Source organism: Pseudoliparis swirei, chromosome 11 (genome assembly GCF_029220125.1).
Source record: "Pseudoliparis swirei isolate HS2019 ecotype Mariana Trench chromosome 11, NWPU_hadal_v1, whole genome shotgun sequence".
NCBI classification, from domain to species: Eukaryota; Metazoa; Chordata; class Actinopteri; order Perciformes; family Liparidae; genus Pseudoliparis; species Pseudoliparis swirei.
This window is the reverse complement of record NC_079398.1, coordinates 23,554,503-23,626,591: the sequence shown is the minus strand read 5'-3', so window position 1 is coordinate 23,626,591 and position 72,089 is coordinate 23,554,503. Positions and strand designations below refer to the sequence as shown.

Sequence of the window (72,089 nt, the reverse complement as noted above, 5' to 3'; positions counted from 1 at the left end):
CATTACCATGGCAATCAAACACATTTACTGTCGCAATTAGGACTGTGGCATTCAAACAATTTTACTGTTGTAATTAGGAGATTTTTAAAAGTAAATCGCCTACATTTTTACAAGTAATCATTGGAGAACCACCTGTCTCAACTGTGACAAAGATTTTAACAAAGTTAATGTAATAATGTTTGATCTTTGATAAAGTTATGTGGGTTCAAATAAATATAATTTAATTAAATGGATTTATTTTATAATATTTAAAAGACATTTGCATATATATTTATAGACTTGTATAAGTACACTTAAATCAACAATAAACAAATGCAAAGACAGTTATTTAACAATATATTCTGGAGTAGTTGGAATTATACCGTGTTACAGTTTCAACCGGCCCTTTGAGGGCAGCCATGAGGCTGATGTGGCCCATGGTGAAAATGAGTTTGACACCCCTGCTCTAAACCTTTCTTCAGCATTTGACACATTGAACCACCAGATCCTTATTTCCTCCCTCCATGACCTGGTATTTCAGGCACTGCACTCTCCCTCTTCCCATCCTACCTGAACGACCGCATTTACCGAGTAACTTGGAGAGGATCTGTGTCTAAACCTTGCCCTCTCACTACTGGGGTCCCTCAAGGCTACGTCCTGGGTCCCCTACCCTTCCTCTCACTACTGGGGTCCCTCAAGCAGGGTTTTTCCTGGGTCAAAATGGGTCTTCGGTGCTCCCAAACAATTTTTTTGCGCGCTGCGCGGTCTGTATTGCCGTAATTAGCAGACATCTATGTATTTTTTTCTTCTTTTATTCACATAAATAATGGAGGCAATGCTTGAGGAAATCATTTTGCTTCAACTTTAGATTAAAATAGATAGGCTAATAGATTGACAATTAGAGATGCACCGATCAGGTATTTTGGTGCCGATCACTGAAATCAGTATCTGCCGATCCGATAATACCGATCACGGTGTTGATTGAAGCATTCCATTTGTGTAGCATTATTGCCTAGGACTATGAGGAAATACATATATAATTCATAAATATATTCCTGGAACTCTTGGGGAAATCTATTTACATTAGGGCTGTCAATCGATTAAAAAAAATTAACTAATTAATCGCACATTTTGAAATTGCGATTAATCGCGATTAAAAGTTAAAAGTTCATTCTTTTTAAAGACCAAAGTTCACACAGAGCTGTGTTTTCAAAGAGGCTCCTACCTATAAAGTGCCAGCGAGGTATTTAATATTGTGGATGATAAATTGTTTCTTCAGTGAAACATCAGATTAGTTTAAAAAAAGAAGTATTTTGAGACCCCATTGGTCCTGTCATCTTTAACACTGAACAGCAGAACCAGTGGCCTTGGTAACTGACTGACATTCACATATGTCACGTTAACCCTCTGGAGGCTGGGGGCATGTTATACATTTTACAACAACAAAAAAATTCACCTTTTAAAGGCGTTTGCATATGACACATACCCCCGTGTTCTACATCAAACATTCCAGAACAATCTCATCTCTATTCAATGAGGCTCAGTTGTCCTGGTGCCGTGTTCTCTGCTCTCTGACTGACAGGCTGCTATAGAGCCTTACCCGTGAGGTGGGAGGTCCTTTGTGATTTACTGAGTGTTCATTGGTTGTTTTTCCCCCAAAATGTTGACAGACAAACTGATTGACCAATCACGTTGAAGGTTTCGTGTGACGAGTTCTTTCCGCGCCGCGTCACCCGACACGTCGCCCCTTCGTTCCTCTGTGTATCAGAGGGGGAGACGGGAGGAAGGAGGAGCAGGAGGAAACCCGACTGATTCATCCACGAGTTTAAACTGATTTCTGCTTCTTATTTTCGGGGAAAAAATAATTGTTTTAAAAACGGAAACAGTGTTAAACCGTACTGCCGCGGCTTGACACTCGGTTTGAGTGTAAAAACTTCAACGAACACCGAAAGTAAACAAAGTTGCGTTAATTGCGTTAAAATATCTTAGTGCGTTAACGTGGCCAAATTAATCGCATCGATTAACGCGTTAACGCTGACAGCCCTAATTTACATACAAAAGTCTGATTTATTTTTTATAAACTCTGACTTGGTCCAGTTCAAATGTTTTACTGTTAGCATAATTTAAGCTAAATCTCAAACGATCTATAAAGATACAAAATCAGTTCATTGTTGACTTGTATATGTTATTTAGTGTATGATTTGTCAAAATCTTATTTTGAAAAACGGATGTTGTTTCACGTGGTTCTTTCCGCTAACTTTGCAAAATCGGATGTTTTCATGTAAATCCTTCCGCTAACTTTATCAAAACCCTTGCGCGCTCCCGATCGAATGCGCTTACCGTGAACATCAGTCTATAGGGGCACAGACATGTGAGTGTCGACTGAGTTGACCGCAGTGATTCAACTCGGGGGACAGGGACGCCGCTCGGTGCATGAGGATCCCCTCGTGGAACTCTGACCTCTGTCGGCCCTCGCCGGGCGCATTGTCTCCGTTGCGGTTCGCCGCGATTGAAACGTCTCTGATAGTTCTCGCAGATTTTATGTCATCTGATCGGCCAGTTTGATCGGCCGTTTTGAGAACGCCGATCAAAACCGATAATTGCGATATGGATGGGCGCCGATCAGATCAGTGCATCCCTATTGACAATAGTCCAGGTGTATTCGTGCACGTCGGGCTGTTGAGTGAGTGATCAGCAGCTGGCTGCTCTGTCCATTCGCGCACCTCACAGTTGATCAGACAAGAAGACACGCTTATCAACTCGATTACTATTGATCAAAACAGAACGAGGGTTCAGCTGTAGCCTACTTGAAACATACTATTGAGAACATATTCGCTGACATGCACGTGATGAACATTTATTTTTATTTTTTCCATCGCAGACTTTTTTTGCCTTAGGCGCTCGGGATTTGTCATAGGCGTTCGGGAAAACGGCTGAGGCGCGTGCCCAAATTTTCTCTATGCAGGAAAAACCCTGTCAAGGCTACGTCCTGGGTCCCCTCCTCTTCCTCTCACTACTGGGGTCCCTCAAGGCTCCGTCCTGGGTCCCCTCCTCTTCCTCTCACTACTGGGGTCTTTCAAGGCTCTGTCCTGGGTCCCCTCCTCTTCCTCTCACTACTGGCGTCCCTCAAGGCTCTGTCCTGGGTCCCCTCCTCTTCTCTCTGTACACTAATTCTCTCGGCTCTGTCATTTGCTCGCATGACATCAGGACAGCAGAAAGTCTCTACATCTTCCGCCGCAAACTACACACACATCTTTTCTGACTATACCTTGAATAAAAAAAGATTAGCATTTCAGTGGCACTTGAATTGCACTTACTTATTGTATTAATTATGTTATTACTTATGGTATTTTTGTAGTTTGACTTTCTTGAAGAAATGTTACTTTATTGTTGTTCTGAGTTTGTACTCGTGGATGAATTCACTTATTGTAAGTCGATTTGGATAAAAGTGTCTGCTACGTGACATGTAATGTTGTTCTTTTTATTGAGAGGTCATGCTTCTCTCATACACGACTAATTCACAGATTTGTCAGTGATAAACCTCTTGAACAATTAACAGTTTAATGTTTAAGTTTTAAGATGTATAAATGTATGTTACTATTCTCCACAGACGTCCAGCAGCTGTTAGTGGTTAAAGAAGAGGTTCTTTCTGAGCAGCAGGTCTGGATCTCCAGTCTGGACCAGGTGCATCCAGAGTCCCTGCTAGTTAAAGAGGAACAGGAGGACCAGGAGATCCCTGAGCCCCCCCACATTAAAGTGGAACAGGAGGACCAAGAGATCTCGGTCCCCCCCAACATTAAAGAGGAACAGGAGGACCAGGAGAACCCTGAGCACCCCCACATTAAGGAGGAACAGGAGGACCAAGAGAACTCAGTGCCCCCCAACATTAAAGAGGACCAGGAGAACCCTGAGCACCCCCACATTAAAGAGGAACAGGAGGACCAAGATAACTCGGTCCCCCCCAACATTAAAGAGGAACAGGAGGACCAGGAGAACCCTGAGCACCCCCACATTAAAGAGGAACAGGAGGACCAAGAGAACTCAGTGCCCCCCAACATTAAAGAGGACCAGGAGAACCCTGAGCCCCCCCACATTAAGGAGGAACTCTGGACCATTCAGGAGGGAGAGCAGCTTCAAGGGCTGGAGGAGGCTGGTCTCAAGTTCTCACTCACTCCTGTGAAGAGTGAAGCTGAAGAGGAAGGTCAGTCCTCTCAGCTTCATCAAAAACAAACTGAACAGATGGAAATAGAAGCTGATGGAGATGATTGTGGAGGACCAGAACCAGCCAGGAATGCAGATACTGATGAGGAGACTGGAGACTCTTCTGAACCAGATACCGATGACTCTGTTGATTGGAAGAAGACCAGAGAACCTCAATCAGGTTTAAACTCTTTGAATAATGATGAAGTTTCTGTCAGTGATTCAAAATGTAGTTCTAGTGAGAAACCATTAAGCTGCTCTAAATGTGGGAAAAGATTTAATCTTAAAGGAGATTTTAAGAAACACATGTTAACTCACACCGGAGAGAAATCTTTCAGCTGCTCAGTCTGTAAAAAATCTTTTAGACAGAGAGGAACTTTAAAGAGACACATGTTAACTCACACAGGAGAGAAACCTTTCAGCTGCTCAGTCTGTAAAACATGTTTTGCACGGAGCAGTCATTTAAAGATCCACATGTTAACTCACACAGGAGAGAAACCTTTCAGCTGCTCAGTCTGTAAAAGATCTTTTACAGACAGAGGAACTTTGATAAAACACATGTTAACTCACACAGGAGAGAAACCTTTCAGCTGCTCAGTCTGTAAAACACGTTTAGCACACAGTGGAACTTTAAAGTGTCACATGTTAACTCACACAGGAGAGAAACCTTTCAGCTGCTCAGTCTGTAAAAGATCTTTTACAGAGAGAAGAACTTTAAAGAGTCACATGTTAACTCACACAGGAGAGAAACCTTTCAGCTGCTCACTCTGTAAAACATCTTTTGCACGGAGTGGTCATTTAAAGAGTCACATGTTAACTCACACAGGAGAGAAACCTTTCAGCTGCTCAGTCTGTAAAACATCTTTTGCACACAGTGGTACTTTAAAAAGTCACATGTTAATTCACACAGGAGAGAAACCTTTCAGCTGCTCAGTCTGTAAAAGATCTTTTACAGAGAGGGGACATTTAAAGAGACACGTGTTAACTCACGCAGGAGAGAAACCTTTCAGCTGCTCAGTCTGTAAAAGATCTTTTACACTGAGTAGTAATTTACAGAGTCACATGTTAACTCACACCGGAGCGAAACCTTTCAGCTGCTCAGTCTGTAAAAGATCTTTTACACGGAGCAGTCATTTAAAGAGTCACATGTTAACTCACACAGGAGATACATCTTATTGCTGTTCAGTCTGTAAAAGATCTTTTGCACGGAGTGATCATTTAAAGAGACACATGTTAACTCACACAGGAGAGAACTAATTTGAGTTGTTCTGGTTTTGGTAAAGTTGACATTTATTCCACTCCCTCAGTTTTCAACAAGACCTTGAGAAACTGAACCTCCCTCGTTTGGAGCAGTGACTCACTTCCAACTGGGAAGCCATCTCCACTAAGAGAATATTATCTGGGTAGAGAAGTCACCGTGTTTGTTTTGTTTAGCTTTATTTGCTCTGTTATTTGTCATCGGGTGTTTTATGAACCCCTGAGTGTTCCTGTTGTGCTTGTAGCTGCTGTCATAGTTATCCAGACTGCTGAGCTTTGTTGAGTTGAGATCATCCACCAAGAATATGTCAGACTGTATTTCATCAGTTTCTCGGCCCAGTGACTCGGCTTTTGTGTGATACAATTACAGTTACTGTACTTACTGTAGGATCTGCCTTGTTTAGAGTGCTTTCTTCTTATTTTTGTTTCCATCCATCCACTCTCATCCGCATAGTCTGGGCTTGGGTCTTGGGGGCAGCAGACCCAGCAGGCTGACCCAGACTTCCCTCTCACCTGCAACATTTTCCAGCTCTTTCTGGAGGATCCTGAGGCGTTCAGGCGAGCAGCGAGATGTAATCCCTCCAGCGGATCCTGGGTCTTCCCAGTTGGACGTACTTCGTAAACCTCTAAAGAGAGACGTCCAGGAGGCGTCCGAATCAGATGCCCGAACCACCACAGCTGACTCTTTTCGATGCGAAGGAGTAGCGGCTCAACGCCAAGCTCCCTCCTGATGTCCAAGCTCGGTACCCTATCTCGAAGGCTTAGTCCTACAGAAGAAACTCATCCCCGTACTCTCTCTCTAAGGCTGAGCCTGGCCACCCTACGGAGGAAACTCATTTTGGCAGCTTGTATTGGCGACCTTGTTCTTTTGGTCACAGCCCAAAGTTCGTGACCATAGTTGAGGGTTGAAACGTAGACCAATCACTAAATTGAGAGCTTTGCCTTTTGGCTCAGCTCCTCTTCACCAAGACGGACCGGTGCAGCGCCTGTTTTACTGCTGCAGCCGCACCGATCCGCCTGTCGATCTCTCGCCATCTTACCCTCACTCGTGAACAAGACCCCGAGATACTTGAACTCCTTAGCTTGGGGCACTCTGTCCCACCTGGAGGGAGCAATCCACCGGTTTCCAGCAGAGCACCATGGCCTCAGATGTGGAGGTGCTGACTCTCATCCCCGCCGCTTCAAACTCGACTGCAAAACGTCCCAGTGAACGCCGGAGGCCACGGCCCGAGGACGCCAACAGGACCATATCGTCTGCAAACAGCTGAGAGCCGATCCCCAAACCTGACCTGCTCCACCCCCAGGCTGCGCCTAGATATCCTGTCCATGAAAATCACAAAGAGGAGCGGTGATGAAGGGCAGCCCTGGCTGAGACCAACACCCACCGGGAACATGTCTGAATTAATGCTGAGAATGCAAACACAGCTCTTACTGCAGGATACAGAGACCGGATAGCCCTTTGCCACGAGTCCGGAACCCCACACTCCTGCAGTATTCTGTTTTTTCTTTTCTAACTAACTCACACACACCGTTATTGCTTGTTATTGATATGTTATTGATTGAGTATGCCATATAATTCATGGTGTGTTGATATACAATATTATGGATTTTGATGATTTTTGTAAAGGTAAATAAACTGTTATAGTTTTAAAGAGCAGTCTCTTACTATTTTCTGCACATGTGTTGTGATGATAGCTGGTTGTTATCATCAGAGCTCAGATTCAAACCTTCACTGTGAATTTGAAATGTGGAATCAGACTTTGACTATTGTCATTTTTAAGGAACACCAATGTTAAAACTTTATCCAGTTTGCCTAGTTAAATATTTAGTAAGAATTGTTTAAATTTCCAGTGAAACATATAGAGCGTATTCACGTGACGTCAGAATCTCAATCACGCCATCTTGGGGTCCCACTTATTAAATGTCAGAAGAAGTTGACCTGGCTATCGTGTCCGCTGTTTGATTAAGCGAGAGCCCAGCAACCTCATGTCCTTCTGCATTACCAAAGAAAGATTTCAGCGGTTGGAATTGAATATTTGCAACGCTTTTTTACCTGATTTTACTCGCTCAACACCTTGTGGTTAATTCCCTAGTTACCAGCACATAGCCCGGTCACATTCCTGTAAAACAGTTTTCATTTCCGCTATCGACCATGGGACATTAACAACTATTTCTGCGTTATACTTGTTGTGGAAATACCACAAATGTCGGAACATCAAGCGCCCGTGTCTGGGTTCATATATGATCCGTAGTCGCACAGCTCCGCCTCCAGGACGAGTGTCTGGATGAAGCCGCTTCCAGCTCCTTCAGGACCAGCAGTGACTGTTTGGTTGGCCGTGCTGAGTGCTGTTCCCATGGAGCCAGTGTTTTATTTTACCTTGAAATGAATCACAGAGTAAAGGCAGACATCGCCCGACGGAGTTGCCATGTTCATGGCTTCCTCCCAAGTTTCCATCCACAGTTCCTTTTGCGCAAGTGAAAGACATTGATTTTCGCTCGGCGATAAAAGCAAAAAGAGATTATTGACGAGAGTGTGTCAGTGGAAACGTGCCCACAACCCGATGTATCAACAGAAACACATGAGAACAGTCCTAACGCTCATACGCCGAGTGAAGCCGAAGTAGATGCATGACAAGTTGAAGTAATAGCCTGTCTTGTTGAGCTGATGAACCCATATTCTGAATCATTAGTCCCACATCCAACAATGAGGCACAGTACCATAATCACAAGGCACACCGCTTTGAACTGAAATCGTGTTTCCTTCAGCATATAATGGTCATTTCTAAGGGAAGAGCGGCATAAAACAAGCAAAACAATGCCGTGGTGGGACCCCAACATGGCCGCCAGAATTTGTTGTGGTCACGTGAGTGAATACGCTCTCTAGAGTGTATTTGGGTTATCTTTTAGCACCTGCAGTACTGAAGTAGCCCTGGGGGCGGAGCTCTTGAGGAGAGTTAAGCCCCAAGTCTTGGTACCAATCGATTCTATTGACTCTTATATATTCTATTTACTCTTATTGTTGAGCTCTTGTTTTGAAGGGCAACGGTAGAACTCAAGGAGGTAACACCTGGTAAGTCGCCAAGAATCTCGGCAGTTGCGCAATCAGATGTTTTGTTTATGATTTATCTACCAATCAGAGGTCTTCTTCGAGTCTCATATTAATGAGATGCCAAGTCATAATTATGAGATACTATCTATTATGAGATACTATCTATTTTGTTGTTCACACCAAAAGCGTTTTCGGCACTGCGAATTTTGCCTTTTTGCATCTTTGGGTTATATAATTTATCCAATTCATAACCTGCGAGTAACCACATAGATATGCTTAATATTTGTTGATTTCATTTAATTACCATAATCTGGATGTAACAGAGTGGAAATCATACCAGTGAAAAATACATTTCATAAATGAAGAACATTCATTTCACATGCAAATTATGAATGTAACTTATTTAACCCTTGTGTTGCCTTCGGGTCAATTTGACCCGATTCAATGTTTCACCCTCCTGTCGCCTTCGGGTCAATATGACCCGATTCAATGTTTAACCCTCCTGTTACCTTTATATTTACTAACATATTTTACCCTTGAGGTCAATATGACCCCAGCTCTTAAAATCTCCAGAAAATTATTAGAATTAATATTGTTTTCCAAGTTTAAGTGTGAGGTACTTTATGTTTGTTTGTTGACTCCCGAAAGAACAACGACATTAAACATTGAATCGGGTCAAATTGACCCGAAGGCGACAGGAGGGTTAAATATTGAATCGGGTCAAAATGACCCAAAGGCAACACAAGGGTTAAGCAACCATTTAAACATTAATCATGAATAGGGATGCACCGATCTGATCGGCGCCGATCCATATCGGCCGATATTCCCATTATCGGTTTTGATCGGCGTTCTCAAAACGGCCGATCAGATGACGTAACATCTGCGAGAACTATCAGACGTTTCAATCGCGGCGCACCGCAACGGAGACGATGCGCCCGGCGAGGGCCGCAGAGTGAGAGGTCCACGAGGGGATCCTCACCACCGAGCGGCGTCCCTGTCCCCCGAGTTGAATCTCTGGGTCGACTCAGCCGACTCTCACATGTCTGAGCCCCTATAGACTGATGCTCACGGTAAACGCATTCGATCAGGAGCGCGCGAGGGTTTTGATAAAGTTAGCGGAAGGATTTAAGTGACAACATCCTGTTTTGCTAAGTTAGCGGAAAGAACCACGTGAAACATCCGTTTTTCAAAATAAGATGTCGACAAATCATACACGAACATATTAAAGTAAACAATGAACTGATTTTGTATCTTTATAGATCGTTTCTGAGATTTAGCTTAAATTATGCTAACATTAATAACATTTTTACTGTACCAAGAAAGAGTTAAAGGAAATGAATGATGCAGATGTGTTACATACATGTCTGAAATCCCCTACAATAGCAATCAAACAATTGTAATGTGTCAATTAGGACATTTTTCAAAGTAAAAGTCCTAAATGTTAAAAGGAATCGGTAATCTCTTTAATGTTTGAATTGCTTTATATATGTATTTCCTCATAGTCCTAGGCAATAATGCTACACAATAAATATAATGCTTCAATCGACACCGTGATCGGTATTATCAGATCGGCAGATACTGATTTCAGTGATCGGTGATCGGTATTATCGGATAGGCAGATACTGATTTCAGTGATCGGCACCAGAAACCTGATCGGTGCATCTCTAATCATGAACACATATTTAGTTTGAAAAGAAAAAGCAGAAGCTGCAGCTTGGTTACAAACTCTGGGACAAATATGGAAGAACAACATAGAACTGAAGTCATTTTGGTGGAAACATTGGCTGAACTTTCCAAATGTTTGTGAGCCACCAAGAAAACAACAACAGATGACTTGAAAAGCTGTGACAATACTAGTGAATCAAAGGGAGAACGTTCGGTCAGCAAAAGGTCAACTATTCACGTCTTAAAACAAAGGATTCCCTAAATCTCAAAGAGAGGAGATCAGTAGAGGATGATGTTGAAGAAGAAAGGAGGAAGTGTCATGATCTGGAGTTTGTGTCTAGTTTTGTGTCTTGTTTTGAAGTCCTTGTGTCGTCTGTCTCCCTGTGATTGTCTGCCCTGGTCCTGATTGTTTCCTTCTGTGTGATTGCTGGTCCCGCCCTCATTGTGTCCACCTGTGTCTCGTTCCCCGTTGTCCAATCCTCTCACCTTGCCTGTGTATGTAAACCCTGTTCGTCTCATTCCCAGGGTGGCGTCGTACTGTTTGGTCCGCGTTTTTGTCGTTCCTGTCTGGTCTGGTCTGTGATTTTTGTAATTAAATAGTTTGTGCAGTAATGTCGGCGTTTGGGTCCTCTCTCGCTGCGACAACCTGGACTCATCATGACAGAACGAAGCCACCTATAATGGACCCAGCCTTCAGTTTCCGCTGCACGGTTCCTTCCTGGCCAGCTTGCGCTAAGGTTCTTCTCGAGGAGATGTGGGAGTCCCTCCAGGCCCTGGAGTCAATGACGCTGGCTCCAGTCCCCGGTGTTCCGTCACCGGCTCCAGTCCACGATGTTCTGGTTCCAGTCCCCGGTGTTCCGTCACCGGCTCCTGTCCCCGGTGTTCCGCCGCCGCCTCCAGCCCCCGATGTTCCAGTCCCCGGTGTTCCATCACCGGTTCCGTCCCGATGTTCCTGTTCGAGTCCCCGGTGTTCCGGCTCTAGACCCCGAGGTTCCAGTCCCCGGAGTTCCGTCACAGGCTCCAGACCCCGAGGTTCCAGTCCCCGGAGTTCCATCACCGGTTCCAGTCCACGATGTTCCGGTTCCAGTCCCCGGTGTTCCGTCACAGGCTCCAGACCCCGAGGTTCCAGTCCACGATGTTCCGGTTCCAGTCCCCGGTGTTCCGCTGCTGGCTCCAGCCCCCGATGTTCCAGTCCCCGGTATTGCGCCGCCGTTCCGCCCGGCCCCGGTTCTCCCCATCCCGCCTCCGTCCCGGTCAGTCACAGTTCCCCGTGTTCCATCCCGTCCAGCCCCGGTTCCCCGTGAGCCGTGCCGTCCAGCCCCGGTTCCCCATGTCTCGTCGCCTGGTCCTGGTCCCACAGAGCCCCCATCCCCAGACCCCGGTACCCCTGGGACTTCCTCTCCTGAGCCCGGTCCCCTAGCTCCCCGCTCTTGTCCTCCGGCCCGCCCTCCAGAGCGCGCCCCTCGGCCTGGTTATCGTCCTGCGGCCCACCCCCCGGACTGCTTCTGCAGCCTTGGACCCTCCTCCGGCTCCCCTCCACCCACCCTTGTGGAACGCTTGGCCGTCTGGAATTCGTCCCTTGAGGGGGGGGTACTGTCATGATCTGGAGTTTGTGTCTAGTTTTGTGTCGTCTGTCTCCCTGTGATTGTCTGCCCTGGTCCTGATTGTTTCCTTCTGTGTGATTGCTGGTCCCGCCCTCATTGTGTCCACCTGTGTCGTTCCCCGTTGTCCAATCCTCTCACCTTGCCTGTGTATGTAAACCCTGTTCGTCTCATTCCCAGGGTGGCTTCGTACTGTTGGGTCCGCGTTTTTGTCGTTCCTGTCTGGTCTGTGATTTTTGTAATTAAATAGTTTGTGCAGTAATGTCGGCGTTTGGGTCCTCTCTCGCTGCGACAACCTGGACTCATGACAGGAAGGAGACAATTATTTCCTCAATTTAGTCATTCTTTAGTTATGGAACACAATGTCGGTTCCTCTTTAATGTGGGGGGCTCTCGGTCCTCTGGAGAATAATAAAATGCATTAATACGTCTTATGAATGTCTTATAAAACTCTATTCAAGAGGTTTATCAATGAGAAAGCAGTGAATTAGTTGAATGAGAGAAGCATGACCTCTAAATAAAAAGCTGGCGCTGTCATTAATTGTCCTTTTATTCATGAAGAACAATATAATAAAGCCTTGGACTGCAGAAGAGGAACCAGTCCTCCCATCAGGGATGTTCCAGTGAAGCAAACACAGCCTGAAGCTGGAGAGCAGAAGATCTGAGTAAGAAAACTAAATCAATAAGTAAAATGTACCTCTGAGAAGTAGTACAGTAAAAAGTACTATAACTGAGGTGTAGTAGAGTAATATGTCCAATATTTACCTCTAGGGTGGAGTACAGTGAGGTGGAAAATGTATCATTAATCTTTCTTCTAAATGGAACTGTGTTACTGAACTCAGAGCAGAGCTCAGTTCATCTTGCGAGGGACAATAACAGATTTTATTATGGAATGGCAGAGTGCTTTGTTTTTCTCTATCACCTCGTAGGTAGAACACCAACTGGGAAAGCAGACAGAACCTGCTCCCATGGATGCCGTGGGAAGGAGGAAGAAGCAAGAAAGGGAGGGGGGATGGAGGGCATACACTTCATCAATAATTATGACTGCATAAGACTATGTTGGGGCTGCCAGAACATCGGAGTGCTTTCAGGCCTCTGGATGTTTTGACTCCCAGTGTCACCCAGTCCCGTTGTTTGCTCCAGTCTGAGACCACATGTCCCTTTGCAACCCCACCTTTCCTCTCTCTGTATGTTTGCCTTGTGAATTGTAGCTTCAGTGCATCCTTACAGACTCGGAGTGACTCTCACGCTGCTCCTTCTCTGCGCAGAGAACAAAAGAGCCAAAAGAAAAGTTCTGGTATGATGATATTCATTAGTTCAGCTTAAAAGGACATACGAAATTTGACCAGATAAGGATAAATTTGTCGTCACACGTCAGCCTAAAATAGCAACAGCTAGCTAATAGCCACCAGCTTCAATGACACATGACTTCACACTTGATGTTACCACTTCATTTTATATAATGATATGCGGCCTGTATAAGTAGGCATATTAAATTATTTCCTTCTGAAATAGAATATTCCAGAAAGAATGCGAAACAACTTGTGGTTCCTAGATTCTTAAAAAGTAGGATGGGAGCCACAGCCTTCAGTTATCAAGCTCCTCCCCTTTTATGAACCAGCTCCACCTTCAGTCCTGGAGGCAGACAGTCACCTCACGTAGACTGAAGACTTTCCTCTTGTTGGTCTTATAGTTAGACCTGAACCAGGTTCACCTGGTCCAGACCTAGAGATGCTGCTACAGGCTGCTAGGCTGCTGGGGGACGCTTAGGATACACTGAGCACCTCTCTCCTCTCTCCTTATGGACGCTTAGGATACACTGAGCACCTCTCTCCTCTCCTCTCTCCTTATGAATGCATTTTCATCTCTCCATCACACATGATTAACTCTGCTTCCTCCCCGGAGTCTTTGTGACTTCACGTCTCATAGGGTTCATTGGACCTGGCTGGGTCTGATGCCATGGCGCTGTTGAGACTCCGCCCACAAGCAATAACAGTGTGTGGGTGAGTTAGTTAGTTTGAAAAGATGAAACAGAATAAGAAAGCACTCCAAACAAGGCAGATCCTCACCACAGCAGTAAAGTACAGTAACTGTAATTGTATCACACAAAAGCCGCGTCACTGGACCGATAACTGATGAAATACAGTCTGCTGACATATTCTTGGTGGAGGATCTCAACTCAACAAAGCTCAGCAGACTGGATCGCTATGATTATTATAATTAGGGATGGGGTTTGATGGGAAATGTTTGTGGAGAACACATCTTAAACATGTTGAAACTAAATGCAAAAAGGTGATAAACGTTATGAGAGCAGTGGCTGGACATGAGTGGGGTGCGGATAAACAGTCACTTCTGGATATATATAGGGCCATTATTCGATCAAGTATAGACTATTGGTGTATGGTGTATGGAGCAGCTGCTAAGAGCACACTTGAAATATTAGATAGAATTCAGTCCAGAGCGTGAAGACTAAGCACGGGTGCAATTAAGTCGACCCCAAACATCACACTGCTGCTGGAAGCGGACGAACTGCCTCTAAGTTTAAGACGGGCAAAGCTAGCTATGGTATATTGGGTGAAGCTGAAGGGATCGCGAGAGGAACTGCCTGCAACCAAAGTGCTGAATGAATGTTGGGAATACACTCAAAATAAAGGAAAAGGGTTTGGGTGGAGTATCGGTGCAGTAGCCAATGAGTTTGGATTAAATAGGTATGAGTATGGTCCCAATGTGATGTGGGGAAATGTTCCGCCGTGGAGTTTTCCAGCCAACAATGTGGACTTAACACTTGTAGAGTATAAACTTCTCATTGTTTTACATATATATTTATTTTTCTTCTTTCTTCTGAATGTTTTATGTATAGATTTTGTTCTTTTTTTCTTCTCTTTTCAATGTTTTATATATGTTTTATATATTTTTGTATTTGTTTTTCTCAATATTTTATATATATATACAGTATATATATTTATATATATTGTTTTCTTCTTCTTTTTCAATGTTTTATATATTCTCAATGTTTGTTTATGTTTTCTATATTTTTTTCTCCTCAATGTTTTATATATATATATAGATATGTTTCTTCTCAATCTTATATACATATATATACAGGACTGTCTCAGAAAATTAGAATATTGTGATAAAGTTCTTTATTTTCTGTAATGCAATTTAAAAAACAAAAATGTCATGCATTCTGGATGCATTACAAATCAACTGAAATATTGCAAGCCTTTTATTCTTTTAATATTGCTGATTATTTTTTACAGCTTAAGAAAACTCTAAAATCCTATCTCATAACATTTTAATATTTCCTCAGACCAAGTAAAAAAAAAGATTTATAACAGCTGAGTGTTTGTCAAGGCTCAGGAAACCCTTGCAGGTGTTTCGAGTTAATTAGACAATTCAAGTGATTTGTTTAATACCCTACTAGTATACTTTTTCATGATATTCTAATATTTAGAGATAGGATATTTGAGTTTTCTTAAGCTGTAAGCCATAATCAGCAATATTAAAAGAATAAAAGGCTTGCAATATTTCAGTTGATTTGTCATGAATCCAGAATGCATGACATTTTTGTTTTTTGAATTGCATTACAGAAAATAAAGAACTTCATCACAATATTCTAATTTTCTGAGACAGTCCTGTATATATATATGTTTATCTTCTTAATGTGTAATTATTTTTTTTTACAATATTTACAATAATTTAACTTTTATACATGTATATTTTTGTATTCTCTTTTCTCAATGTTTTGTATATTTATTTTTCTAGGTGTCTTCTACATTTTTTATTCTTTTTTCTTCTCTTTATTCAATGATTGATATTTATTTATTTCTTTTTCTTCTTTCCTAAATATTTTGTATTTTTATTTATAATTTTTTTCTCGATGTTTGATTTATACATACTGTATATATTTTTTCTTTTTTCCTTCTCTTTCCTCAATGTTTTATATATATATATATTTATTTTCCTCTGTTTGATATATATATATATTTCTCTTCTCAATTCTTTTTTTCTTCTCTTTCATAAATGTTTTATATATGTGAGAGTGTGTTCACCTGTGTGCGCGGATGTGTCGGCACGCATCACAGCAGAGCGATGCGACCCGAGAAGTGTTAACGGGGGGTGCTTGTAACACCCGGTTCCGTGTCTCCTATGTTCCGTGTCTCCTATGTTCCATGTCTCCTGTGTCTTCTCTCTCTTGTTTAATTCCCTGCACCTGCCCTCAGCCACTCTAGTCTCGTTAGTCTGATGTCGTACACCTGTTTCCCCCCCTATATATTGTGTCAGTCTTTCCCTCGTCTGCTGTCCGATTGTCGTCTCTTGTTCCGTGTCCTTTTCCCGTCGTCCTGTCTGTGTTCCTGATCCTGCCAGCTTCGATCCTGCTTGCCTGCCTGCCCTGACCGATGATCCTCTGCCTGCCCCTTTTGGACCTTGTTTATTTTGCAACTGTTTTGACTCGTTAAAGAGTGCTTTTTGTCATTTATACCCTCCCCCAGCCCATCAGGGCTGGGGGAGGGTGGGCTGATGGTCTGTGGCTTGTTGATGGAGCTGTGGGGGATGGCCTCAGGACTGCTACATTGTCTTTCAAAGCGGCAGTAGAACTCATTGAGGTCGCCTGCCAGAAGCATGTTGTTCATGGAGTGGGGTGAAGGACAGAATACCTGCTCTGTGATCCAGGTACACTCCTAATCTGGAGGATCGAGGACCAGAGACGGAAGTTTGAACTTCGTTGTGAATAAATTTAAAACTGAAAATGTTTATTAATGTATTCCCTCCATCGAAGAGCTTCGTTTATTCTGGTCACGTGACCGATTTTTTTCCTGTTAAAGGATTTTTTCTGTTTGTTTTTTGAGGAGTTTTTCTTGGGAGAGAGCGGCAGGGAGGAAGAAATGTGTTGCATTTAGTACCTTTCTTTGACCAGTAGGTAGAGCCCTCACCTTTCGAATAGGGAAGGGAAAGGAGCGTATCGCTCCACTGAGATCTTTCCTTCACTCTTATTCAATTCACCAGAATTTACTTTCATGTAGATCCTGTACAGTGTGTGGTCATTGAAAATGTGTTCTGATATATGTTCTTCACAGAAAATGAGATACGGCCAATGAGTCAGTGTTGGAGAAAAAAAACCTAGTAATCGTATAATTCTTTTTCTTTTGATAAAAGGGAAAACGGGTCCCACGCATCACCTGAACACCACACACACAACACAATCATGACCCGAGGACAATGGTAGGGGGGTAGATGTTAGCAGATGTGTGGAATGTAAAGCGATCCTGGCTGTATATGTAACGGATGTGGAACGGGCATGGAAGAAGTCGACTCAGATGATGGTTTTTCCAGCACTTATTTATTCCTGCAGAAGACAATAGAACACACACATTGCCTTCTGATCTGTCTCTGCACTTCCCTCAGCAATATAAAATCATTGTGCATGGAAGACAGGACCACATTAAATCTAAATAATAACAATTCTCATCAAAAACCATGACATGTAACATACAAGGGGAAAACAGCGACCCCATATGGACAAAATAAATAACTGCATGAGCTAGAGTAATTGCAGCAGAAACAACGAAAATTCTAATGTTGAACAAAAGGGAAACACATACCTGCAGAAGACAATAGAACACACACATTGCCTTCTGATCCGTCTCTGCACTTCCACTTCCGAAACACGCAAAACAACACAATTTACACAAGGAAAATATACGTCGGGGCGACCGGATGTAGCTAAACAAACGGTGCCAAAGTGGCTCAATGAAACCGCCACCAAACGTATAATTTGACCGTCTAAATGACACAACAGCTGGACAGCGTGATCGTATAGCGACCATTACCGTATGTCGCATAAACAGTTACTTTTTATTAAAGAATATAGCCAAAATAGTGCAACATCATTTTCCACTCAACTCACCCTCAAGCAATATAAAATCATTGTGAGGGAAAGACGGGACTCAGGAGCAGGAAGTGCAACAGAGATGGAAAGCAATTTCCGCAGGAAACAGATTTTTTAAAATAACGCTAAATAAAAATAGCTTATTAAAATAAAATTCACAAACACTCAACAGTATCGTTGAACAACAAACAAAAATACAATACATTGAAAACAAGAAATGACAGGGTCGAGGACAAGGGTAGGTGGGTAGATGTTAGCAGATGTGTGGAATGTAAAGCGATCCTGGCTGTATACCCAGTGTTAACGGGAATCACGGAGGAATAAAAGAACGTGGGGCATCAATTGGTTTCAGTTGAACTCTCGCTGTCCAAAGTGAAACTTTATTTGTCTCTGTGGTATATTGGATCGAGCACTTGGTGCTCGATTGTGTTTGACTGTCACTACTACGGAGTTCTGTGATAGTTTGTTCATACCTGGCAGTTGTGGGATTAGCCCGCCAGTAAAGGATCTAACTTGTGCTGCATCCTCGCTCTGTGCATTTGTATCTAACAGTGATTTAGATAACCCACAAATAGTATATAACTATAACAGTAACTATACATATAGCATAAAGACACAACATGGTGTCAGAAGACGGAGTCACGGAATAATTCGAGGACAGTATTTTAAAAGTTAGCGAAAAAAATCAATTTAAAAATGTGCTAGCACGTGCGAACATGGAGCAGTTCAAGCCGCCACCACCGCTGATACTTACCGGGAATATAGCTGAAAACTGGAGAAGATGGGAACAACGTTTCCAGCTGTATATGATCGCTTCAGGTGCGTTGGATAAGGAAGAGACGGTTAAAATAGCCATTCTGCTCCACACTGTCGGCGAGGAGGCGCTGGAAGTGTATAACACACTCACCATCATCCCAGATGGAGATGAAGGAACAATGGAGGAAGTTCTCCCAGCCTTCACGGACGACTGCAGCCCTCGAAAGAACGTGGTTTTCGAACACAACAAGCAGCTCACTCACTTAAGGTGAAAGTCCATCATCCTCTCTTTGGCAACACACAACTCAATGACGCGGTCGTAGAGTTTGTCGTAGAGCTTTAAGCCCACAAACAGATCCTTCTCGCTGGCCGTGAATGCCAGTGATGAAAGTCGAGCCTCCTTAGTTGCGTTTCTGGAATAAGTCTTCATCCGTTTCAGGGATGAACATTGCTGGCTCAAGCTAGCTAGCTGTGGGGGCGGCCGTAGGTTATAACGTCCTCCTTGAGAAATGCTTTGAGATTAAATCCGACACCAAGTCCGCTTCTCCTGCTTTCGCCATTAAAAGCTAAAAGCAAAAAACGTAAACTGTGGTTACTTTTTGACCCCCGCTAATCTATCTCCTTCTCCTCTCAGTTGAACTGCATGCGGGCCCACAAACCAATCATAGCGCAGGTTAATCTGACGTACTTTCATGGGCTTCCAGAATGCCAAAGACCTCAAAAAATACACCCAGTATGTCAAACTAACGAGATGATTGGTTGAAGATTATGTCAATCACCGATAAGGTCCCCATGTACGAATATATATGTATGTGTGAAGGCCTGAGATGAGCTGCTCTTCTTCCATAGAGACTGCAGGTGAAATCTGATTGGATAAAAGCTCCTGTTAAAATGAATTGGACTGGAAGCAGCGCTGCCGGATTGAAGCAAAGCAACAGAGGAAGACAATAGTGCAATAAGAAAATAAAAATGAACAAAATAAAAGTTTTAAATATTTATTATTATTAAAAAATAGCTATAACTTTGTAAGTTTAGGCCTTCAGAGAAGGCTTAGAAGGCCTGGACGGCCCGCCACTGCCGTCCACAGTATGTGAGGATACGGGGGTGTGAGTCAGACCGGGTCTCCTGCAGCACGGGGGCTCCATAAGGAACCGTTCTGGCTCCGTTCCTCTTCTCGATCTACACCTCGGACTTCCAACACAACTCTGATAACTGCTCCCTGAAAAGGTTCTGCCGACTCTGGAATCGTCGGCCTCATCTCCACCGATGACGAAGGGGGTACAGAGAACTGAACCAGGACTTTTTAAAATGGTGCCAGCGGAACCGCCTCCACATCAACTCCAGTAAGACCAAGTGGTGGTGGACTTCCACCGGGGTAAACGCTCTCCTCCGGTACCAGTGAGCATCCAGGGACTGGACATTGAGATGGTAACATCTTATAAGTACCTGGGTGTTCACCTGAACAACCAGCTGGACTGGGCTGACACGCAAACTTTATAAAACGGGACAGACAGACTCTTTCTGCTGAGGAGACTGAGGTCTTTTGGTCCAGGAGCATCCTGAAGACCTTCTTTGACTCTGTGGTGACATCAGCATCTTTTATCTTGGATGAAGAACCATTCCTCAAATGAACATATGTGTGAGTGAAAATACTCACATTTGTGTTTCCTTTGTCCCACAACACTCCCTTCTCTTCATCTCCCTCCTCCTTCTCTCGCATATCTTCCTCTCCCTCGCCCTTTCCCCTTCATCATGAGGTCTATGAAAGCATCAATCCATTCCCGGCTCTCTGTAGGAGTAGATGATTGGTAGAGGACAGCCCGACACAATGAGAATCCTTTGGTTTCACAACTTGAGTTCATCTTCGTGGAATCACAGGATCTCAAACTTGGTTTTCTTTGAAGATGAAAAACAAAAAGTTTTCTCCACTGGCTACAAAAAAATCCCTTTTAGACTAAACTTAAAACTTACGTGCAATCTTTAAATGTGTATTTGTATATTGTTCGTATCATTATACCACACAATTATTTTCTTCACGATATATTTAAAGTGATTTCTTTTACTTTCTGTCAAGAATTTACGGTTGTTATTTACTTAGAAAGTAGTGCTGAGCGGCGTAGACATAATAAATATCCCAAAACGTAACCAATTATCACTTTATCACAATATCTACAGTAACATTTAAAACACAGTAAAACATTGTTTATTTTTTAGAAGTCGATTAATCTAATGACTATTTCCCATAGTAAATTTAAAATAATGACTCAAAATGTTGGAATTTAAACTTTAAATAAACGTGAATAACCAGATATGAACATCATCATAACAAATACATTAAATAGTAATACGAATATTGTTTAAAAAGGTAAAGGAAAAAGTACAAATAAAGTTTTGAAGTAACTCAAAATAGCAATCAAGGCTCTGAACGTTCAAAATAACCAACGGCACTTGACGCCGCTCGCTGTGTGAGCGCGCTGCCTGTTGAGTGCTTGGTAGCCCCGCTCCCTTGCAGTCAATGCGTGCAGACGCGGAACAGTACGTGCGCTCTGAACGCGCTATTTTAATAAAGTATCGATACTAAAAAGTTATCCGTAGGTTAAAAACGATACGCAGGGTTCTTACACATTTTGACCAATGGATTTCCATGACTTTTCCATGACTTTTTCCATGACTTTAAACCAGGCGCGTCTCTAGGATTTGGATATAAGCCAGTGCGAGCGTTGTCGACGGGGGGGGGGGGGAGGAGGAGGAGGGAGGAGAGTTTCAGATGTATTCTCCTCGTGAAGCTTCTTCTCCATCCAGCTCGCTGCTGCTGGACGGAAGCGCGTGAAGGACACGCGGGAGAACGCGTTGTTTCTACTGGGGGGGGGGGGGGGGTGAGAGTGTGAGTGTGCTCACCTGTGTGCGCGGATGTGTCGGCGCGTATCACGGCAGAGCGATGCGCGTTATGGGAGCGGCGGCGCTGGGCTTAGCCCAGAGGAGTGAAGCAGCGACATTTGTAGACATAGAAACACTCTCAGACAGCAGCTTGCTGTTACGTGCGCCTGCTGCCAGTCTGACTCCGCTGTTTTGGGTGAATGATGTCACGTGCGACCTGGAGGTGTTAACCACTTGTGTACCAAATCTTTTTTTTTTTTTGGGTTGAAAACATTCGGGGCTAATGAAAAAACATTCGGGGCTTTAGCCCCGGGTTTTTTAGCCTAGGGACGCCACTGCTTTAAACCAAATGTCCATGACCAAACTGAAATCTCGGTGTATACATGAAAGTGAGAACATTTAGTATTTAAACAATGAGAATTCCAAAGCATACAGTATACCTTACATGAAACAAATAAATGAGACAATAGTTTGATTTAAAATAAACATTCATATACAAGTTTATTCTTATAAACATTTATATCAATGTTTATTCTTTTAATCAAACGATTGTCCTCTATGTGCAAATACATCTGTTGGACTGTAAATAGTGGTTCAGGCTTTGGTCAGACAGAAAGACATCGGTCCTTCGACATGTTGACCACGTGACTCTTGAAGTGAAGGAGCAACAATGAGCTGATATGAGCGTTTGCTTTCAACACAAGCGTCAAATATCAGGCTGGCATCTTCGGATGATTTAACAGAGCAACGTGAATTGTTAACCTTCAGTGGCCACATTACCTCCACAGTTAAGGCGTCACTTTGTTACAGCATCGGGTATCCGCGCCTGCTTGTTACGGAAAAGAGAGAAGTGCTGCTCGGCGTAGCAGTTGCCCTGGCTGTGGCTCCGCTAGCCGGTGATGGAGGAGCCGTAGCTCCGCTAGCCGTAGCTCCGCTAGCTCAGCGCTGTGACGTCTGCTTCCTTTAGCACGGCTCGTTAATGTCGCCTCTCCCTTGTTTAAATGTCTAATGTGTTGCCACCACACAGAGTAGCCAACATGGATAAATCTACACTTCTCTGGCATAGTAGAATATCCAGACCGCTTCCCGAGCTCTGGCCAGCGAACTTTCTAGTTAAGGTGTGTTCACTTGCAACGAGAAAAGAAAGCGCCACCAGTAAGAGAGCGTATGCCGGCTTATATTTTGAGCGTCTGTCTTTCAAAAACATATTAATTATTTGAAACTCGATGCAAATGAACATGTGAATATAACAAATTTCTATGACTTTTCCAAAACTTTTGTGATTTAAGTTTTTTCCATGACTTTTACAGGTATGGAAATTACCATTTTAAAATTCCATGACTTTTCCAGGTTTTCCATGACCGTACGAACCCTGGATACGGACACACTGTGCAACATTACTGCAGTAGATGTAGCGAGCTGACATTCAAGCTAATCCTAACTCTAAAATATCTGATGACAAATTAACAGGGCAGGTACACCTAAACAAAACAAACACGGTGACTTCTCTGCCCAGATGATAGTCTATCACTGGAAATGGCTTCATAGTCGTCAGTGGATAGAGTCCTACATGTTGGAAGTGAGTCACTGCCCCAAACGAGGGAGGTCCAGTTTCTCAAGATCTTGTTGACAAAAGGAGTGGAATAAATGTCAACGTTACCAAAACCAGAACTAAAATGAGTTCTCTCCTGTGTGAGTTAACATGTGTCTCTTTAAATGACTGCTCCGTGCAAAAGATGTTTTACAGACTGAGCAGCTGAAAGGTTTCTCTCCTGTGTGAGTTAACATGTGTCTCTTTAAAGTCCCCCTCTGTGTAAAAGGTGTTTTACAGACCGAGCAGCTGAACGGTTTCTCTCCTGTGTGAGTGAACATGTGAATCTTCAAAGTTCCCCGATGTGCAAAATATCTTTTACAGACTGAGCAGCTGAAAGGTTTCTCTCCTGTGTGAGTGAACATGCGTTTCTTAAAATCTCTTTTGAGGTGAAATATGTTCCCACATTTAGAGCAGCTTAATGGTTTCTCACATTTAGAGCAAGTTAATAGTTTCGCACTAGAACTAAATTTTGAATCACTGACAGAAACAACATAATTATTCAGAGAGTTTACACCTGATTGAGGTTCTCTGGTCTCCTTCCAAAAAACAGAGTCATCCGTATCTGGTTCTGAAGAGACTCCAGTTTCCTCATCAAGAGCTGGTTCTGAAGAGTCTCCAGTCTTCTTAACAGGATCTGGTTCAGAAGAGTCTCCAGTCTTTTCATCAGGATCTGGAGGTCTATCTGGATCTGGGTTCCTGGCTGGTTCTGGTCCTCTACAATCATCTTCATCAGCTTCTGTTTCCATCTGTTCAGTTTCTCTTTGATGAACCTGAGAGGACTGAGCTTCCGCTTCAGCTTCACTCTTCACAGGAGTGAATGAGAACTTGAAACCAGCCTCCTCCAGCCCTTGAAGCTGCTCTCCCTCCTGAGTGGTCCAGAGTTCCTCATGTTCCTCTTTAATGTGGGGGGGCTCTGGGTTCTCCTGGTCCTCCTGTTCCTCTTTAACGTGAGGGGGGTCTGGATGCACCTGGTCCAGACTGGAGATCCAGACCTGCTGCTCAGAAAGAACCTCTTCTTTAACCACCAATTGCTGCTGCACGTCTGTGGAGAATAGTAGCATACATTCATCCATCTTATGAATCTAGTGTTAAACTGTTCATTATAAAAGAGGTTAATGACTGAAAAATCTGTGAATTAGTTGTGTATGAGAGCAGCATGACCTCTAAATAAAAATAACAACATTACATTTAGCAGACACTTTTATCCAAAGCAACTTACAATAAGTGAATTCAAACTTCAGTACAAACTTAGAACAAGAATAAAGAAAGTAAAATTTCTTCAAGAAAGCCAGACTCCAAAAATACCATAAGTAATATCATGAGTAATTCCATAAGTAATAACAGAAGTAATAACATAAGTAAAAAAATAAGTGCAATTCAAGTGCCACTAAAACGCTCATCTGTTTTTATTAGTGCTGTGAAAAATAACGCGTTAACTCAGTTAATTCAATTACAGGTTTAACTAGTTTTTTTTTTTTTAAACGCATTTAACGCATGCGCAGAATGAGCTTCCAATCCGTCTGTTGTTGGTCGTCGGGACGAAAAAAAAGTCACTTGCAAAATGAGCTTCCAATACACCTCTTCAATCTGAACTCTGTCCGCTCTCATGCAGACGGTCGTGCTGTACATCGGTAATGATCCTTCCGCAGGTTCACCTACGGAAACCTTGTTACGACTTTTACTTCCTGTAGATCAGGGGTCTCAACACGTCGATCGCGACCTGCCAGTCGATCGCGACGTAGTGTTGGTAGATCGCATGACATTAAAAAGATTGGCCCGCCCCCTGACATGTTCTCTAGAGCACGTCTTTGTTCTTTTATTAAACTAAACGTCTGTTGTTGATCGTATCTCCACAGCAGCATGTCATTTCTGTCTCTTCGCGTTGCGTTAACACTTAACGATATCCGTCTCGCGCGCCACAGAGCTCCGTGCGCGCGCATCGGGACCGAGCAAAAAAAAAGTTGATATTTCTTATATGTTTGACACAGTGAAAAACAGCCTGGGGTCAAATTGACCCCAAAGAACACCGACATTAAACATTGAATGGGGTCAAATTGACCCGAAAGGTAACAGGAGGGTTAAACATTCTGTTTAGGATGAAGATGTATTAATGTTCCATATGGAAGAAAACTGCTAAATAACTGCTGAGTTGCAGCACCATTGTATAGAAGAATGTATAAATGTATATATCCGTCTTTTGTCATAAATCTCTATGTTTTCACAAAATATACCGAGAATATCGGTAATATGTGATTAATCCACAAAAACCTGTGATTAACCCGATTAAAATTGTAATCGTTTCACAGCCCTAGTTTTTATTCAAGGAAACGATGCGTTTTTCATTTCCGGCGGAAGATAGAGACTTTCTGCTGTCCTGATGTCATGCGAGCAAATGACAGAGCCGACAGAATTAGTGTACAGAGAGAAGAGGAGAGGATCCAGGATGCAGCCTTGAGGAACGCCAGTAGTGAGAGGGAGAGGAGGCCCAGGACGGAGCCTTGAAAGACCCCAGTCGTGAGAGGAAGAAGAAAGGACCCAGGATGGAGCCTTGAGGGACCACAGTAGTGAGAGAAAGAGAAGGGAACCCAAGACAGAGCCTTGAGGGACCACAGTAGTGAGAGAAAGAGGAGGGAACACAGTAGCGAGAGGGCAAGGTTCAGACACAGAACCATCTTAAAGTTACCCGGTAAGTGCGGTTTTTGAGGTAGGATGGGAAGAGGGATAGTGTAGTGCCTGAAATACCAGGTCATGAAGGGTGGCAATAAGGATCTGGTGGTTGAATGTGTCAGATGCTGAAGAAAGGTCTAGAACAGGGGTCCCCAAACTTTTTCCTAAGAGGGCCACATAACATTTGCCTCGTCTGCTGGGGGGCCAGCCGGGGGGGGGGGGGGGGGGTGCTAGTGAGAATGTGCTCACCTGTGTGCGAGCATCACGGCTGAGCGATGCGCGCGCCACTCGCTGTGAGTGCTGCGCGTGCAGACAGCATTTAACGGAGCGAAGCAGCGCGTGCGCTCTGATCGCTCTTTTAATTAAGTATCGATACTAAAAATATGCTAAATCACATCGTTTTTAACGTACGGGTACTTTGTTAGTATCGCTACACCGTGCAGCGTGACAGCAGCAGATGTAGCGGACTAACATTCAAGCTAACCTAACTTCCCAAACGCTGTGGACATCTGAACGCTGATTGGCCGAGACGCGACACGTCCCGTCAAAGATGTTCTATTGCGAAGAGCACCACTCCACATTTTCTCCACGTCTCACTGCAATCTCAACAGCAGCGGGCCAGGTGAAAAAAATAATAAATCGGAACGCGTCTCTGGTATTGTTCAGGGGGCCGGTCCAAATGGGGAGGTGGGCCGGATCCGGCCCGCGGGCCGTAGTTTGGGGACCACTGGTCTAGAAGGACAGATGAGAGAGAGGCTGCTTTAGCAGTTTGAAGTTGCTCAGAGACAGCAAGGGCAGTCTCTGTTGAGTGGCCGGCCTTGAATACACATTGGTGAGGGTCAAGAAGGTTAAGATGTGGCACAGTAATAATAATAAATAATACTGGATTCCATTTGTAAGGCACTCTTCATCCAAGGACCTCAGAGTGCCCAGAGCCAGTACATAGTTAAAACTATAATTTAAAAAAAGGAATATTTGAAACTAGTCATAAAAGTCAACAAAAAGTGATGAACGCCTTTCTGAATAAAAAGGTTTTTAGGCCAGTCTTAAAGAGTCCAGTGTCTGTGTTGCCCTTAGGATGCCAGGGAGACTGTTCCACAAGCGAGGCGCAGCTGATCAGAAAGCCCGGTCGCCCATGGTGCGGAGCTTGGTGTTGGGGACCCTAAGGAGCGAGCCGTTTGTAGATCTGAGGGTGCGGGTAGATGTTTGGGGAGTAATGACTTTTTGTAGGTAGGGAGGTGCATGTCCATTTGTGCATTTATGGGTGAGTAGTAGGACTTTGTAGTCAATCCGGAATGAGACAGGGAGCCAGTGGAGTGAGTGGAGAACGGGTGTTATATGGTAATATTTCCGGACTTTCATCAGGATCCTGGCAGCGCTGTTTTGGATGTATTGCAGTTTCTGGATGTTCTTGCCAGTGATTCCAGTGAAGAGAGAATTACAATACTCCAGTCTAGAGGAGATAAAAGCATGGACGAGCTGCTCTGCATCTGATGTTGTTAAAGTGGGGCGGAATTTGGAGATGTACAAAGTACAACAAGTACCTGAGATGTGGTACAGTACAAGGTACAACAAGGACCTGAGATGTGTTACAGTACAAAGTACAACAAGTACCTGGGTGTTCACTTGAAGAATAAACTGGATCTCAACAGACCATCTGCTGAGGAGACTGATGTCTGTTTGACCTTCTTTGACTCTGCGGTGGCATCAGCCATCTTTGATGGAGTGGTCTGCTGGAGCAGCAGCATCTCTACAGCTGACAGGAAGAGACTGAACTAACTGGTAAAGAAGGCCAGCGGTGTGCTGGTGTCCATTGGGTACAGTGGATGTCGTGGGAGACATGAGGCTAAGCTCTCATCCCTGATGGACAACACCTCCCACCCCATGCAGGACACTAGCAGCTCTGCACAGCTCCTTCATCCCGCTGTGTGAAGGAGAGGAACCACAAGTCCTTCCTTCTTGCTGCTGTCAGGCTGCACAACCAGCTGACCTCCCAGGAGACAAGACACTTCAACCTGTGCAAAATAGTTATATTTATTCTGTCTGTAAAGATAATATTCAGTTATTGTTGATTATTTATTGTTCAAATTATTATGGTTTATATTACTTGTTTTTTTATTTTCACTATGTTTCTTGTGTTTATTTTACCCGGTTTACTGTTGTAATCTTTTAAATGTCCCCACTGCGGGACTAGTATTGGATATATATCCTGAGAATTAATAGCATAACAAGTACAATATGTATCGCTGAGATGTCGTAGTACAATAAAAGTGCAATATCTACCTGTAAAAAGTAATACAGTAAATATGTACCTCTGAGGTGTGGTACAGTAAAAGTACATTATGTAACCCTGATATGTACTTCAGTAAAACTACAATATGAACCTGTGATAAGTGCTAAATTGAATATGTACCTCTGAGATGTAGTAGTACGGTAAAGGTACAATATATACCTCTTAGATGTAGTAGTATGGTAAAAGTACAATACGTACACCTGATATGTAAGATCTACTGTAAATATGTACCTCTTAACAAGAACAGCCGTCAAAACCATTCAAGTATGGAGCAGGAGACGCTGTTTTCAGGTCTGGTGACATACCGGCAGACAAAAGTGACCTGAAGAACCTGAACAAGGGCATCAGGGAGGCCAAACGCAGATATAATGCATTGAAGTCACTTTGAGAATACTGACCCCCGGAGCATGTGGAGAGGAATAAAAACCTTGACTGATTACAAGAGCAGCACCACACAGGTCAGTCAGGACAATGACCTCCCTGACACACTGAACCGCTTCTTTGCCCGCTTTGATAGACACCACAGTGGAGCAACAGCTGAGAAGACCCCCAGCCCAAGGAGGAGGAGCAGACACTCTTCCTCCAGCACCACCAGGTGAGGTCTGCTCTGGGGAGGATCAACATCAACAAGGCAGCGGGACCAGACAAAGTGTCGGACCGCACACTGAAGACCTGTGCTGAGCAGCTGGCCGGGGTGTTCACGAACATCTTCAACCTCTCCCTGCAACAAGCTGCAGTCCACAGCACCAATGTCCCTGTCCCAAAAAAGACAGCAGTCCCCTGACTCAACGACTACCGCCCAGTCGCCCTGACCCTGTCATCACCAAGTGCTTCGAGAAGATGATACTGTCTCACTGTACCCTGCAAATAGATCAACAGAGGACGCGTTCTCCATCACCCGTCATACAGCCCCGTCTCACCTGGAGCACCCCAACACATACGACAGGATGCTCTTCATTGACTTCAGCTCTGCCTTCAACACCATCATCCCCCATAAACTGGTCCACAAACTCAAAACCCTTGGACTTTCTACATCACTGTTCATGGATTCTTGACTTTCTATCCAACAGACCACAGAAGGTGAGGATAGGAACAGGACATCAACAACCACCATCTTGAACACTGGTGCACCTCAGGGCTGTGTGCTCAGCCCGGCCCTCTTCACCCTCTTCACCCAGAACTGCTCGCCCATCTATTCTTCGAACACAATAGTGAAGTTTGCTGACGACACCACTGTGGTGGGTCTCATCTCCATCAATGATAAGACACACCACAGACAGGAAGTCAAACATCTGACTGAGTGGTGCTCAGACAACAACCTGGTCCTGAACACCAGCAAGAACAAGGAAGTCATACTGGACTTTAGGAGATCCAGGAAAACCACACCCTCTCCACTCGTCATAAGTGGGGAGGAGTTGGAGAGGGTGGACAACATCAAGTTCCTGGGTCTCCATATTACCAAAGATTTCACTTGGTCCCTAAGCACATCACACACCTGGTGAAGGCCCAGCAGAAGTTCTTCTTCCTGAGGAAGCTAAAGCCAGCTGGCCTGCCCCCTGAACTTCTGGGTAACTTCTACAGGAATGTAATAGAAAGCATCATCTGCCAGTGCTTCACTGTGTGGTGGTCCAGCTACAGCAAGTACAATATGTACATGTGAGTTGTAGTACAATAAAAACACAATGTCTACCTGTGAGATTTAGTACATTCAAAGTACAATATGTACCTGTGAGATGTACTACAGTAGACATACAATGTGTATCTCTGTGATGAAGTACAGTAAAAGTACAGTAAAAGTACAGTAAAAGTACAATATGTACCCGTGAGATGTTAGGAGCAACAACATGTTCTGCACATGCATTGGATGTGATGTTATAGACCAGTGGTCGCCAACCCGTCGATCGCGATCGACCGGTCGATCTCGGAGACGTTCCCTGTCGATCTCCAAAATAAAATGAAAATAAAATCAGAAACACATTGTTCCTCGTTCTCGAACATTTTCTGAAGTGTCTTCTGAAACGTTTTCTTCCTGACTGCAACATCGACGTCAGAAAAGATCTCCGCCTGATTTTAATGAACGCCTGAAAACGGGTTCTCTGACAGCGGTGTTCTCAGCTGTGCGCCCCCAAAGAGGGGAGCGTAGGACTACAGGTGAGGCGCAGGGGAAATGCAGAAAGACCTTTATTCATAACTTTACATATTACACAAGTTCAAAGTACAAGGACATATAACTACGTCATCAATAAATAAAAGTTGTAATGCCTGTCCCTTAGTGTAAATGTTTACGTTACGGCATGAACAAATTACGCCTGCGCATGCGCAACTGCCGAGATTCTTGGCGACTTGCCAGGTACTACCTCCGTGAGTTTGGCTTTTCTGCTGTTGTCCTTCAAAACAAAAGCTCAACATTGAGCTTTTTTTCTTGTCTGATGGAGCAATCTGGTTTACTTGAAAGTGATTGCAATTGTATTTATTCTATTATTTGAAAAAGCACAGTTGCACGAGTCACAAATGGGGATCTCATATTTATTATTATTATAATTATTTAAATCTGAGGATGTCTGTAGAGCTGATGTGAACGTATTCACCAACGGGCTGACTTCAGAACCAGTCCCAGATGAGAAAACGTTCATGAATACCAAATTTGCCCCGAAAAACCCATCAGTGAAGTTGAGAAAATCACCAAATCAAAGACCAGGAGCTGGATTACTGACAGACAGCTCACAAACTGCCTCAGACTGTCTGTCTGTGTTTATGAACTAACTACAAGCTCACAGACAGAGTTCAGTCACAGCCATCACACTGACTGGAGTCACATGACTTGATGGCATTATGATGAGAGCTGATCTTACATGAGTTGCACTGACTGATCATGTTGTCATTGTCGTGTTGTAATGTAAATAAATACAACATTTATATTGGTAGTTCATCCAGCTGCTCATTGCAAATGTGTTTTTTCTTGTTCATATTGTGTGCGGTGAACAAATATCTTACTTTTTATATTGCACTTAAATTCTGTGTTCCTGGTCTCATCAACTTGAAAGCTGGACCAAAGTGTTTTGATTTCATTCAATTAGAATTAGGCCAAATAAAAAGCCTCAAGTCATAAGTCTAGTCTGGACAGTCGTTTTCTCTCAATGCCTCAATAGGTAGATCTTGCCGGTCATGAAGGCGGAGGTCAGGGATCTTGGGCTCAAAAAGGTTAGTGACCACTGTTATAGACAATATGTCAATGTGTTTGTCCGGGAGTTGGCAAAGACAGATGTGGAGGGAGGTTGTTGTCTTTAATCCCGGACCCAACTCAGGTTTATTTGTGAAACTGTTGGTTACAATTAAATCTATGTGAATTGAACTCTGATCCAAACTCTCCGTGTCCTGTGGGTGTTTGATTACTGAGGTCCAGTGTGTGAGTATCCTGTGGAGTCAGAATCTATCCAGAAGGAAGACATCCAGCAAAAACAAATTCCATCAGTAATACCATCAGTAATACCATTACTGCTGCTCGTTGCACAAATTAGAAGCAAGAACCATAAACAGTCTTGATTTTGTTGAGTGATTGTACTGTGATATAGTACATTACAAATACAATATGTACCTCTGTGATGTAGTACAGTAAAAGGACAATATGTACCTGTGAGACGTATCGGAGTAAAAAGTATGACCGTGTTTAAATACTGCAGTACAGTACCTGTCACTCTACCTCAGTACATGATGTGAATACTTCGTCCAGAACTGGTTCCATCAGGTTAAAGTGATAAACAAAAAGAAAAGAACCAACCTGCTCGTTGTAACCGGACTTCCGGGTTGAACACAGCCTCTTCTAGTTTAGGGTGTCGCTCGTTCTCCTCTTTTGAACTAGAAAGTTCCTCCTCGTACTCTGCTATCGTTCTTTCAAACAGCCCACATATCTCTTCAGCAGCCGCAGCTAGTCGCTGGTTGACTAAACGTCTTAGCATTTGGACTTTAGACATTTTCACGAGCTCACAGAAACGTTTCCTCCAGACAACTCGCTCGGCTCCGCTCGGGTCCGTGTATCTCCTGCTGGCACGCTGACGTCATGAGCTCCGCAGGACACGAGGAGACAATGCGGACGTTTCCAATGAAGCGGAACAACACAGGGTCACGTGGACATAGTGGGTTATGAAACACACCGTTTAGTCTCCATGAAGAGTAACTGCGACTCGCTCCGTGTGGCAGAGTTCCGTCTCGTATTCTTCCCGTTGCCACGCGACGCTAGCTTCTTGAGTCTGAGGTTACATTTTCTACAAAGTCCACTTCAACAAGTGTGTCCACACATCCGGGCTCTGGTGGGTAGTGATGTGTCCTTTGTCTCGAGGCTTCCAAGCGTGTGTCGAGGCGCCAGGAAGATTTGTTGTGAATCGGGTGTCAAGGCGCCTGTTGATGACGTATGTGATGGCAATACCGCTGTACCATGTGACTAATTCAGAATAAGGTTCGTATTTGGTCCGCGATTAGAATTAAAAGTGTCATTATAGCGCAACGGATTCCCAATCACATTCTGTGGACACTGGACTTTATTGCGCATTTATTTGCAAAGTATTCAAGCTTCTTTTTTTCCGATGGAAGCAGCAAGAAAGACGAGAGTTCCCCTATCTGGAGCATTTTGAGCTGATCTCTCCTTGTAAGTATTACGAGTATGGTGAAGATTCTGTCTACCCAGCTTCATCTGTGCCCTGTGAAAGGGTATTTTATAAGCACTGTGGAAATGTTGATATTTTTTAAATAAAGATGTCTGCAGCTCCTTATAGGAAACATCCTCACTTCTATGGAGGACTGAAAATGACTTAAGTGTAAATAAATAAATGAATGCATTAATAAATACAGGAATAAATAAATAAATGCTTAAATAAATGTATAAATAAATAAATGCTTAAAAAATAATTAAATACAGGAATGAATACATATAAGTTATAACTCAACAGGACATCATTAAATAAATATATTTCTACATTTCTGTATTTCTTCATATATTTATATCTCTATTTATGTGTCCACACGTATTTCTTCATTTATTCATGTGTATGACATTTATGTTTCCTTGTATGGAAATGAGTTGGGGCGGTCAGAACCTCATTGTTAAACAGGATTGGTCAAATCGGGGAGCAAGACAGAAGCAATCGATCCCTAGCACTTGGACCTGTAGACGAACAGCGTTTATTATGCGTTCTTGTCTGTACATTCTAAATACTACTGTTGTAGAGTCACGGAATGTAATTTAAGGATGTTTTCAGCCGAGAAGTTAGTAGTTTAAGCATCAAATCTGTGGTTGGTTTATCGAGATTCAGCCTAAGGATATGCGACGGAGACTTGAGGTCCTGCTCGCGGGACCTCTGAGCTCCGGGCGCTCAGCGCGCTGTGTGACCGCCGAGAGTAGCCTGATCTCGGCAGGACTTTTTGAAATGCTCCGCTGGCTCTGACGTCTCCGTAGCGGCTAAACATGAGATATAATTAGGTTTTGGAGGGCAACGAGCACAGAGTTTATTATTTATTAAAAGATAACGTTACGTCAATTTGACTGAGGGTTAAGATTCATAACTTCATATTGTAGCGACCCTGGGTCAGGAAAGCTACGAGACGTTGGAGAGTTATTATCGTTTATTCGTAGTCTACGCCAAACAACAGTGAACACCGCAACACATTCTACTCCACTGTAAAGTATTTTACAGTGAATAATTGGAGTAAATTCATGAGCAAGAACAGTTGATGTGGTGACGTCACAAGACCAGAAAGACCGTCCTGCGTCCTCGAGAGTCTGGACTCCCAAGACCAGACTCTAAAAGAACACAAGTCTGTACTCAGTGTACTTGAAATTGATAAACGGCTGAAGTCAAAAAGCTGTCTCGGCTAACTTCTGCTAACGGTGAGCTGAGCGAGCCAACATCAGCATCATGTGCCAGGCAGAAGTAGTAGAGCATAACACACCAGGTGCATTTCACTCCAGTGACCAATCATGCTTAGGGGATACATAGAATACCTTTAATGATAAAGCAATTCACAACATGTAATGAGTTAATAGAAATACATTCATGTATCATAGAAGTACATTCAGAGTGAAAAAAAGTCAAATAGAATAGTAAAAAGAACAAGATTTTAAAAAAAAATGTAAAAGGTGTTACAAAAGACAGGCATCATGGTTGTAAGAAAAGCTTAAAAGGTCATCCATGGATTAACAATCCAATGTGATTTAGCTTTAGAGGATGTTGGGGTCTTAAATGGTTTACTATATACATCTCCTCTATGCTTTGTGGGGGTAACAGTGTCTGTAAAGGCCTCAGTACCCTTCATCTTATTTTCTGCAACAGTCTTGCAGACCAGTGTGTTGGGGATGGCCGATAGTGGAACATTTAATCCTGCAAGTGTTTTTTAGTTTTTTTTAAACCGACCAACCAGCTGGTTTAGAGCTGTCTAAAACATTTTGGGCAGCAGTGACCCTTTTACCAAATCATACAAGTGTGAACCTCTAACCAGTTGCTTATTGATGATAACCCCCCCCCCCCACCCCTATCTGTCCAGGATGTGGTATTGTTTGAATTGGTTAAACCGTTACAAATAGATTCAGCATGTATTTTGCTATTTTTAGGCATGTGCTTTATAACATGCCCCAGAATCAGATCCTTTTTAGGGGCCTCGTCATAATCATAAGCCTCCTGTGCATCTTTGGAGGCGATGAGACTTGAGCCATCATGACTCTCCAGGAGGTAGTGATAGAGTCAAGACATTCTTCTCGCGTTCACCTTGTCTCACAACCCCCAAGTATCTTTGTAAAATACCGGCATATTTGTTAGCCTTTTCATACATGTCTATCTTGAGCCAAGTGTCCTCCTATCTCCACAGTAACAACCTTCTTGACCCTCACCAGTCTGGATTCAAGGCCGGCCACTCGACAGAGACTGCCCTCCTTGCTGTCTCTGAGCAGCTTCACACTGCTAGAGCAGCCTCTCTCTCCTCTGTCCTTATCCTTCTAGACCTTTCTGCAGCAGTTGACACCGTGAACCACCAGATCCTTATCTCTTCTCTTCAGGACCTGGGGATCTCAGGCACTGCACTCGCTCTTTTCTCTTCCTACCTCAACGACCGCACTTACCGGGTAACTTGGAGAGGATCTGTGTCTGATCCTTGTCCTCTCACTACTGGGGTTCCTCAAGGCTCCGTCCTGGGTCCCCTGCTCTTCTCTCTGTACACAAATTCTCTCGGCTCTGTCATTCGTTCGCATGGCTTCTCCTACCATAGCTATGCTGATGACACCCAACTGATCTTCTCTTTTCCACCGGCCGAAACACAGGTGGCGGCGCAAATCTCTGCCTGTCTGACCGACATCTCTCAGTGGATGTCTGCTCACCACCTGAAAATCAACCCTGACAAGACTGAGCTACTATTCCTTCCAGGGAAAGGCTCCCCCACCCATGACCTGACTATCACCTTCAACAGCTCAGTGTTGGCCCCTACCCTGACTGCCAGGAACCTCAGGGTGACACTAGACAGTCAACTCTCCCTGATGGCCAACATCGCTGTGACGACGCGTTCCTGTAGGTACATGCTGCACAACATCAGGAGAATACGGCCTCTTCTTACTCAGAAGGCGGCACAGGTTCTGGTCCAGGCTCTGGTCATTTCACGCCTTGACTACTGCAACTCCCTCCTGGCTGGTCTACCTGCTAAGGCCATCCGACCTCTGCAGCTCGTCCAGAATGCAGCAGCTCGACTGGTCTTCAGCCTCCCGAAATTCACCCACACCACTCCGCTCCTCCGCTCTCTTCACTGGTTACCGGTGGCTGCCTGCATCCGTTTCAAAACATTGGTTCTGGCATACCGTGCTCTAAACGGATCGGGCCCCGTCTACATCCGGGATATGGTCACACCGTACACCCCGGCACGTTCGCTCCGCTCGGCAACAGCCAATCGACTTGTGACTCCTGCACCTCGAGCTAATCACTCGAAATCCAGACTGTTTGCTGTCCTGGCTCCTCAGTGGTGGAATGAGCTCCCCACTGACATCAGGACAGCAGAAAGTCTCTACATCTTCCGCCTGAGACTGAAAACACATCTTTTCCGACTACATCTGGATTAAAACACAGATTTGCACTTCAGTGGCACTGGGATAGCACTTATTATGGTACTTTTGTAGTTCGACTGAGTTGAGGAAATGTTACTTTCTGTATTCTTGTTGTTCTTAGTTTGTACTCTTGGTTGAAATGCACTTATTGTAAGTCGCTTTGGATAAAAGCGTCTGCTAAATGACATGTCATGTAATGTAATGTCTGTATCAGGCCACCAGTCTAATAAATGTCTTCTTCTTCTTTAACCCTTGTGTTGCCTTAGGGTCATTTTGACCCGAATCAATATTACACCCTCCCCCTGCCTTTGGGTCATTTTGACGGAGGGGCAACGAGTGTGAAAAACAAAGGCTTTAAATATTAATAACTGTTTTAAATGTAGTCAGGCTGGACATTGAGCTTATCCACCACAGGGTTAGCAGTCTCAGTCAGGACCGCTCCAGTACTCCCATAACGTCTATCCCCGCCATAACAAGCACTCAATACTCAGCCACAAGGCAATAGTGAACCACGGCACCAGGCCCGGACCAGAGACACAAAATTAGGGCTGCCTAGATCCAACAGCTGACAGCGAACTGTATCCACCGAACAGAAATGTGCCACACCCACTAGTCAGCCAATGATTCAACTGGAGACTAAAGAGACACTGAAAAAGAAAGCAAGGGTCTGGTGGGGCAGGGTAGATGATGATGACCTCACATCACATGGCATGACACCCTCCACCAATGGAGACGTTGGTTCAAAGTCCTGCATCCGTACTCGCCACCAGGGGACGAAAAACATTGTACTTTTCACGACTCCCTGATAAAATGAGATCTGGGATCCTGGAACACGAGTGAGATTTGTGGAAACACAACAGGGAAGGCTCGGGAGATCGATGCAGAGAAGCAAGGAGTAGCAGCGGCTGTTGAAGGACACCAGAGTTGCAGGTTGTATGCACTGGTTGACACCTCAGCTCCACATCAGTGTTGGTCCAGAGTGGAGGCAAAGAGAAGAACAATGGTGAAAACAGGGGTTGACCATCAGTAATATTATAAGTAATACCATCAGTAATACTACAAGTAATACTATAAGTAATACAATAAATAATACCATAAAGGGAGAGCGGAGACGTTGGGGTCATCCTCCAAGTTATGCTGAGGCAGTCGTGGATAAAGAAGAGAACTCCACAACGATTTTTTAAATAGTATATTTAATTGCAAAGTCAGATATCACATTTTAGTTGGAGCTGGTCTAGAGAGCAGCTCCCTGTTTTCTGTAATTCTGCTCCACAGCTGCACCTGTGTTCCCTCATCGACCATCAGCGTGTGCGGACCACCCACTGTGTTGGACCTCGCCATCGGAGAGGAGCTGTTCACAGAGGAGTATCGTGCACCTTCAACATATTGATGGAAATTGAGCAAACATAAAAGTCTGAATTGTTAATGATTGAAACAATGTAGATGAGATGTTTAAACTTGATTCTGCTCTTTTTATCGAGGTTTTGAGGAAGGCAGAGGAAGGAGATCTGGAGTTGAGGAGCATGCTGGGAAACGGGACACACAGGGACATACATAGACAGACATTGAGACAATCCACATATTACATTAATCACAACATTTCAGGATTATGAGAGTTTTACCGGTGTGATGAATACACTGACAGTGTTATTTAGTTTTCTTGAGAAGCAGGGATGAAAGGAGGGAGTGATGTTTTTTCTTTCACAGGGACACTAAATGAGAAATAATTAAAATTTGTATAGAGATGTTTAAGGTGTCACTCAGAGACAATCGACACATGATTTCTAAATGAAAGTACATCATAAAGTAATGTTTTCCAATATTTGACATTTCTTTAAAGCAGATCATTACACGTCCTTACAAAAATGATACTGCATTCTTGTTTTTGGTAACCTCTGCTATGATTATTTTCATTTGATATTACAATACTGACTTTCAGAAAACGAAAGTTAAAGTCAGCTAAAAATAAATATTGGTAATATTTTTCCAATATTTGAATTTGTATTAAAGCAGTTCATTACTAGTCCTAACAAAAATTATTCCAATTAAACCTGAAACTTCAATTTTCATAGAAGTTTCATCATTATTTTCTTTTAACCAGTAACATATACACTACTATTTACACATCTGAACAAAAGCTCACATGTGTTGCCTTTATTATAACATCAATCTCATTCAAATAGCTTGTGTGGTTGCAGAGGTACACCCTTTTTAGATTGGGTACGTTTTTTTTCTAGCAAAAGCCTAAACAGAAGCTGGGGTAAATTAATCTACTAACTTCTCACCTGAAAACATCCTAAAATTAAATTCCGTGACTCAACAACAGTAGCATTTAGAATGTACAGACAAGAAACAAAATAAGAATAAAACAAAATAAGACAATCACTCAAAACAAGTCAGTTCCTCACCGCACCAGGAAAGTACAGTAACTGTAATTGTATCACACAAAATGCACGTCACTGGACCGATAACTGATGAAATACATTCCGACATATTCTTGGTGGAGGAACTCAACAAAGCTCAGCAGACTGGAACGCTATGACAGCAGCTACAAGCACAACAGGAACAATCAGGGGTTCATAAAATACCTGATGACAAATTAACAGGGCAGGTAAACCTAAACTAAACAAACACGGTGACTTCTATGCCCAGATAATATTCTTTTACTGGAGATGGCTTCGTAGTTAGTGGATAGAGTCCTCCCAGTTGGAAGTGAGTCACTGTCAATAAATGTCAACTTTACCAAATATAGAACTCAAATTAGTTCTCTCCTGTGTGAGTTAACATGTGACTCTTTAAATGACTGCTCCGTGCAAAGGATCTATTGCAGACTGAGCAGCTGAAAGGTTTCTCTCCTGTGTGAGTCAGTATGTGACCCTTCATATTTGACTTGTGGTTAAAGGTTTTATCACAGAATGAGCAGCTGAAAGGTTTCTCTCCTGTGTGAGTTAACATGTGTCTCTTTAAATGAGCCCTCAGTGTAAAAGATCTTTTACAGACCGAACAGCTGAACGGTTTCTCTCCTGTGTGAGTTAACATATGACTTTTTAAATGAGCCCTCAGTGTAAAAGATCTTTTACAGACCGAGCAGCTGAAAAGTTTCTCTCCTGTGTGAGTTAACATGTGAGTCTTTAAATGACTGCGCCGTGCAAAAGATCTATTGCAGACTGAGCAGCTGAAAGGTTTCTCTCCTGTGTGAGTCCGCATGTGACCCATCATATTTGACTTGTGGTTAAAGGTTTTATCACAGACTGAGCAGCTGATAGGTTTCTCTCCTGTGTGAGTTAACATATGTTTCTTCAAAGTTCCTCCCTCTGTAAAATAACTTTTACAGACCAAGCAGATAAAAGGTGTCTCTCCTGTATGAGTTAACATGTGTTCTGTTTGTCTTTGATGAACCTGAGAGGACTGAGCTTCCTCTTCGTCAGCTTCAATCTTCACAGTCGTGAATGAGAACTTGAGACCAGCGTCCTCGAGCAATTGAAGCTGCTCTCCCTCCTGATTGGTCCACAGTTCCTCCTGTTCCTCTTTAATGTGGGGGGGCTCTGGGTCCTCCTTGTCCTCCTGTGCCTCTTTAATGTGGGGGGACTCTGGATGCACCTGGTCCAGACTGGAGCTCCAGACCTGCTGCTCAGAAAGAACCTCTTCTTTAACCACCAATAGCTGCTGGACGTCTGTGGAGAATAGTAACATACATTTATACATCTTATGAATCTCATATTAAACTGAATTATTCAAGAGGTTTATCACTGACAAATCTGCGAATTAGGTGTATGAGTGAAGCATGACCTCTTAATAAAAAGAACAGTACATGTAATTTAGCAGACACTTTTATCCAAAGCGACTTACAATGAGTGAATTCAACCATCAGTATGAACTCATAACAACAAGAATAAAGAAAGTAACATTTCTTGAAGAAAGCCAAACTCCAAAAATAACAAGTAATACCATGAGTAATTCCATAAGGAATATCATAAGTAAGTGCCATTCAAGTGCCACTGAAATGGTAATCTTTTTTTATTCGTGTGTTTTTAGTTTCCGGCGGAAGATGTAGACTTTCTGCTGTCCTGATGTCATGCGAGCAAATGACAGCACAGAGAGAATTAGTGTACAGAGAAGAGGACCCAGAATAGAGCCTTGAGGGACCCCAGTAGTGAGAGGAGGGGACCCAAGAAAAAGCCTTGAGGAAGCCCAGTAGTGACAGAAAGGGGAGGGAACCCAGAACGGAGCCTTGAGGGACCCCAGAAGTGAGAGGGCAAGGTTCAGACACAGATCCTCTCCAAGTTATCCGGTAAGTGCGGTATTTGAAGTAGGATGGGAAGAGCGAGAGTGTAGTGCCTGAAATACCAGGTCATGAAGGGAGGAAATAAGGATCTGGTGGTTCAATGTGTCAAATACTGAAGAAACCTGGGCATTGTACAGCCCGCGGGATGATTCTGACCGGCCTGCGAAAGATTACATGATAATTAGAAAATAAAACATTTTCTAATTATCTTATGGGTGGACTAAAACCGCATTGCTTTTATTTTGAATCCCATTTATTCCACAGTGCACGGAATCGTGCACGTCAACTGTGCACTTGGAATGCGTGTGATTGACAACCTGTCTTCCTTCTGTGTCACCCCTGACCTGTCTACCTTCCTTGTCACCTCTGAAAAATGCGAAAATGTCGGCTCATGCGAAAAAGAGGAAAGTGGATGCCGAAAGCTGGTTTGTGGGGAGCATGTCGCCGTGTTTAAAGAGTACAATTTGAAACGGCATTACGAGACGAAACATGCGGAGAAATACAAAAACTTGACTGATGCCGAACGAGCGCGGACATCAACGGATTTACAAGCAAAGCTAGAAAAACAACAAGGCTGTTTTACAAAGCTGCATGCAGCCAGAGATGCCGCGACCAGAACCAGCTTTGTGATAGCCCACAAAATCGCCCAGAACAGTAAGCCATTCTCGGAGGGGGAGTTTGTGAAAGAGTGGATGGTCGAGTCTGCAGCCCAGAGAAAACAGAAGCGTTTGAAAACATCCCGCTGTCCCGCCACACCGTGACGAGAAGGGTGGAGGACATCGCAGAGAATTTGGAGTTTCAGCTGCAAAGTGAAGTGGGAAGCTTCGAATTTTTCTCTTTGGCTTTGGATGAAAGCTGTGACGTCCGTGACACAGCCCAGCTGCTCATATTTCTCCCGGGGATAACGCGCGAGGACAACATCCTTCAAGCTTACGGAGGCGCTGGCAGCAATGCGGCCAATGAAAGGAACCACAACGGGGAGTGATCTGTTCACCGAGGTAAACGCATGCATGGACAAACTGGGACTCGAATGGGACAGACTGGCAGGTGTCACTACGAATGGATGTCCGAATTTGACACGGAAAAATGTTGGGCTTTTGAAAAGAATGCAAGATAAAGTGAGTGAACAAACAAAGTTACAATTCATTTCAAGGCAACTAGGCAGCAACAATCTCGAACACATGAAAACCCGGAAAGAAGTCAAACCATCAGCTGATCACCGGCACAGGGACTCATCCATGTTAGGAGCACTGCATGATGAATTTTCAAGGCCTTTAAGATTTCAAAATGGTTGAGGATGAAATGCAGCTGGTTTCCTCTCCCTTTACCTGCAGTGTTGATCGTGCACCTAATGATGTTCAGCTTGAACTCATTGACCTGCAGTCTGATTCACTACTGAAAGAGCACTTTACGTCAGCATCACTGCTAGAGTTCTACTCTGCTCTCAAGGAGGAGAACTTTCCAAACACGAGGAGACATGCTCAGAAGATGTTGGTTCCCTTTGGATCCACCTACATATGTGAACAGACATTCTCAGTCATGAAGTTTACCAAATCCAGGTACAGATCCTCTCTCACTGATGAACATCTGTCAGCTGTGCTTCGCATCTCCACCTCAGACATTCAACCTGACGTTGATCGACTTGTTAAAGCTCAACAGAGACTGGATTTCTCAAACTGAATGAAAAAAAAGAACTGAAGAACACTAACATGTGTGAATATAACAAGTGAAATGGGACACTTGATCCCTTTCTTTTTGTTTTTTTTGCACAGTTCTGAAAACATTAAATGTTTAATATAGGCATGTAAAGTCAAAAAGGCTACAAAACTGGGACACTTTCTTTTACACAGTTCAGTGACATGTCTTATTTACTTTGGCTACAAAGATGATGTGATGTCTTTAGAAAACTAAGAAAATCTTTGTTTCAATAGTATATGAAACTCTAAATGCTCTTTGTTATTAATGTGACTGAAAATGAGTCAATAATTCACATTTTGTTTATCAATTTGGACATTATATTTGAATAAATGATATTTTTGAAAGCTAACTTCACCTTTTAATTGCCAAATAATAACATACACTCTTACCAGCGGTCAAAACAATGCCATTTACTGCTTTTTAGATAGAAATAAAATGTATATTATGCATAATTGAGTTCGGCATTTTGGCCCGGCCCACCAAAATATTTTCAGTTGCTCATTTGGCCCCCTGGGAAAAATAATTGCCCACCCCTGGTCTAGAGGGATAAGGACATATGAGAGAGAAGCTGCTTTAGCAGTGTGAAGTTGCTCAGAGACAGCAAGGAGGGCAGTCTCTGTTGAGTGGCCGGCCTTGAATCCAGATTGGTGAGGGTCAAGAAGGTTGAGATGTGGTACAGTACAAGTACCTGGTTGTTCAGTTGAACAATAAACTAGATCACACTCGTGCACTTTACAAAAACGGACAGAGCAGACCATCTGCTGAGGAGACTGATGTCTTTTTGACCTTCTTTGACTCTGCGGTGGCATCAGCCATCTTTGATGGAGTGGTCTGCTGGAGCAGCAGCATCTCTACAGCTGACAGGAAGAGACTGAACTAACTGGTAAAGAAGGCCAGCGGTGTGCTGGTGTCCATTGGGTACAGTGGAGGTCTTGGGAGACATGAGGCTAAGCTCTCATCCCTGATGGACAACACCTCCCACCCCATGCAGGACACTAGCAGCTCTGCACAGCTCCTTCATCCCGCTGTGTGAAGGAGAGGAACCACAAGTCCTTCCTTCCTGCTGCTGTCAGGCTGCACAACCAGCTGACCTGCCAGGAGACCACAACACACTTCAATCACTTCATGCTCTGCAACATATATACACTGTGCAAAATAGTTATATTTATTCTGTTTGTACAGAAAATATTCAGTTTGCTTACCAGCCTCATGTGGGAGTGGACGACGCCATCATCTACCTGCTGCAACGAGCTCAGTCGCACCTGGATGGAACCGGTGTCTCTGTGAGAGTCACTTTCTTTGACTTCTCCAGTGCATTTAACACCATCCAGCCACTGCTGCTGAGTGAGAAGCTGGCGCCGTGGCCGTGTGGACGCCGTCCACCATCTCGGCAGACCACAGTTTGTCAGAATGGGCGTGTGCTGTCTGGAGCGGTGGTCAGTGATGTTGAGCCCCCACAGAACTGTTCTGTCTCCTTCCTCTTCACCCTGTACACCAGTGACTTCAGTACAACACGGAGTCATGCCATCTGCAGAAGTACTCTGATGATTCTGCAGTGGTCGGGGTGGGAGGGGGGGGGAGGGAGGAGGAGCAGCAGTGTGTGAGTGTGTAAGTGGGGGATCTGACCCACCTGCGGCTGAACGTGGCCAAGACCAGAGAGATGGTGGTGGACAGGAGGAGGCGGCAGCTCCTACACCTCTGAGTGTCCTGGGAGGGACACATGGAGGAGAGAGTACCTGGGCGCTCCCATCGACAGCCGACTGAACTGGAAGGCCAACATCAACGCTGTGAAGGGAAGGATGAGTCTTTTTTTTTTGAGAAAGAAAGCTTTTCAAACGTGTGCAGCAAGATGGAGAGTATTATACCAGTCGGGTTGTGTCAGTGTGCTGCACTTTGCCATTGTCTGCTGGGGGCAGCAGCCGGGCCGGTGACACCAGCCGTCTTAACAAAGCACCTGGAACAGGTGGTGGAGGGAGGACGTTGAAGAAACTGGTGTCCTTTGACAACCCGACCACCCTCTCCACCACCTCACAGGGACAGAGGAGTACTTTCTCCAGACCTCTCCTCACGCCGCTGCCACAAGGAGAGATACAGGAGAACATTCTGCCGACGGCTATGAGGCTCTACAACAGTTCACCTCTTGCCAGATCACTTCTTATATTTTGTGTTTTTTATTTTATTTTTATTTTTATTTTTTATTCTTGTGTTGCTGCTACTGGCTCGACAAATTTCCCCTTGGGGATTAATAAAGTATATTTCTATTCTTCTTCTTCTTCTTCTATTATTTACTGTTCAAATTATTATTGTTTATACGACTTGTTTTTTTATTTTGACTATGACTTGTGTTTACTTTACCCCGTTTGCTGCTGTAATCTTGTAAATGTCCCCACTGCGGCATTAGTATAGAACGATATATATATATATATATATATATACAGTGCATCTGGAAAGTATTCACAGCGCTTCACTTTTTCCACATTTTGTTATGTTACAGCCTTATTCCAAAATGGATTAAATTCATTATTTTCCTCAACATTCTACACACAACAACCCATAATGAAAACAGTTTTTTGCAAATCTGTTAAAAATAAAGAACGAAAACATAACATGTACATAAGTATTCACAGCCTTTGCCATGACACTCAACATTTAGCTCAGGTGCATCCTGTTTCCACTGATCATCCTTGAGATGTTTGATTGGAGTCCACCTGTGCTAAATTCAGTTGATTGGACATGATTGAGAAAGGCACACACCTGTCTATATAAGGTATCACAGTTGACAGTGCATATCAGAGCATAAACCAAGCCATGAAGTTCAAGGAATTATCTATAGAGCGTATTCACTCACGTGACCACAACAAACTCTGGCGGCCATGTTGGGGTCCCACCACGGCATTGTTTTGCTTGTTTGTATGCCGCTCTTCCCTTAGAAATGACCATTATATCCTGAAGGAGACACGATTTCAGTTCAAAGCGGTGTGCCTTGTGATTATGGTACTGTGCCTCATTGTTGGATGTGGGACTAATGATTCAGAATATGGGTTTATCAGCTCAACAAGACAGGCTATTACTTCAACTTGTCATGCATCTACTTCGGCTTCACTCGGCGTATGAGCGTTAGGACTATTCTGTTGATACATCGGGTTGTGGGCACGTTTCCATTGACACTCGTCAATAATCTCTTTTTGCTTTTTTCGCCGAACGAAAATCAATGTCTTTCACTTGCGCAAAAGGAACTGTGGATGGAAACTTGGGAGGAAGCCATGAACATGGCAACTCCGTCGGGCGATGTCTGCCTTTACTCTGATTCATTTCAAGGTAAAATAAAACACTGGCTCCATGGGAACAGCACTCAGCATAGCCAAACAGTCACTGCTGGTCCTGAATGAGCGCTGGAAGCGGCTTCATCCAGACACTCGTCCTGGAGGCGGAGCTATGCGACTACGGATCATAGTATGAACCCAGACACGGGGCGCTTGATGTTCCGACATGTGTGGTATTTCCACAACAAGTATAACGCAGAAATAGTTGTTAATGTCCCATGGTCGATAGCGGAAATGAAAACTGTTTTACAGGAATGTGACCGGGCTCTGTGCTGGCAACTAGCAAATTAACCACAAAGTGTTGAGCGAGTAAAATCAGGTAAAAAAGCGTTGCGAATATTCAATTCCAACCGCTGAAATCTTTCTTTGGTAATGCAGAAGGACATGAGGTTGCTGGGCTCTCGCATAATCAAACAGCGGACACGATAGCCAGGTCAACTTCTTCTGACATTTAATAAGTGGGACCCCAAGATGGCGCGATTGAGATTCTGACGTCACGTGAATACGCTCTATAGACCTCCGAGACAGAATTGTATCGAGGCACAGATCTGGCGAAGGGTACAGAAACATTTCTGCAGCATTGAAAGTCCCAATGAGCACAGTGGCCTCCATCATCCGGAAATGGAAGAAGTTTGGAACCACCAGGACTCTTCCTAGAGTTGGCCGCCCAGCCAGACTGAGCGATCGGGGGAGAAGGGCCTTAGTCAGGGAGGTGACCAGGAACCCGATGGTCACTCTGACAGAGCTCCAGCGTTGTTCTATGAAGAGAGGAGAACCTTCCAGAAGGACAACCATCTCTGCAGCACTCCACAAATCAGGCCTGTTTGGTAGAGTGGCCAGACGGAAGCCACTCCTCAGTAAAAAGCACATGACAGCACCTGGAGGACTCTCAGACCATGAGAAACAAAATTCTCTGGTCTGATGAAACAAAGATTGAACTCTTTGGCCTGAATGCCAAGCGTCATGTCTGGAGGAAACCAGGCACTGCTCATCAGCTGGCCAACACCATCCCTACAGTGAAGCATGGTGGTGGCAGCATCATGCTGTGGGGATGTTTTTCAGCGGGAGGAACTGGGAGACGAGTCAGGATTGAGGGAAAGATGAATGCAGCAATGTACAGAGACATCCTGGATGAAAACATGCTCCAAAGCGCTCTGGACCTCAGACTGGGGCGACGGTTCATCTTCCAACAGGACAACGACCCGAAGCACACAGCCGAGATAACAAAGGAGTGGCTTCGGGACAACTCTGTGAATGTCCTTGAGAGGCCCAGCCAGAGCCCTGACTTGAACCCAATTGAACATCTCTGGAGAGATCTGAAAATGGCTGTGCACCGACGCTCCCCATCCAACCTGATGGAACTTGAGAGGTTCTGCAAAGAAGAATGGGAGAAACTGCCCAGAAATAGGTGTGCCACGCTTGTGGAATCATACCCAAGAAGACTTGAGGCTGTAATTGCTGCCAAAGGTGCTTCAACAAAGTATTGAGCAAAGGCTGTGAATACTTATGTACATGTTATGTTTTCGTTCTTTATTTTTAATAAATGTGTAAAAATGTGCAAAAAACTGTTTTCACTTTGTCATTATGGGTTGTTGTGTGTAGAATGTTGAGGAAAATAATGAATTTAATCCATTTTGGAATAAGGCTGTAACATAACAAAATGTGGAAAAAATGAAGCGCTGTGAATACTTTCCGGATGCACTGTATATATATATATATATATATTAGAGATGCACTGATCAGGTTTTTGGTGCCGATCACCGATCACTGAAATCAGTATCTGCCGATCACCGATAATACCGATCACCGATCACTGAAATCAGTACCTGCCGAGCCGATAATACCGATCACGGAGTCGATTGAAGCATTCTATTTATTGTGTAGCATTATTGCCTAGGACCAAACTCTGTTGTGTAGTCGTGCAACAAGTACAATATGTCCCTCTGAGATGTAGTATAGTAAAAGTATAATATGTACCCGTGATAAGTACTACAGTAAATATATTTTTTGTCGACTGCACCTCTTTAGCGGAACGGATGGTGGATACGATGGCGCTCCATTAGCAGACTGGGTGAGTTGTTTGTGGCCCCAGCTCAGGTATAAGTATCCAGTAAAGGTGGAAACCATGGAGCTTACAGTTGTGCCACCATTGGATGGTGAGGGAGGAGCAGCCTATTTAGGTAGGATTAGAGAGTTGTGGAACACCAAACTGGGTGAAGACTAGGGATGGGTATCGGTTGGGTTTTTTCCGATACCGGTGCTAAACCGGTACTTTTAAAACGATACCGGTGCCTAAACGGTGCCTGAACCGATAATTTTTTTTTTAAAGGCACATTGAGGACATTAAAAACCTCTTTGGCCATATTCCCTGTAGAAGCCGTTATCATGGAGCACTGACACACAACGGATATCAGACTGTTAACATACACAATATATGTTCTCCATTATATGATGTGATATGTATTGTCATGTGCAGACTTTATAGGGTTAATCCTGTCACTGTTTTGATGGGCAAAGAGAACAACCAATCAGAGGGACTGAAGATGACATGTGACAAATAAAGTTTTGCTTCTGACAGCGAGTTACACTGAAACAAGGTGACGCCCCACGGTCTTTATTCCTCCGTCATTATATTCCCGGTAATACCGGGTATACAGCCGGGACCGCTGGACACCAACACATCTGCTAGCAGACTGTCACGCTCGCAGCTCGTAGCTAGCGCTAGCTACGAGCTAACACTAGCTACGGGCTAGCTTAAGCATGGTTATAATGGCTAATTTATTATTTCTTGGGCTACTTTTATGAATGCAAGACTTGCAATCAACGTTACGGAACTAATCTGAGTTCAGGCTGCTCATCATAATCGGTCTCCACGTGTTCAGGGGGACCGGTGACGGTCTCCCCGTCGCGGCCAGCCTGACGCTGGTGTGCTCCACACGGGTTCACGCAGTCACACACGGCGCAGCCACCGCTCTCAAACTTAAATATGAGAGGCTATCGTAACCTGCTGACAGGGCGGAGTCACCTGAGAAGTTCACAACAATAGTTTTTTTCAATTTCAATCGGCTCAGGCACCGGAAAGAAGCACCGAAATGTGCGTTGCGTTTCGATCCGGGTAATACCGGTTGTATTGGAACCGGTACTATATTGGCACCGGGTTTCGGTACCCAACCCTAGTGAAGACCCCCTGGTGGATACGAACACTGAACTGTTGTTTAGAGGGTCAATAGAGGCATCGGTGCCTGACAGCGTAAAAACTCAGCTGAAAGGGACAGTAGGGCTAACAAATAAGAATTTTAGCAGTTGGGCAGCTCATGTGACGCACCATGTGGATTGTAAAAAAGAAAGTTGGGATAGGGATAGAACAGAGCTAATTAACCTACAGTTGCAGCTAGCTAAAACGCAGCTAAAAGAGAGCAGGGAAAGGGTGAATGTGGCGAAAACAGGAGCAAAGCAAATGCCACAAACCACGGTGCAGCAGACACCAGCACAACCACCTGGACCGTACGCCCCGTGTAATCCGTATCCAGCCCCTCCGCCAAATCTATATGCACCGAACAGCCACAGCAAGCCTACCTTAAAGATGGTTATAATTAGAGATGCACCGACCAGGTTTTTGGTGCCGATCACCGATCACTGAAATCAGTATCTGCCGATCACCGATAATACCGATCACTGAAATCAGTATCTGCCGATCCGATAATACCGATCACGGTGTCGATTGAAGCATTCTATTTATTGTGTAGCATTATTGCCTAGGACTATGAGGAAATACAAATATAAAACAACTCAAACATGAAAGAAATTACCGATTTCTTTAAACATTTAGGACTTTTACTTTGAAAAATGTCCTAATTGATACATAAAAATAGTTTGATTGCTATTGTAGGGGATTTCAGATATGTATGGAACACATCTGCATCATTCATTTCCTGGAACTCTTGGGGAAATCTATTTACAGGACTTTGTTTAACATACAAAAGTCTGACTTATTTTTATAAACTCTTCCTTGGTACAGTAAAAATGTTTTAATGTTAGCATAATTTAAGCTAAATCTCAGAAAAGATCTATAAAGATACAAAATCAGTTCATTATTTACTTTTATATGTTCGTGTATGATTTGTCGACATCTTATTTTGATAAACGGATGTTGTTTCACGTGGTTCTTTCCGCTAACTTTGCAAAACCGGATGTTGTCACTTAAATCCTTCCGCTAACCCTCAAAACCCTCGCGCGCTCCCGATCGAATGCGTTTACCGTCAACATCAGTCTCTAGGGGCAGACATGTGAGTGTCAGCTGAGTTGACCCAGTGATTCAACTCGGGGGACAGAGACGCCGCTCGGTGCGTGAGGATCCCCTCCTGGTCCTCTCACTCTGCGGCCCTCGCCGGGCGCATCGTCTCCGTTGCGGTGCGCTGCGATTGAAACGTCTGATAGTTGTCGCAGATGTTACGTCATCTGATCGGCCGTTTTGATCGGCCGTTTTGAGAACGCCGATCAAAACCGATAATGGCAATATCGGCCTATATGGATCGGCGCCGATCAGATCGGTGCATCCCTAGTTATAATGGCTAATTTATTATTTGTTGGACTACTTTAAGGCAAGACTTGCCATCAACGTTACGGTACTAGTCTGAATTAAGGTTGCTCTTGTCATCATCCGTCTCCACGTTTTCAGGGGGACCGGTCTCCCAATCGCACCCAGTCTGACCACTGATGTGCATTGGCACCGGTTTTCGGTACCCAACCCTAGTCACAAGCCCATAAATGGGGCGCAACCTTACGGATGGGTTAGACAACCGAGAAGACGTTGAGTGAGAGGAAGGAAGGAGGGGCAACGAGTGGGAAAAACAGAGGCTTTAAATATGAATAACTGTTTTAAATGTAGTCAGGCTGGGCATTGAGCTTATCCACCACAGGGTTAGCAGCCTCAGTCAGGACCGCTTTAGTCCTCCCATAATGTCTATCTCCGCCATAACAAGCACCTAATACTCAGCCACAAGTCAATAGTGAACCACAGCACCAGGCCCGGACCAGAGACACAAAATTAGGGGTGCCCAGATCCAACAGCTGACAGCGAACTGCATCCACCGAACAGAAATGTGCCACACCCCGCTAGTCACCAAATGATTCAACTGGAGACTAAAGAGACACTGAAAAAGAAAACAAGGGCCTGGGTAGGGCAGGCTAGATGATGATGACATCACACTTTGCATGACACCATCCACCAATGGAGACGTTGGTTCAAAGTCCTGCATCCGTACTCGCCACCAGGGGACCAACAAAATTGTACTTTTAACGACTCCCTGATAAGATGAGATCTGAGATCCTGGAACACGAGTGAGGTTTGTGGAAACCCAACTGTGAAGGCTCGGGAGATCTATGCAGAGAAGCAAGGAGTAGCAGCGGCTGTTGAAGGACACCAGAGTTGCAGGTTGTATGCACTGGTTGACACCTCAGCTCCACATCAGTGTTGGGCCAGAGTGGAGGCAAAGAGAAGAACAATGGTGAAAGCAGGGGTTGACCATCAGTAATACTATAAGTTATACCATCAGATATACTATAAGTAATACAATAAGTAATATCATCAGTAATACCATAACTAAGTGCCAATCAAGTGACACTGAAGTGCTAATCTGTTTTTATTCACGGTATAGTCGGAAAAGATGTGTTTTTACTTTTTAGACATACAGATTTTCTGCTGTCCTGATGTCGGTGTGGAGCTTGTTCCACCAATGAGAAGCCAGAACCACAAACAGTCTTGATGTTGTTGAGTGATTATACTGTGATGTAGTAGAGTAAAAATACAATATATACCTCTGTGGTGTAGTACAGTAAAAGTACAATATGCACCTCTGTGATGTAGTAGCCTACAGTGAAAGTACAATATGTACCTGTGAGATGTATCGCAGTAAAAAGTACGACCATGTTGGGTACTGCAGTACAGTACTTGTAACTCTACCTCAGTACATGATGTGAATACTTCCTCCAGAACTGGTTCCATCGGGTTAAAGTGATAAACAAAGAGAACCAACCTGCTCCTTTCAACCGGAATTCCGGGCTCAACACAGAGTCCAGTAGTTTCCGGTGTTGCTCGTTCTCCTCTTTTGAACTAGAAAGTTCCTCCTCGTACTCTGCTATCGTTCTTTCAAACAGCCCACATATCTCTTCAGCAGCCGCAGCTAGTCGCTGGTTGACTAAACGTCTCAGCATTTGTGCTTTAGACATGTTCACGGGCTCACAGAAACGTTTCCTTCAGACTACTCCGTTAAAAACGCTTCAAGCTCTCGGACTCGCTCGGTGTTGCTCGGCTCCGCTCGGGTCCGTGTATCTCCTGCTGACACGTTGACATCAAGAGCTCCGCAGGACACGAGGAGACAATGCGGACGTTTCCAATGAAGCGGAACAAGACAGAGTCGCTCGGACAGGGTCACGTGGACATAGTGGGTTATGAAACACACCGTTTAGTCTCCATGAAGAGTCACTGCGACTCCCTCCGTGTGGCCGAGTTCCGTCTCCGTATTCTTCCTGTTCCCACGCGACGCTAGCTTCTTGAGTCTGAGGTTACACTTTCTACAAAGTCCACTTCAACAAGTGTGTCCACACATCCGGGCTCTGGTGGGTAGTGATGTGTCCTTTGTCTCGAGGCTTCCAAGCGTGTGTCGAGGAATGAAGGAAGATCTTTTGTGAAGCGGGTGTCCAGGCGCCTGTTGATGACGTGTGTGATGATGAGTGGCCGTACAACGTGACCGATTCAGAACAAGGTTCGTATTAGGTGTGCGATTGGAAATAAAAGGGCCATTAAAACGGATTCCCAATCACATTCTGTGGACTCGAGACGTCATTGCGTATTTGTTTGCAAAGTATTCATGCTTTTTTATTGCGATGGAAGCAGCAAGAAAGACAAGAGTTCCCCTGTCTGGAGGATTTTGAGCTGATCTCTCCTAGTAGGCCTAAGGGATGCACATAGTAATAATAACTATGGTAAATATTCTGTCTACCCAGCTCATCTGTGCCCTGTGAAAGTGTATTTTCATAAGCACTGTGGAAACGTTGATATTATAAAAATGTTGTCCATAGTAACATAAGCACAGTCTCCCTAATGTGTTTCCACTTTCTCTTTTGACCCCGCCATTTTATCATAAAGACAGACACCATATTAATGAGTTAATAATTCATATATTGGCATCACAAACAGGGGTTGATGGAATTTGAGTAAACATAGAAGTCTGAATTTGTAATGATTGAAACAATGTAGATGAGATGTTTGAACTTGTTTCTGCTCTTTTTATGGAGGTTTTGAGGAATGCAGAGGAAGGAGATCTGGAGTTGAGGAGCATGCGGGGAAACAGGACACACAGGGACATACATAGACGGACATTGAGACAATGCACATCTTACATTAATCACAACATTTCAGGATTACCGGTGTGATTCAATTCAATTCAGTTTATTTGTATAGCCCATTTTCACAAATTGCAAATTTGTCTCGGAGTGCTTTACAATCTGTACACACAGACATCCCTGTCCCAAAACCTCACATCGGATCAGGAAAGACTCCCAAACAACCCTTCACGGGATAAAAAGGGAGGAAACCTTCAGGAGAGCAACAGAGGAGGATCCCTCTCCAGGATGGACAGATGCAATAGATGTAATTTGTACAGAAGGACAGATTGAGAGTTAAAACACATTCAATAAATATGACAGTGTGTATGAATAGTTGGTAGTAGGCATATTCCACGATGGAGACCTTCACGATCAATGAGGCAGATGGCGAGGTTCATTTGTATGGACAGACAGCGAAGTGGAGCTGCTGCTTCGAGTCGCCTTAGATTATAAGGCAAATAAAGCACTCGATAATGTGGATTGGGAATCATGCCAAACTAAATATAGGGATATGTTGGCATTGTTCTTAGAACAGTACCTGTCCGAGACCTCCGAGGAGTATCCTCATGTCAAGGAGGAAATAACTCAGGCGCACCTAAGCAAACTAACTTTAAACATAGGACGCTCACATGACGTGAAGCATTTTTAGTCGCATACTGTGACATTTGACAACCTAAAACTCTGTTTGACTTAGTTCACACGCAAACACAAAAACTGAGTTTTCAGAAATCTCCACTTTGGCCGGAGTTTTTAGAAATGATCGTTTTCCGTGATAAAACCTCCGTTTTTGTGTAAATGAAAGGCCAAAACGCATGAAAATATATGCGTTTTCCCATCGTGTAAACGGGGTCTGAAGTTACTGAGTAGTAATGTATGTTGTATTACCTTGTGTCCTTAAGATTCACTTGTTGGTTCATAATTGACTGTAAAAGGGAATATTACTAAATAATTGTGTTGTGCATACTGTGATATTCTGAACTCTCAGGTTCAAACTGCATCATCTTTTCATTAAATACATTTGAGAAGTTAAAAATGTCCCTCGATTTAGGTCATAGCTTGTCATTCAGGGTTGATAGTGCGTCCCAAAGCCAGACCAGTGGAGAACCACAGCCCCAGACCAGTAGAGAACCACTGCCCCAGACCAGTGGAGAACCACTGCCCCAGACCAGTGGAGAACCACAGCCCCAGACCAGTGGAGAACCACTGCCCAGACCAGTGGAGAACCACCTGTCTCAACTGTGACAAAGCTTTTAACAAAGTTAATGTAATAATGTTTGTTTGATCTTTGATAAACTAATGTGGGTTAAAAGAAATATAATGAAATTAAATAGATTTATTTTATAATATTAAATACATTTGCATATCTAGTTATACATTTATATAAGTACACCTAAATAAACAATAAAAAATGCAAAGACAGCTATTTAACAATATGTTCTAGAGTAAGTCTAAGTAGTGAGAATTATACCGTGTTGGTAACAACTGGCCCTTTGAGGGCAGCCATGAGGCTGATGTGGCCCACGGTGAAAATGACTTTGACACCCCTGATTTAGGCTGTGATATTCTTCATGACTCAGCCAGGTTTCAGTTAGACAACATAAATCAATGTGATTATCTGATATTACATCATTTACTAATACAGCTTTAGATGACAGAGATCTCATATTTAGGAGTCCACATGTAATTGTCCTGTTTTGTTGCACTGCTGTAATAATGGTGTTAACTTGTATAAGGTTATTTTGTACGACTCCTCTTCTGCTTACTTTTGATATATTTAATTGAAGTGGCCGTGGGACAGACACAGTCTCTACTCTGGAGTTGTGGGTGGGTAACTGCTCGAATGGAAGAGCAGAGAAGGGTGTAAGACTACAACTCTGCTCCCGGTTCCTGATCTGAACCCTGGGTTGTCATGGATTAAGTCCGGTGATCAACTTGGTCATGTTGTCAGAAATGAGACGCGCTCCGTCCAAAGTGGGATGGATGCCGTCTCTCCTCATCAGATCAGGTTTCCCCCAGAAAGTCTTCCAGTTGTCTACGTAGCCCACATTATTCGCTGGGCACCACCTCGACAGCCAGCGGTTGAATGACGACATTCGGCTATACAATTCGTCATTGAGCAAATTGGGCAGGGGACCAGAGAAAACTACGGTGTCCGACAATGTCTTGGCATAAGCACACACCGATTCCACATTAATTTTAGTGACCTCCGACCGGCGTAGTCGGGAGTCATTACCACCGGCATGTATTACAATCTTACTGTATCACCGCTTATCCTTAGCAAGCAGTTTTAAACAAGACTCCACGTCGCCCGCTCTGGCCCCCGGGAGGCACACAACTGTGGTCCATGGCTTCGCTATTTTCACGTCCCTGACTATAGAGCTCCCGATAACCACGGTGTGTTCCTCAGCGGGTGCGTCGCTGAGCAGGGAAAACTGGTTCGAAACGTGAAGCGGTTGGTGCACAGCGAGCTTCTGTCTAGACTTACTATTCCTGCGAACAGTTACCCAACCACCCGGCTGCACGGTTACCGCCGGGGAACAGCTATCAGCTGACTGTAGCTCCGTGCCGGCTACGGGAGAGGGCGGGCTAACTAGCGTAGCTGTCTGAGCTTCGATGACGCAGAGCCGTGCATCTAACCCAATTAGACCTGCCTCCAACCTAGCAAATAAACTACACTTGTTGCATGTATTGTTATCATTAAGGGAGGCAGAGGGATAACTATACATGAGACACACTGAGCAAGAGGGAGCGGGAGGGAGAGAAGAAGAAGTCATGCTCGCTGCTGAGCTGGCAACTGGAGGAGGTGCAATATAGCTTACCGGAAGAGTGAGATGATGCGTTCCCTTCATGGGGAAAAAATAGAAACCTTCAGCAGAGCAACAGAGGAGGATCCCTCTCCAGGATGGACAGGTGCAATAGATGTAATGTGTACAGAAGGACAGATTTAGAGTTAAAACACCTTCAATGAATATGACAGAGTGTATGAATAGTTGATAATAGGCATATGAGTGATATATTTTCTTCCACAGGGACGCTAAATGATAATGAGTAATAATTACATTTTGTATAGAGATATTTAAATAAAAGGTAAAAGGAGGGATTGTTCGGTTGTAATAGTTTATTTTGATTCTGAAGTACTTTGCTTTAAATTAATACATATAGAAAGGAAGTTTCTATATGTAAAATAGGAAATATTAGGGAGAGTATTATTATGAGTATTATGATTTTATTGTGAATCATTAGGAAACTAGAACGGTAGAGCGCATACCTTCGGATATCAGAAGATTGGGCATTGAATTATGAACATTTTGGCATTAGTTGCATGCCAATTGGACAAAAATGTATCGTGCTATGGTAAAAAAAAGATGTTGACCTTTCCATGACCTTGACCTTGACCTTTGACCCGATTGATCCCAAAATCTAATCGAATGGTCCCCGGAGAATAACCAATCATCCCTCCAAATTCCATGTCATTCAAGAAGATTTGACCTGTTCATGACCTTTGACCTTGACCTTTGACACGATCGATCCCAAAATCTAATCAACTGGTCCCCGGATAATAAACAATCATCCCACCAAATTTCATGCGATTCGGTTCAATACTTTTTGAGTTCTGCGAAAGATTTTGACCTGTTCATGACCTTTGACCTTGACCTTTGACCCGATCGATCTCAAAATCTAATCAACTGGTCCCCGGATAATAAACAATCATCCCACCAAATTTCATGCGATTCGGTTCAATACTTTTTGAGTTCTGCGAAAGATTTTGACCTGTTCATGATCTTTGACCTTGACCTTTGACCCGATCGATCTCAAAATCTAATCAACTGGTCCCCGGATAATAAACAATCATCCCACCAAATTTTATGCGATTCGGTTCAATACTTTTTGAGTTCTGCGAAAGATTTTGACCTGTTCATGACCTTTGACCTTGACCTTTGACCCGATCGATCCCAAAATCTAATCAACTGGTCCCGGGATAATAAACAATCATCCCACCAAATTGCATGCGATTCGGTTCAATACTTTTTGAGTTTTGCGAATAACACGCATACAAATAAATAAATAAATACACGGCGATCAAAACATAACCTTCCGGCATTTTCGATGCGAAGGTAATTACACCATTTACTGTATATGTATGTGATAATAAAATGTAAATGGAAAGATGTATTGTTTAAATTATATGTATGTTGCATGGGAATAAATGCTAGTTAGTATTTCGTTGGTTGAAGCCTGTGACGTCACTTTAATCCGGAAAGTAACCACTGCATTCTTCTACACCGCCACCACTCCTCCATCGGACTCTCTGACTCTACCTTGGCCTGGTTCACATCATATCTCACGGACAGAACGGAGTATGTGTCCCTCGGAGGTGCTAAGTCAGAAATGCACCCTGTCAGCTGTGGTGTCCCTCAAGGATCAGTCCTTGGCCCCATCCTCTTCACTCTGTACATGCTCCCCCTTGGTCGTGTCATCAGCCGGCATGGAATATTTTTCCACTGTTACGCTGATGACACCCAACTCTACATCAAAACCAACCCAACCCTCTGCAGCCCTATCCACACTCTCTACCTGCCTGGAGGAGATAAATGCATGGATGACGCTAACTTTCTGCAACTTAACAGTTCAAAACGGAAGCCATTCTCATTGGCACCCCACACCAGACCCGGTCATCCACTATCACCAGCATCAACTTCTCCGGCCACGACATCCACCTTTCATCCTCAGTCACTAACCTCGGTGTCAGAATGGACCCTCACCTGACCTATGAGGCCCACATCAAACATCTTTGCAAGACCTCCTTTTTCCACCTCAGGAACATTGCAAAACTCCGCCCCACACTCACTCTCTCTGATGCCGAAAAACTTGTCCATGCCTTTGTCTCCTCCAGGCTGGATTACTGCAACGCACTCCTCATCGGGATCCCTAGCAAGAACATCCAGCAGCTGCAGTACATCCAGAACTGTGCTGCTAGGATCCTGATGAGGGTGCGGAAGTACGACCACATCACACCCGCCCTCAAATCCCTCCACTGGCTACCGGTCCAGTACAGGATTAAATTCAAAGTCTCCCTGCTGACCCACCAGTGCCTCCATGGCACTGCCCCCCTCTACCTTAAAGAACTCATCACCCCCCAATCCTCCCCACGCCATCTCCGCTCTGGACTGGCCAACCTCCTCCAGCCTCGGAGGACAAGGCTCCGAACCATGGGCGACCGCGCCTTCTGTACAGCTGCTCCCAGTCTGTGGAATGCTCTCCCCGACCATTTAAGGGCACCGCAGACTGTGGATTCTTTTAAAAAAGGCCTGAAAACCTATCTTTTTAGAAAAGCGTTTGATTGACTACTTTTTAAACTCTAAAGTCATTTATGTTTGGTTTTATTTTATTTATTTTAATTCTTCTCCTTTGTTTGTTTTTAGTTTTTCCCCTTTTTGTGCAATGTAGCACTTTGAGATCCTTCGTTGGATGTAAAGTGCGTTATAAATTAAATTTATTATTATTATTATTATTATTACTAGTCTTTTATTGTGACGGGACTTTTTTAGTAGTCATTTGAAGGTTTATGCTGTAAGTGGAAATTTTGTGTTTTACATTTTGTAAAATACTTTAATTTTGTGGAGTGTAAATAACCCCATGAAAGGTTAATTGTTTTGTGTTGTTTGCCCGTTTTTGTATCTGCCTTATTGGTTTTGATGTATTCCTTTTATTGTTTGAATATTTTATAGACGTTTAAATCTACTTCCTCTTAATAGTTAAATCAGATTTTTATTTTGAAAGGTTTAAAGGAAGTGCACATTTGTTTTATGTTAAAATGAGAATTTGATAGTACGGCTACAGATCTGGACAGATGCGCATTTAATATAAAGTTGTAATAGTTTAATGGACCCGTATGAGGCTAACGCTCTTACGGCGGTGGTAGTTTACTAGTTTAACTTCTGTTGTGTCACCTAAAGAGAGAACATAAAGGAGTTTCACTTGCAGTAAGTCTTCACGCCAATTCAGTTAACAGTCAAGCCAGCCTCCACTTCGAAACAGTCAAGCCAGCCCAAGTTTTTTCACAACACGTATAAACGAGGCACGACAGTACGAGCGTGTGAAAACTGTCTTCAAGATAAGAGCACCCTTCCGGTGAACGTAATGATGAAATACGCCTTTAAATACAGATATGGTGATAGATTAAACTAAATGAATTGATGAAAAATCATGAATTGTATAAATGATCAATGAAAGAAATGAAAGAAGGTAATTATTCCAATATTGGGACATTCTGATTTAGAATTTCAAAAATAAAAGATATAAAAAATCACATTCATGAGCAAATGTGTGTCTAATGTCTAATAGTTACAAAATAAGTTCACTTCTGATTCATAGTAGACCACCTTAAGGTTTCACTCAGAGACAATCAAGACATGCTGACATTTGATTTCTAAATGAAAGCATGTCATAAAGAAAGTAATATTTATAGTTTTCCAATATTTGACATTTCTTTAAATTAGATCATTACAAGTCCTAACAAAAATGACACTGCATTCTTGTTATTAGTGACCTCTGCTATAACCATGATTATTCTCTTTGATATTACTCTACTGACTTTTAGAAAATTAAAGTTAAAGTCAGCTAAAAATAAATATTTGTAATATTTTTCCAATATTTTAATTTGTATTAAAACAAGTCTTAACAAAAATGATACAATATTCTTTTTATTGTTGACCTCTGCTATGCCCATGATTATTTTCATGAGATATTACTGTGCTGATTGTTAGGAAATTAAAGTAACATTTTGCTAAAAATAAATATTATTAATATTTTTCCAATATTTGACATTTTCTTAAAGCAGATCATAACAAGTCTTAACACAAATGACACTGCATTATTGTTATTGGTACCTCTGCTATGCCCATTATTATTTTCAAAAGATATTACTGTATGACTGACTTTCAGAAAATTAAAGTTAAACTCAGCTAAAAATAAATATTAACAATATTTTTGCAAGGAGTGCCTGTTTTCACATCTTTTTGACATTTTGTAAGTCAAAAACAGAAAACACTGGACAGCGCCCGAGGTTTGATCCCACGGAGGGAGAGAACAACGAAATCTGATTGATTTGAGGAAGTAACCACTGAGCTAAACCAATGCAAGAGCTGCAGAAGGAAAGTGGCTTCATAACATCGACTGTACATAAGAGGTTCCCCTCAAGGGGGCGCCAGAGATCACAGAGGACTCAAATCTAAATAACACATTTACTCAATCTTGTGTTCAAGTCATTTATCAAATCTCTCCCCACTGGACGACTCTCCTCCTCAGATGTAGGGTTGTGTTTGTTCTCCTCACAGGACAGTCACCAGGAGTGAAGATGTTTGTGATACTTACAAGTAGATTATTATTAAACTGATCTCTATTCTCTTTGTCTGAACTTGTCAAGCTGCAGGTTCATTTAACGTTCATTTGTTTCATATTTGAACCTTTTTAACAGCTTTTATTTCACCTTCACGGCTCTTTCAACCCACAGAGCTGTTGAATAAATAATCCCATGTGACGCTCCTCTGCCAGTCAGATCCAGTAGGAGACAAAGCAGCAGGGTTCTGAGCAGATGCATGAGTCATGGTCATGAAGCCAGTTTCCTGCTGCAGCTGCTGCACTGGTTTGGATCACTGGTTAGTTCCAGCACTTCTCTTAGCAGGGACTGACTCTCTTTCCTTCCCTGGCTTTAACACATAGAACGTTATGCTTCATGCGTCAAAGCTGCATTATCTCTATGGACCACCGGGGGCGACTCCTCTGGTTGTATAGGAGTCTATGCTTCATGTGTTAAAACTGTATTCTCTCTCCTGACCACCGAGGGCGACTCCTCTGGTTGTATAGAAGTCTATGCTTCATGTGTTGAAGCTACATTCTCTCTCCTGAACACCAGGGGGTAACTCCTCTGGTTGTATAGAAGTCTATGCTTCATGGATAAACCCTGTATCTGTTCCTGCAGCCCTTCCTCAACCCAGATGGGGGTCTGACTGTGACGTGGTTCTGCTGAACCGGTGGAGCGTGAGGAACTAACAGGTCCATGAGGAGACATCGTCTCCATCGTGTGAGTCCCACGTTTCCTTTGATTAAAGAAGATAAAGCCTCTAATATACCGAGGAACACATTCAACTGGTTCAGTGCAGCAGGAACACTTTAAAATACTTTTCATATTAAAAGCTGCAGCTTTATGAACGGAAGTCGACATGTAAGTATATGTCTAAGGATGAATCCTCCTGAAGCTTTGAAGCTTTCCATCTAGTTGGTTCACTCATGGGCCAAAGCTTCATGGTGCATCATCCGCTCTGCTGCGCCATCAAGTGGACAATACATGTAAAACAGACTGATTATATAACCATGACTTTGTGAAGCTTTGAATTGAATGAATGAACGAGATATGTTTGTGATGCCAATAAATGAATTATTAACTCATTTATATGGTGTCTGTCTTTATGATGCAATGGCGGGGTCAAAAGAGAAAGTGGAAACACATTAGGGAGACTGTGCTTATGTTACTATGGACAACATTTTATATATTTTTATAAAAAAATATCAACATTTCCACAGTGCTGATGAAAATGCCCTTTCACATGGCACAGATGAAGCTGGGTAGACGGAATATTTACCATAGTTATTATTACTATATGTGCATCCCTTACTCAGAGAGATCAGCTCAAAATGCTCCAGATAGGGGAACTCTCGTCTTTCTTGCTGCTTCCATCGCAAAAAAAGAAGCTTGAATACTTTGCAAACAAATGCGCAATAAAGCCCCGAGGACAGAATGTGATTGGGAATCCGTTGCGTCTTAATGCCCCTTTTATTTCCAATCGCGCACCAAATAGGAACCTTATTCTGAATCAGTCACGTGGTACGGCCACTCGTCATCACACATACGTCATCAACAAGCGCCTCGACACCCGCTTCACGAAACATCTTCCTGGGATCCTCGACACGCGCTTGGAAGCCTCGAGACAAAGGACACATCACTACCCACCAGAGCCCTGATGTGTGGACACACTTGTTGAACTTGACTTTGTAGAAAGTGTAACCTCAGACTCACGAAGATTGCGTCGCGTGGCAACAGGAAGAAGACGGAGACGGAACTCGGCCACACGGCGCGAGTCGCAGTGACTCTTCATGGAGACTAAACGGTGCATTTAATCGCCCACAATGTCCACGTGACCCTGTCCCAGCGACTCTGTGTTGTTCCGCTTTATTGGAAATGTCCGGATTGTCTCTTTTTGTGTATTGCGGAGCTCATGACGCCACCGTGCCAGCAGGGGAGACACGGACCCAAGCGGAGCCGAGCGACGCAGCGGGTCAGAGTGAGCGAAGCGTTCTTAACAGTGGCGTGGCCTGGGGCTTCAGTGAGGTCCTACACAGTCCCACCCGAATTAATCCACCTCTTTTTACTATCATTATGATGCCATGGCTCCAGACACTATACAGCAGTGGTGTCAAACTCATTTTCACTGAGGGCCACATCCGCTTCATGGCTGCACTCAAAGGGCCGGTTGTCACTAACACGGTATAATTCTAACTACTCCAGAATATATTGTTAAATAACTGTCTTTGCATTTGTTTATTGTTTATTTAGGTGTACTTATATAAATGTATTACTATATATGCAAATGTAATTTAATATTATAAAATAAATCTATTTAAAATCATATTTATTTTAACCCACATTACTTTATCAAAGATCAAACAAACATTATTACATTAACTTTGTTAAAAGCTTTGTCACAGTTGAGACAGGTGGTTCTCCACTGGTCTGGCTTTGGGACGCACTATCACCCCTGAATGACAAGCTATGACCTAAATCGAGGGACATTTTTAACTTCTCAAATGTATTTAATGAAAAGATGATGCAGTTTGAACCTGAGAGTTCAGAATATCACAGTATGCACAACAAAACTATTTAGTAATATTACCTTTTACAGTCAATTATGAACCAACAAGTGAATCTTAAGGACACAAGGTAATACAACATACATTACTACTCAGTAACTTCAGACTTTAAAAAATGTCTAAACAGTTTATACACAAACACTAAATAAATTAAACAAGGGTAATTAAAAAAGATTCATATATTCAACATTAACTTTTCTTCTGACTATATTATGAATACTGAACAACATGAAGCAGCACTCACTTCAACCTTAGTGACCACTGACAAAGACCTGATGGAGGAATTCATAATAGGGGAACTGGGGATGTTTGTTAATACAAAGTCAATGTGGTCACACACGCACGCACGTGCGTCTGGATGTCCGCCGGGCGCGTGAATGACAGGACACGAAAAATGCGCCTCATTCGGGCTGATTTTTTAAACTCGAGCGGTAAAAGTAGGTGAGACTGTTGAAATGCTCCGCGTGACATCACTGACGTCATACCGTTGAATCAGAACCTACGCAGGATATTGATCGTCTGGAAGCGGCTGTCATCCAGACGCAGCTCCTGGAGAAGCTGCGTGTGGCTGCGAATAATATAATTTGTAATATTAATATTATTAACCCAGACTCGAGGGCTTGTTGTCCGATGTGTGTGGGACTTTCTCAACAGAACAAAGAGTGTGTATTTCTTCCGTGGTGGACGGTGGTAACGAACTGTTATATGCCACAATAAGCCACGCCCCCTCTCCGGCGCTTCTAGCGCAAGTGAAGAAAACCTGACAAACAGTCCGGCGAGTGAACTCACGCGAGTACATCTAGTAAAGCAACGCAAGGGTTCGCCTCTCCTCTGGCTGAACGCAGCAGGAAGGAGCGTGAACAAACCGCAGTCCGCTGCAAAAAAAAGACCTTCAAAATAAATGCACAAGATATAAGATGCAGTATAACCAGTTATTGCATCACCTTGAAATTGACATTTTTGTTCAGAGAATTGCAGGGGAAGAATACAATACAGTACAGTTCAACAGTTATATTAATATTGTGCTTCTATCCATTTCTGGTCCACAAACGTTGAGCTTTAAGTCCCCCCCCAAAATACAGTGTGTTCACTAAACCGCATTGTCACACCCAAAGCAGTTTCACCTTGATGATGAAGATGAAAGTTCCTGTTTACCCAAAAACATGACACAATAATGAGTCTTTTCAATATTTCTCTATTTTTCTTCCCCTTTTCATTGTGCAGCTCCGTTGCCCTGCGCGCTTGTTCGTTGATCTGTAGATCCACTCGGGTGTCCCCAAAAGTTTTCAAAAGCACCATTGCTTGTATGTGCCCAGCCGTACTTTGGTGTCTCGTTGCTGCCTTGGTTAGACAACTCAAGTTTGCAAAGCCAGTGTGGCTCCAAACACCAAATCCATCACTTGCAAATAATAGGCATTCCCAGTAGTCCAGTGTGCAGAGCTTCTCGGAGCCTGTGAGCCATTGGTAGCGCTCGTAGTTGGAACTTTGAAAGTGGCGAACGAACCCCTTTCCCGCCTGTGACAGGCTTTGTAGCGTTGGCGTCGGGCGACCTCTCCTTACAATGTCTAACTTTTCTTGAAAAGTTCGTCTTGAGAATGGAGTTATAATTATATCCTCGACTAAATCGATATATTCTCCTCCTTCCGCCAGTGTGGGTTCAAAAAAACGAATTAATACTCGAATTCATTTGTTTATCAAATTCAGTTTCCTAGTTCTGAGATTCTGCAGTTACCTGCCCATAGGACCCGCCTCTCAATACTGGTAATCCAATCAAAAGACGTGCACGCACTACGCCTGCTAGCTGGCCTCCAAATCTCAACCTGGGGCTGGAAGCAGTGCAACAAAGAGGAAAGCTATGAAATGAAGAGTATAACTCTTACTCTGCGGAATAATTGAATACATATTTGTGCGAAAATATATTTTAAAAAACAATTATATTCTGATGATGTTTAGGCCAGCAGAGAAGGCCTTGCTGGCCCTGACGGCCCACCACTGGTTTTTAACGTGTTCAACCCCAAAGTCCGGTTACAACGAGCAGTTTGGTTCTCTTTGGGTGCGTCTCAATTCTCTTAATACTACATCTCGGAGGTACTTATTGTACTTTTTACTGTACAACATCTCACTGCGGTCTACTCAGCCGAAACTCTGATCTCCCTGGTCAAATCAGCCGACACTGACATTTTAGTGCACCTATATACTTTTATTCACGGTAAACTCATTCGATCGGGAGCACGCCGACAGCAGCCTGATCTCGACAGGACTCTTTTAAATGCTCCGCTGGCTCTGATGTCTCTGTAGTGGTATTGTCATAACCGCTGAGCTATAATTCGGTTTGGAGGATCTAACGAGCACAAATAGTTTATTATTTATTCACAGATTAAGTTAAAACAGTTTGACTGAAGGTTAAGATTCAGAACTTTATGTTTTAATTAAACTTTAACGTTGAACTATAGTGGTATCTTTTTACATTTTGACCGAATTGTTTGCAATTACATGTGTAATATAACTATATATATTAGAGATGCACCGATCAGGTTTTTGGTGCCGATCACCGATCACTGAAATCAGTTCCTGCCGATCCGATAATGCCGATCACCGATCACAGTATCGATTGAAGCATTCTATTTATTGTGTAGCATTATTGCCTAGGACTATGAGGAAATACATATATAAAGCAACTCAAACATGAAAGAAATTACTGATTTCTTTAAACATTTAGGACTTTTTCTTTGAAAAATGTCCTTATTTATACATTAAAATAGTTTGATTGCTATTATAGGGGATTTCAGATATGTATGGAACACATCTGCATCATTCATTTCCTGGAACTCTTGGGGAAATCTATTTACAGAACTTTTCTTAACATACAAAAGTCTGACTTATTTTTATAAACTTCCTTGGTACAGTAAAAATGTTTTAATGTTAGCATAATTTAAGCTAAATCTCAGAAACGATCTATAAAGATACAAAATCAGTTCATTGTTTACTTTTATATGCTAGTGTATGATTTGTCGACATCTTATTTTGATAAACGGATGTTGTTTCACGTGGTTCTTTCCGCTAACTTTGCAAAACCGGATGTTGTCACTTAAATCCTTCCGCTAACTTTATCAAAACCCTCGCGCGCTCCCGATCGAATGCGTTTACCGTGAACATCAGTCTGTAGGAGCTCAGACATGTGAGTGTCAGCTGAGCTGACCCAGTGATTCAACTCGGGGAACGGGGACGCCGCTCGGTGCGTGAGGATCCCCTCGTGGACCTCTCACTCTGCGGCCCTCGCCGGGCGCATCGTCTCTGTTGCGGTGCGCGGCAATTGAAACGTCTCTGATAGTTTTTCTCGCAGATGTTACGTCATCTGATCGGCCGTTTTGATCGGCCGTTTTGAGAACGCTGATCAAAACCGATAATGGGAATATCGGCCGATATGGATCGGCGCCGATCAGATCGGTGCATCCTTAATATATATATATATATATGTGTATATATTAGGGCTGTCAATCGATTAAAAAAAATTAACTAATTAATCGCACATTTTGAAATTCATTCATCGCGATTAATCGCAATTAAAAGTTAAAAGTTCATTCTTTTTAAAGACCAAACTTCACACAGAGCTGTGTTTTCAAAGAGGCTCCTACCTATAAAGTGCCAGCGAGGTATTTAATATTGTGGATGATAAATTGTTTCTTCAGTGAAACATCAGATTAGTAAAAAAAAAAATATATTGAGACCCCATTGGTCCTGTCATCTTTAACACTGAACAGCAGAACCAGTGGCCTTGGTAAACTGACTGACATTCACATATGTCACGTTAACCCTCTGGAGGCTGGGCTCATTTTATACATTTTACAAAAAAAAAAATTCACCTTTTAAAGGCGTTTTCATATGACACATACCCATGTGTGTTATACATCAAACATTCCAGAACAATCTCATCTCTATTCAATGAGGCTCATTGTCCTCGCGCCGTGTTCTCTGCTCTCTGACTGACAGGCTGCTATAGAGCCTCACCTGTGAGGTGGGAGGTCCTTTGTGATTTACTGAGTGTTCATTGGTTGTTTTTTCCCCAAAATGTTGACAGACAAACGGATTGACCAATCACGTTGAAGGTTTCGTGTGACGACTTATTTCCGCGCCGCGTCACCCGACACGTCGCCCCTTCCTTCCTCTGTGTATCAGAGGGGGAGACGGGAGGAAAGAGCGGAGGAGGAAACCCGACTGATTCATCCACGAGTTTAAACTGATTTCTGCTCCTTATTTTCGCGGAGAAATAATTGTTTTAAAAACGGAAACAGTGTTAAACCGTACTGCCGCAGTTTGACACTCGGTTTGAGTGTAAAAACTTCAACGAACACCGGAAGTAAACAAAGTTGCGTTAATTGCGTTAAAATATTTTAGTGCGTTAACGCGGCCAAATTAATCGCATAGATTAATGCGTTAACGCTGACAGCCCGAGTATATATATTTATAAATATACACGCATATATATACAAATATGTATGTATATAACATATATCAGTGGTGGGCCGTCAGGGCCAGCAAGGCCTTCTCTGCTGGCCCTGACGGAATATATATATTTTTTTTAAATAAATGTTCCCACAAATATGTATTCAATTATTCCCCAGAATAAGAGTTATACTCTTCATTTCATAGCTTTCCTCTTGGTTGCACTGCTTCCAGCCCCAGGTTGAGATTTGGAGGGCTGTTCTTCATGTTAGATCTTTTATCCAATCATATTCAGCCATCGTGTGTTGCCAGGGGGCTAAAATCTGCCCTTAGGCCTTCAGAATCAACATTGCGGGCGCTGGTAGCTTAAAGTGAATGGGAATGGAAATGTTGTGTCAACCAATCAGCTTTAGAGTTGGCTCCTGTAGGCCAGCTAGCTGGCCCCGGAACCGGCACAGGAGCAGCTAGCAGGCGTAGTGCGTGCACGTCTTTTGATTGGATTACCAATTATTCTAAATTGTACTGTACATCAGAGGTACATATTATACGTGTTACTGTACATCTTCAAGGTACATATTGTATGTTTTACTGGACCACATCTCAGGTAGTTGTCTATTTTACTGTACAATATCTAAGCGAATATAATGATTGCCATTTCTATGTACGGCAGTAAAGGGTAAACCTGTTTGTTTATAATCCTTTCAGCACTTAAAGTGCCGTACCGGTAAGACTATCGGTGGCCGGAAGCGTAGCTCGGGTTTAAATTAGATTGTGTATTATTGTATATTATTAGGGTCCTCGTGACTACTCTAAATCTGTCCTTCTGTACACATTACATCTATTGCACCTGTCCATCCTGGAGAGGGATCCTCCTCTGTTGCTCTCCTGAAGGTTTCTTCCCTTTTTCCCCCCTGAAGGGTTATTTGGGAGTTTTTCCTGATCCGATGTGAGGTTTTGGGACAGGGATGTCTATGTGTACAGATTGTAAACTCCGAGACAAATTTATAATTTGTGAAATTGGGCTCTACAAATAAACTGAATTGAATTGAATTTGAGAAGTTAAAAATGTCCCTCGATTTAGGTCTCAGCTTGTCATTCAGGGGTGATAGTGCGTCCCAAAGCCAGACCAGTGGAGAACCACTGCCCAGACATTTGCATATATAGTTATACATTTATATAAGTGCACATACATAAACAATAAACAAATGCAAAGACAGTTATTTAACAATATATTCTGGAGTAGTTAGAATTATACCGTGTTAGTGACAACTGGCCCTTTGAGGGCAGCCATGAGGCAGATGCGGCCCACTGTGAAAATGAGTTTGACACCCCTGTCTTAGAGGTATATATTGTACTTTTTAATGAAGCGCATTACACAGGTACATATTGTTATTTTTAGTAAAGTACATCTCAGAGGTAGATATCGTGCTCTTTACTGTACAACATCTCATGTAGTTGTTGTATTTTTTACTGTACCACAGGAGGACCCAGAGCCCCTGGAAATGAAAGAGGATCAGGAGGACCCAGTGCCCGCACATGTTAAAGAGGAACAGAAGGACCCAGAGCTCCCCCACATTAAAGAGGAACAAGAGGACCCACAGCCCCCACCTGTTAAAGAGGAACAGGAGGACCCAGAGCTCCCCCACATTAAAGAGAACCAGGAGGACTCGGAGCCCCCCCACATTAAAGAGGAACAGGAGGAAGTCTGGACCAGTCAGGACGGAGACCAGCTTCAAGGTCTGGAGGAGGCTGGTCTCAAGTTCTCATTCACTGTGAAGAGGGAATACGATGAAGATGAAGCTCAGTCAACACAGCTTCATCAAAGACAAACCGAACAGATGGAAACAGAAGCTGATGGAGAGAATTGTGAAGGACCAGAACCTGCCAGGAACTCAAATCCAGATAGACGTCCAGATACTGATGAGGAGACTGGAGACTTTTCTGAAACAGATACTGATGACTCTGTTGATTGGAAGAAGACCAGAGAACCTCAATCCGGTTTAAACTCGTTGAATAATGATGAAGTTCATGTCAGTGATTCAAAATGTAGTTCTAGTGAGAAAACATTAACCTGCTCTTATTGTGGGAAAAGATTTCACCTCATGGGAGATTTGAAGAGACACTTGAGAATTCACACAGGAGAGAAACCTTTCAGCTGCTCAGAGTGTAAGAAATCTTTTACACGGAGAGGTCATTTGAATAATCATATGTTGATTCACACAGGAGAGAAACCTTTCAGCTGCTCACAGTGTAAAGAATATTTTACACGGAGGGATACTTTAAAGGTTCACATGTTAATTCACACAGGAGAGAAACCCTTCAGCTGCTTAGTCTGTGATCGAAGCTTTATGTGCAAGTCAAGTCTGAAATGTCACATGATGAGTCACACAGGAGAGAAACCTTTCAGCTGCTCAATTTGTGATAAAAGCTTTAATCAAAAGGGAACTATGAAGAGACACATGAGACTCCACACAGGAGAGAAACCTTTCAGCTGCTCAGTCTGTGATAAAACGTTTGTACTGAAGCAACAGTTAAACATTCACATGTTAACTCATACAGGAGAGAAACCTTTCAGCTGCTCAGTCTGTAAGAAAACTTTTGTACTGAAGCAACAGTTAAACAGTCACATGTTAACTCATACAGGAGAGAAACCTTTCAGCTGCTCAGTCTGTAAAACACCTTTTACACGGAAGGGAGATCTTAAGTTACACATGATAACTCACACAGGAGAGAAACCTTTCAGCTGCTCAGAGTGTAAAACATATTTTACACGGAGGGGAGCTTTAAAGATACACATGATGACTCATAGAGGAGAGAAACCTTTCAGCTGCTCACAGTGTAAAATGTCTTTTACACGGAGAGGAGATTTAAAGAAACATATGATGACTCATAGAGGAGAGAAACCTTTCAGCTGCTCAGTCTGTAAGAAAAGCTTTAAGAGCAATTCAAGTCTGAAGTCACACATGTCAACACAGTCACACGGGTGAGAAACCTTTCAGCAGCTCAGTCTGTAAAACATCTTTTACACATTAATCTTTGCAGACACGTGTGTAACATAGTTGAAAAAGTAAAATCCCACTAAATGGGTAAACTACGCCACCTGCTGTATACCTGCGTTGAATAATAGACGCAAAGGACTGGATAATCCTCATAGCAACACAGGATACTCTCATAGGTAAACATGTCTGAATGTTTGTGGGGAGTTGGGAAAGTACATACATGTTGAGCTGGCTTTATTTGTTTGGATAGTAATTGTCTTAGATTATATTCACCATGTTTTCTTTAAGTTCACTATTTGTTTTGTATGTGTTTTATTGCCAATAAAGAATGTCTCCAGTATAGCTTGCTAACACTAACCCCTCACTCATTCAATAGAGTATGCCCTGCCCACAACCTCCAAACTCAATTCATAGCTTTTTGTTTTGGGAGCGAAGGTTTTTTGTTTTAGAGCAAATATGTTTGATTTGCAGCAACAAATTCTAGTTTCATAAGCAAAACTAACAATTTAAAGAATGTCTTTGTCCTATCACTGGAGCATATGTTTCTCGTTTAGAGGTCTCCATGAAACGACATTATCCTGTCCCAAGTGAGTGGCGAGTACGCCCTCCTTATGCTCCCTATGAAAGGTTTAACTCACATCAGTCCACGGACTTTTCTGATTCGAATATTAAATGTATCTGGGCTATTCTAGAACGCCTGATTTTTGACATGTTTCTACTCTCTGTAATAAACTGCATTATATCAGCAAAGAACAGTGTCCGTGGAGATTCCTTCATCATCATTCTTCAACATCACTGTCGATTGAAATATACGACACCAGTAATAACATTATTACTTATGGTATTAGTTTTAGTATAACTTATTGTATAACTTATGGTAATACTTATGGTGTTACTTATGGTATAACTGATGGTATTACTTATTGTATTACTAATGGTATTACTGATGGTATTAATTACAGTATTACTGATGGTATTACTTATGGTATTACTTATTGTATTGCTGATGGTATTACTTATAGTAATACTTATAGTATTACTGATGGTATTACATATTGTATGACTGATGGTATTACCAATAGTAATACTTATAGTCTTACTGATGATATTACTTATTGTATTAGTAATGGTATTACTGATGGTATTAATGACAGTATTACTGATGGTATTACTTATTGTATAACTGATGGTATTACTTATAGTATTACTTATAGTAATACTTATGGTGTTACTTATAGTATTACTTATTGTATTACTGATGGTATTGATAACTGAAGGCTCTGGCTCCCATTCTACTTTTTAAGACTCTAGGAACTACAAGTAGTCCCGCATTTAGTGAGCGTAGCTCTCTAGTGGGGCAATATGGTACTACAAGCTCCTTAAGATATGATGGTGCATCACCAATCAAGGCTTTGTAGGTTAAGAGAAGAATTTTAAAAGTGATTCTTGATTTTACTGGGAGCCAGTGCAGAGCAGCTCGTGCAGGAGTGATGTGATCTCTTTTCTTAGTTTTAGTGAGAATACGAGCTGCAGCATTCTGGATCAACTGGAGGGACCTAAGAGACTTATTAGAGCAGCCTGCTAATAAGGAGTTGCAGTAATCTAGTCTCGAAGTAACGAACGCGTGAACCAATTTTTCTGCATCTTTTTGAGACAAGATGTGCCTGATTTTTGAAATATTACGTTGATGAAAGAATGCAGTCCTTGAGATTTGCTTTACGTGGGAGTTAAAGGACAAGTCCCGATCAAAGATAACGCCAAGATTCTTTACAGTGGTGTTGGATGCTAGGGCAATAATACTTATGGTATTACTGATTGTATTACCTTTAGTTATACTTATGGTCTTACTGATGGTATTACTTCTTGTATTACTGATGGTAATACTGATGCTATTACTTATTGTATTACGTATTGCATTACTGATGGTATTACTAATTGTATTACTTATAGTAATACTTATAGTATTACTGATGGTATTACCTATAGTATTACTTATTGTATTACTGATGGTATTACTTATTGTATTGCTGATGGTATTACTTATTGTATTACTGATGCTATTACTTATTGTATTACGTATTGCATTACTGATGGTATTACTAATTGTATTACTTATAGTAATACTTA

The 72,089-nt window shown here is 43.0% G+C and overlaps 4 protein-coding genes across 6 annotated transcripts in view; 2 read left to right on the top strand and 2 right to left on the bottom strand.

Moving 5' to 3' along the window:
* The window catches only part of LOC130201721 (involucrin-like), an 82,438-nt gene extending 75,345 nt beyond the window's left edge, over nt 1-7,093 (top strand). Inside the window, exons 2-3 of the mRNA XM_056426821.1 lie at nt 3,590-4,360; nt 5,891-7,093. Coding sequence (XP_056282796.1) covers nt 3,590-4,360; nt 5,891-5,931 — 812 coding nt within the window. The 3' untranslated portion in view covers nt 5,932-7,093. The remainder of the gene's footprint in view (nt 1-3,589; nt 4,361-5,890) is intronic.
* A 14,061-nt stretch (nt 7,094-21,154) lies between these two features.
* On the bottom strand, nt 21,155-32,141 carry LOC130201156 (zinc finger protein 79-like). The gene is made up of 2 exons (XM_056425886.1): nt 31,606-32,141; nt 21,155-23,909 (listed from the first exon to the last, which is right to left on the bottom strand). Exons 1-2 carry the CDS (start codon nt 31,796-31,798, stop codon nt 22,945-22,947), a joined length of 1,158 nt encoding a protein of 385 aa, XP_056281861.1. The 5' UTR covers nt 31,799-32,141; the 3' UTR covers nt 21,155-22,944.
* Nucleotides 32,142-38,297: 6,156 nt separating this feature from the next.
* On the bottom strand, nt 38,298-51,837 carry LOC130201158 (gastrula zinc finger protein XlCGF8.2DB-like). The gene is made up of 2 exons (XM_056425888.1): nt 51,243-51,837; nt 38,298-39,575 (listed from the first exon to the last, which is right to left on the bottom strand). The coding sequence occupies exons 1-2, from the start codon at nt 51,433-51,435 to the stop codon at nt 38,662-38,664; spliced, it is 1,107 nt and encodes a 368-aa protein (XP_056281863.1). The 5' UTR covers nt 51,436-51,837; the 3' UTR covers nt 38,298-38,661.
* A 9,709-nt stretch (nt 51,838-61,546) lies between these two features.
* On the top strand, nt 61,547-70,709 carry LOC130201154 (gastrula zinc finger protein XlCGF57.1-like). Of its 3 annotated transcripts, none has more exons than XM_056425883.1 (2): nt 61,547-61,934; nt 68,445-70,709. In XM_056425883.1, exons 1-2 carry the CDS (start codon nt 61,869-61,871, stop codon nt 69,948-69,950), a joined length of 1,572 nt encoding a protein of 523 aa, XP_056281858.1. In that variant the 5' UTR covers nt 61,547-61,868; the 3' UTR covers nt 69,951-70,709. The 3 variants fall into 3 exon arrangements, with proteins under 3 accessions (XP_056281858.1, XP_056281857.1, XP_056281859.1); XM_056425882.1 differs by having other exon boundaries at nt 61,547-61,981; XM_056425884.1 differs by lacking the exon at nt 61,547-61,934 and adding an exon at nt 68,274-68,342.
* Nucleotides 70,710-72,089: the final 1,380 nt, after the last annotated feature.

What these genes read in the sequence shown, in the direction of transcription:
- LOC130201156 (XM_056425886.1), bottom strand. Translation starts at nt 31,798, where the DNA reads ATGTCTAAAGTCCAAATGCTAAGACGTTTAGTCAACCAGCGACTAGCT. An exon ending in AGTCCGGTTACAACGAGCAG is followed by an intron (nt 23,910 to 31,605) that starts GTTGGTTCTTTT and finishes TATTCTCCACAG; the next exon opens with ACGTGCAGCAGCAATTGGTG.
- LOC130201158 (XM_056425888.1), bottom strand. Translation starts at nt 51,435, where the DNA reads ATGTCTAAAGCACAAATGCTGAGACGTTTAGTCAACCAGCGACTAGCT. An exon ending in ATTCCGGTTGAAAGGAGCAG is followed by an intron (nt 39,576 to 51,242) that starts GTTGGTTCTCTT and finishes TATTCTCCACAG; the next exon opens with ACGTCCAGCAGCTATTGGTG.
- LOC130201154 (XM_056425882.1), top strand. Translation starts at nt 61,832, where the DNA reads ATGTCCGGATTGTCTCTTTTTGTGTATTGCGGAGCTCATGACGCCACC. An exon ending in TGGCCTGGGGCTTCAGTGAG is followed by an intron (nt 61,982 to 68,444) that starts GTCCTACACAGT and finishes ACTGTACCACAG; the next exon opens with GAGGACCCAGAGCCCCTGGA.